The following is a 72,089-nucleotide window of genomic DNA, read 5'->3' on the forward strand; positions in this document are numbered from 1 at the left end:
GTGGAGTCTATCGGGTTTTCCATGTATAATATCATGTCATCTTCAGAAAGTGAAAGCTTGACTTCATCTTTGCCAGTTTTGATGCCTTTGATTTCCTTTTGTTGTCTGATTGCTGATGCTAGCACTTCCAACACTATGTCAAACAACAGCGGTGAGAGTGGGCATCCCTGTCGTGTTCCTGATCTCAGGGGGAAAGCTCTGTTTTTCCCCGTTGAGGATGATATTAGCTGTGGGATTTTCATAAATGGCTTTTATGATGTTTAAGTATGTTCATTCTATCCCGACTTTCTCGAGGGTTTTTATTAAGAAGTATGCTGGATTTTGTCAAAGGCCTTTTCTGCATCGATTGACAGAATCATATGGTTCTTATCTTTCTTTTATTAATGTGATGTATCACATTGATTGATTTGCAAATGTTGAACGAGCCCTGCATCCCAGGAATGAATCCCACTTGATCATGGTGTATAATTCTTTTTATATGCTGTTGAATTCGATTTGCTAGTATCTTATTGAGAATTATTGCATCCATATTCATCAGGGATATTGGCCTGTAGTTCTCTTTTTTTACTGGGTCTCTGTCTGGTTTAGGAATCAAAGTAATTCTGGCTTCATAGAATGAGTCTGGAAGTTTTCCTTCTCTTTCTATTTTTTGGAACAGCTTGAGAGGGTAGGTATTATCTCTGCTTTAAATGTCTGGTAGAATTACCCTGGGAAGCCATCTGGTCCTGGACTCTTATTTGTTGGGAGATTTTTCATAACTATTTCAATTTCTTCACTGGTTATGGGTCTGTTCAAGTTTTCTATTTCTTCCTGTTTGAGTTTTGGACGTGTGTGGGTGCTTAGGAATTTGTCCATTTCTTCCAGGTTGTCCAATTTGTTGGCATATAATTTTTCATAGTATTCCCTGATAATAGCTTGTATTTCTGAGGCATTGGTTATCATAATTCCATTTTCATTCATGATTTTATCTATTTGGGTCATCTCCCTTTTCTTTTTGAGAAGCCTAGGTAGAGGTTTATCAATTTTGTTTATTTTTTCAAAAAACCAACTCTCGTTTCATTGATCTGGTCTACAGGTTTTTTTTTTTTTTTAGATTCTATATTGTTTATTTCTGCTCTGATCTTTATTATTTCTCTTCTTCTGCTGGGTTTGGGGTGTCTTTGCATTTCTGCTCCTATTTCCTTTAGGTGTACTGTTAGATTTTGTATTTGGGATTTTTCTTGTTTCTTGAGATAGGCCTGGACTGCAATGTATTTTCCACTCAGGACTGCCTTCGCTGCATCCCAAAGCATTTGGATGGTTGTATTTTCATTTTCATTTGTTTCCATATGTTTTTAAATTTCTTCTCTAATTGCCTGGTTGACCCATTCATTCTTTAGTAGGGTATTCTTTAACCTCCATGCTTTTGGAGGTTTTCCAGACTTTTTCCTGTGGTTGATTTCAAGTTTCATAGCATTGTGGTCTGAAAATGTGCATGGTATGATTTCAATTCTTTTATACTTATTAAAGGCTTTTTTATGACCCAATATGTGATCTGTCTCGGAGAATGTTCCATGTGCACTTGAGAAGAAAGTATATTCTGTTCCTTTGGTATGCAGAGTTCTAAATATATCTGTCAAGGCCATCTGATCTAATGTATCATTCAGAGCCCTTGTTTCTTTATTGATCCTGTGTCTAGATGATCTTTCCATTGCTGTAAGTGGGGGCATTAAAGTCCCCTGTAGTTACCACATTCTTATCAATAAGGTTGCTTATGTTTGTGATTAATTGTTTTTTATTTGGGGGCTTCTGTATTTGGCGCATAGACATTAATAATTGTTAGTTCTTCTTGATTGGTAGACCTGTAATTATTATATAATGCCCTTCTTCATCTCTTGTTACAGCCTTTAATTTAAAGTGTAGCTTGTCTGATATAAGTATGGCTACTCCAGCTTTCTTTTGACTTCCAGTAGCATAATGTATAGTTCTCCAATCCTCACTTTCAATCTGAAGGTGTCCTCAGGTCTAAAATGAGTTTCTTGTAGACAGCAAATAGATGGATCTTGTTTTTTTTATCCATTCTGATACCCTCTGTCTTTTGGTTGGAGCATTCAGTCCATTTACATTCAGTGTTATTATAGAAAGATATGGGTTTAGAGTCATTGTGATGTCTGTTGGTTTCATGCTTGTAGTGATGTCTCTGGTACTTTGTGGTCCTTGCAACATTTCACTCACAGAATCCCCCTTAGGATCTCTTGTAGGCCTGGTTTAGTGGTGATGAATTCCTTCAGTTTTTGTTTGTTTGGGAAGACCTTTATCTCTCCTTCTATTCTGAATGACAGACTTGCTGGATAAAGGATTCTCGGCTGCATATTTTTTCTGTTCATCACATTGAAGATTTCCTGCCATTCCTTTCTGGCCTGCCAAGTTTCAGTAGATGAGTCTGCTACTATTCTTAGGTGTCTCCCTTTGTAAGTCAGAGCCTGTTTATCCCTAGCTGCTTTCAGAATTTTCTCTTTATCATTGTATTTTGCCAGTTTCACTATGATATGTTGTACAGAAGATCAGTTCAAATTACGTCAGAAGGGAGTTCTCTGTGCCTCTTGGATTTCAATGCCTTTTTCCTTCCCGAGATCAGGGAAGTTCTTAGCTATGATTTGTTCAGATACACCTTTGGCCTTTTCTCTCTTCTTCTTCTGGAATTCCTATGATATGGATATTGTTCCATTTGATTGCATCACTTAGTTCCCTAATTCTCCCCTCATACTCCTGGACTTTTTTTATCTCTTTTTCTCAGCTTCCTCTATTTCTATAATTTTATCTTCTAATTCACCCATTCTCTCCTCTGCCTCTTCATTCCATGCTATGGCAGACTCCATTTTATTTTGCACACCGTTTATAGCACTTTTTAGCTCCTCATGACTATTTCTTCGTCCCTTGATCTCTGTAGCAATAGATTCTTTGCCATCCTCTATGCTTTTTTCAAGCCCAGTGATTAATTTTATGAGTATTATTCTAAATTCTTCTTCCATTATATTGCCTAAATCATTTTTGATCAATTCATTAGCTGTCGCTACTTCCTGGAGTTTCTTTTGAGGAGAATTCTTCTGTTTCATCCTTTTGGATAGTCCCTGCAATAGCTCTAAACTGAAGGGCACTTCCCCTGTGCTGTCCAGAGTAACTTGTGTTGGCGGGCGGGGCCACAGTCAGACCTGCTCTCTGACCCCAGCCCATCGCTGGGGCCACAGTCAGACTGGTGTGTACCTTATCTTCCCCTCTCCCATGGGCAGGACTCACTCTGGAGTGGTGTGGCCCCTGTCTGGGCTGCTTGCACACTGCCAGGCTTGTGGTGCTGCTTCGATGGGATCTGGTGTATTAGCTGGGGTGGATCTGCAAGGTGCACAGGGGCGGGAGTTGCAGGCTTAGCTTGCTTTGCCATGAGTGATCCCCTGCTGGAGGGACCCTGCAGCACTGGGAGGGAGGCAGGCCCATGGGAGGGATGGATCCACAGAAGCACAGCATTGCGCATTTGCATGGTGCAAGTTCGGTGACTGGAACTGGTTCCCTTTGGAATTTTGGCTGGGGGATGGAAGAGGGAAATGGCACTTGCCAGCATATTTGTTCCCCTGCTGAGCTGAGCTCTGTCTTGAGGAACTCAACAACTGTCCCTCCCAGTGTCCTCTCACCCTCCCTGCTCTCTGAGAGCAGAGCTGTTGACTTTTAACATTCCAGATGTTCAGTCCTGCTGGCTGTCAGAACTCATGGAGTCCTGCCCCTCCACTTTTGCAAGCCAGACTTTGAGGGCTCTGCCTTGTCAGGTGGACTGCCCCTCCACCGCCCTGGCTCCTTCCGGCCAGTCTGTGTAGCATGAACCGCCTCTCCGCCCTTCCTACCCTCCTCTGTCGGCCTCTTGTCTACTGCTTGGCTCCGGAGAGTCCACTCTGCTAGTCTTCTGGCGTTTTTCGGGTTATTTAGGCAGATGCCGGTGGAATCTAAGCAATCAGCAGGACAAGATGAGCCCAGCATCCTCCTACACTGCCATCTTCAATCTTTTCCTTCTCCTCCCCCAAGCAGGCACTGCTTAAGGAGCTATGAATGCCACAATAAAGAATACAGATGTGAAAACTTGACCTTTAGGATTACCTTTTGAGAAGAGGCAATTAACAACATAAGTAGGTAGAGTATTATGAAATGTGATAGGTGCTGCAGAAAAAAAAAAAATGCAGGCTAATACCAGGGTCCTAATTGTACCTGGCCTTGATTACCCAAGCCAATATTTTAGATTTTTTATGAGCTGACAATTGAGAAGCACCTGCATAATAATCAACATCATCTATTTATTTGTGAAAATAATCTTACAATTATGTAAGGAGCATTTATTTTTACTTATCAGAGCAAAACTTTTCTAAAGGAAAAGAAACATCTTTATTAAACTGTATTTACACCTAAGATTAACTGTGTTTTGGTTTTCTAAAAATCTAGGTAAAAAAAACCTAGTCCTCTACCTGTAAGTACAATGGTCATGTCATATCCAAAGATAATGTACTTAGAAATTGGCAAATATGTATTTATTTATATATCATTTCATACCAAGCAATAAACATGCTGTGTTGTACAGAGGCCAAAGACAGGCCACCCCAAGATGGGTTACTTCAGCATGGAGATTATGATGACCTTCCCTATCTTTGACCTCCCCCCCCCACCAACCTATTGCCTAAAAAGAATTTAGATAGAGCACCAGATAACTACATTATAGACAAGGAGGAAGTTTCAAAGTCTGTTAAAATTCCTCTCTAAGTCCCATTGATTGAGTGTCCCAGAAAACATTTACTAAACACTGACTTTTTTTTATCTTCCTGTGAATTTCATCCCTTCCCTTTGAAGTCCCAGACCTGTACTCACTTCTCCTTATTTAGAATGACATATATACTTCATTTTACATGACTGTCTGTGGGATTTCATGTCTGTGTAGACTTCCCATATGTCAGAAATTAAATCTGATTTTCTCTTATTAATCTGTCTCATGTCAATTTGATTCTTAGTCCAACTATAAAAATCTTAGACAGAGGAAAATTTCTTCTTCCTCAATGGTAGTTGTAATAACAACTTTCAGTTACCTCTCATTGCCCAGGTGCTCCCAGGTGCTATTGTCTCCGGATTAAGTTTGCTGCAAGCTGGAGTTCTACAGGAGCCATTCTCACAAGGTGAGCTCACTTAACTTTGCTGTTGAGGTTTCCCCATGGCAGGGGTTCAGATCAGTGTCTTCTAGCTGGCATCCAGGCAAACAACAGATACCAATAGCCTCAAAATTGAGTTGGAAGACAGAAAGTGTTTTTTTTCCCTTATTAGTAATTATAATGCTTTTAATACAACCTACAGCAAAAATGAAACAAAATTCCCAAAACTCAAAACCCAAACTAAAACAACAAAAACACAATAAAATCTGAGATCAGGGAAATTACCTCAGAAATAGGACTGTTAGGGGAACCTGCGTGGCTCAGTCATTTACTTATCTATGATTCTTGATTTTGGCTCAGGTCATGATCTCATGGTTTGTGGGATCGAGCCCCAAGTTGGGTGCCATGTTGACCATGTGGAGCTTGCTTGGGATTTTCTCGCTCTCCTCTCTATCTGCCCCTCCCCTGGCTCTCTCTCTCAAAATAAATAAATAAACATTAAAAAAAAAAGAAATAGGACTGTTATAGACCATCAAAGATTGGAACATCATTTATTTTGGAAGTTAACTGATTAAAAAAGTAAAATCTATAGTGGGTGAGTACAAACACATACTATTGTATTCTAACTAAGAGAAAAACAGTTCTAAGGTGACAGAATTTTAAAAATGCCCGGTGAAAAAGAAGCTAGAACAATTTCTACCTCCTGATAGAAAATTTCTATCTTCTGATCATCACTGACAGATCAGTTATCTCTCTAAAGTTATTAGAAATGTCATAGCTATTTGCAATGTGTCATTCTGGGTTCCTTTTTATCATTTGTTCTGGGATATATTATGGGTATACGGAGATCTCAATTTAAAGACATTTCTTTTATATACCATCCTTTTACTTGAAAGGCTCAATATTGATATAAATGTGTTACATTAAAGTATGTAAAATATTGTCCTCTAGATTATTTTTTAATATTTTTTTCATAATTTTCTAAATTTCTTTAGTAACATTTTACTGCCATAAACTTGATGTCCATGGGTTTTAATGTGCTAGGAGCAAATTATCTTGAGTATATGATTTTTGTATTGTGCATTTAAGCCTTTGAAATAATTATTTTATTATTCTTCTAATCTCTGTCCTAGTCCTTTCTTCCATTAGTTTTAAAACTAACTGTGTCCCTTTTCAAGGTCTGACAGTTGTATATTTTAAATGAGTACCATATATTCAATCCTTAAAAGAGGAAGGTAAAAATGGGAAAATTCACGTAAGAGTGAAAAATTATACATTTTAAGCTTTAGATGAAATACTTTTCATAATTTTAAAAAGTTTTAGGTACCAATTTGTATTGTCAGGGAACAAGAATGTCCTGTCACCTTCAAGGTGCTTCTCGCTGGACTAAGAATCAAATTGACATGAGCTAAATTAACAGGAAAAAAATCAAATTTAATTTCCTACATAGGGAGAATCCACACCAATAGGAAATTTCAAAGAATTTCAAAGACAGGCAAGATGAGGTATACATGTTATTCTAAACTAAGGAGAAGGGATAGGGATCTGGGACTTCAAAAGAAGGAATCTAATTTACAGAAAGATGAAAAAAGACTAAATGTTTGGTAAACAAATGTTTACTGGGGCGCTCAGAAACCACAGGACAAGGAAGACTTTGATCAAACTTAGGCCTTGCTAGGTTCTTCCCTGTCTACCATATTCCCATACCTAGTTAGTATACATTTCCTAGTATAATGCTAGTGATAGTTCTCTTCCTGGAATAGATCCTCTAAATTCTTTTCAGGCACTGTGTGTGTGGAGGGGGGGAAGGGGGTAAAAGAACTTTTCCTAAATCTGCTGGGTTTTGATGGCCTTTAACTCAAAATAATCTTCATGCCAAAGTGTCCCACCTAGGGCAGCCTGCCCTTGGCTCCAACAGTATTAATACTTTAAAATTAATGTAAGACTTACTAGTGTTAAGAAAAACTAACATCTTAAAGAAAATGATTAGAATGGAATTAAGAAAAAAAATGGCATAAATAAGGAATAATGATTTCCAAATACAGGATGGCAATTTTGTCCTGTATGTATTGCAACGTGCAGAGCTTTGGAATCTAAGAGGTGAGACAGTAAGATGTGTCTGCTTTTCCTTCTCACACTGGCACACACTCAGCTAAAGCCCACGGCAAATAATTGGTGATCAGGGAGAATAAGCTCTGAGTTTGGATGTCCTCCAGGTCCCCGTCCACCACATCAGACTAGGCGGCCAGTGAAGTCCCCGATTGGTTCTTCTTAACCTCTCAAGAATTCCTTTACTGGTGGCAGGCACAATTTCCCACCTCTACTTAGAAATAACTCTCAGAGCTAAGGAGCTGCCAATTTTTGCTAATTTTCAAAGCACCAATTAGTTTAGATTGTTTTCCATACAAAGCTCTTAAATGCTGTAAATTTTTTTCTTTGATTTAATATATCTTTTTCTACTTCTTACAATAGGACTAATGGCATGCCATGATTTATATAGCCAAACTAGAGTCTGAAGTCCAAGTATATATTTTAAATTATTGTCTGAATTATTTAAATTTTTTCAACTTCTTTCTCACATTTGGTGTGCAAATTATATCTCCTCCTGATCTGGAAAAATATGCCTATTATCACAATTATTATAAGAAAACTAAGGACCAAAATATAATTAACGTGTTTTTGATTTTGAGGAAATCATTGAAGAGAAGAAAAAATCACTAACTATAAAATTACAATGAGAATAAGTTGAATTTTAACTCCATTTGGGTTCAATTTAACAACATTCCTTCCCCATTTGCTATTGTATCTCGTGGCACTACTAATAGTTAAAAATAATGTGGAAAAATAAATGTAATATCTGCTTTTTTTGGCCAAAGGGATCGTTTTTGTTCAGAAAGAATGCAGAAGCAACCTTAGCCTACAGCTCCGTGACTGTGTCCAAATCAGTCACAAGTGAAGCAATGGATTCGGTGTTTTCCCATACCACGGCACCCATAAGGCACGTACACGCACTGCTGAGAGGAATTCTGGGATTAGGTCCAAACTAATTTTTGTTGTGATTATATAGATCTTAATAATAAGAAAGGGCTATTCAGCTTTGGGGCAGATTTTCAGATTGTTAATCACCATGTTGTTTTTCTCTGCAGAAATGTTATATTTATCATTTGGCTAAGTCTTGTGCATTGATGAGTTTCTCATTTCTTGGGAGATGTGAATTGATTCAAAAAACTCCTAACCAGCATGCTACTGGCAGAAAAATATATTTCGGTTATTTAAAAGGCATTTATTGAGCTCCAACTTCCAGAAGCACAGCATGTTATGATGGGGCAGACACAACAGAATTTTAAATTACGTTTTTTGTTTTTTGTGACTATATTAACATGCATTCCTGAAATAATGTGCAAAATGCCATAAAGCAACAAATCTAGATCTTGTGGCAATTTATTACAAAGATCTGAGAATAAAGTGGTTCTCTTTGTGTTGGGTGATGAGTCCTTTAGGAAACTAGAGGTGGAGTGAAGTTCGGTTTTGAAGGGGGCATTTGAGGGTAACGATGAGGTAGAGTAGGAACTGACCATACACCAAAATATACAAGACAGAGTGATATTTTCATAAAGATCAGTTCCTTCTTAAGTAGTGACATTGTATTATAAATGTAGACACTAAATAGAGAGACCAGTCATGTAAGTTCTTACACACTATTAAAATTATAAACACTACAGCCCAATCCATAACCCATTTATTTTTTCCCCTTAATCATCCAGGATTTTTGTAGAAAGAAATTATATGATGGTTAATAACTGTATCCTCTACAATTAATTTCACAACTAATAGACCAGTTTTTAAGTTAGAAGATTATTTATAATCACATAATTAAAAAAATATTTGGACTGTGGGAGAAGAAATGCTGAATGGAAAAGATGTTAGGAGAGGATGAACAGATTGGGAAAAAAAATCAACCAGAGTGATAAGAAATTCTGGAGACACACACACTCTAATGTCCTATTTTTAAACTAATAGAAATATCGCAGCTTACCCATTTCATGTCAGGAGTTCAATCTATTTCTTTTAATAACACTCTGAAGACTTGTGTTAGTGTGCATCAGCATGCTGAGGCCAGCATCTCAAATGGGATAGAACATAATAATCTCTCCCTGACATATCTGATTACATATTTTCCTAAATTAAATGAAAAATATTGACAAAAATTCAATGAAAAGCTGTTTTAGGGAATGTTTTGGTTCATAGACCAAGTTTTAAAATATCTACCCGCACTAATACTGCTGTTACTATTGCTGCCTAAGTAATAATTTGTCTCTATTGGGCAATATATTCAAGACTGTCTGAGTCACTGTACTTCTATCATTGTCACTGTTTGTTCACAAATAGGGCCTATTTTATAGCTATATAATAATAAAGAGTAACAGAAAGAGTATACAAATATACATCAATACAAACACCGGAGTAGAAAATGTAACTGTCTAACAAACAATGGCACTGTGCTTATAAAGGGAGATTGGCTAATGCAAGTATGAAGTTTTCTCCAAATGGTCTATCAAGCGAAGTTCCCATAGGCACTATCTTCCTTTTGATAGGATTATGTTTTGCTATTTCAGCTTTCTCCTTCCTTTTAGATAAACGGTACAGCCTTCCCCCAGCCCCTTTGTACTCTTAACACCCCTGTTCAACTTCTGTGTTGCTGTCCCATTACTGCTGAGGACACTGGTGGGGAAGAGCACAGTGAGGCAAGCCCAGAGTATAGTTCTGAGACCAGGAGAGTGAAGGGGATATTTTAACGAGCTCATTCACTGTAAGCCAAGCTTCTAGATTCAACTTCAACAACTTCTGACAGTTTTGACAATGAAGGAGTAGCTTGACATTTTCTTTTTGGGAACATAAGTGCCATCTATCATCCCAGTTGTCTAGTGATTTCAAGAGCTGCAGAGGAGAGGCTGAAATGCTTTGTGTATGGAACACATCTGAGGTGAGAAAACTGAAGATCAACTGAATCTCAGGTGAGAAATGGGATTCTTCTGTAACAGCCTGGAAAACCGAGACAAGATATGCTGAATAGGAGTTTATAAAGATGAGCCTCACCAAAATAAATAGCATTGGAATATATAAAAATTCAAAGGATTCAAAGAAAGTATTCAAGGGATTTCAGCATCTGATGGGAATTATGAAAGATGATCTCTAGTTTTATGAATTAATTCATAAAACTTTGAATCACTTTTGAGATTGAAATTTTAAACCTAGAGGGTGGGATTTAAACCTGTTTAATGATTCACTTTTCAAAAAGCACCCACGTCCAAAAATGGGTTCCATTTCTAACCGCATACCAGTTGCAGGAAAACTGAACAAATGACTTGATCCCTCTATATCCCAAATGTAGCATGTGTAGATGAGGGGTAGTTTTGGTATTCGCCTGAATAATTACCTTGACGTTATTTATGTAAAGTGCTTAGAAAATGCTTGTTCCATAAGTGCCCTATACGTGTTAGCTACCAGTTTTGTGATAAGCCAACGTGTATTTTGCACAGTAAGCACAGTTTAAATAATTTCTATACATTCCAGTTTGCAAATCAGTGATTGGCAGAAGCTCATAAAATGTATTTATTTGTTTTGATTTTGAGTTTTATGGTTATTTGAACAGACTTTAAGACCTAAGCTTCCTAGGTACGTAGATGTCAAAATTCGTAATTATGTGAAGTAAAATATATGAAATGTCAAAACTCATAATTATGTGAAGTAAAATATATGAAATACGAGTACCAATAATTCCTCCAGTCTCTTTCTATTTATATGTCATTCAAAGTATTTTCTTTCCTAGTTTGGTTTTCAGCAGGTGATGCATTTTCAGGAATATAAGAGGTCTGAAAAGGAGAGGAAATAGATCCTAAGACCCAGGCATTCCATTCTTCCTTTATTTCAAAGGCAAGGGAGCAAGAGAAAGAAAATAGAAAGTCCCAACCAGCTCTCAATCATGAATTTCATCATCTCAAAAGAGGCACACAAAACAAAATTGAAGTTTTCAAAAAATAAGAATGCCTGGAGGAACTCTCTTTGTTAAAAGAATACTTCTTTCCTAAGCATGTTTGTTAACAAGGAAGGCAGTTATTAAGTTCTGCAAGAATAGAAGGGAAAACCTAGCAATCTTACATGGGTAACTGTGTTTAAATACCATAAATAAAAGATTTATGACTTGTGTTAACAGAAATCATGCCTGAATAAAAGATTCCTCTGGCATAGATGGAACAGTGGAGGATGTAGAAGATCCTTTGGGTGCCACTTGAGAAAGCAGCTGGATTATATTCCGGTTCTGTCTGAAGTTTGCTTTCGGGCAAGCACCAGATGGATTGCACATTAGATAAGATTTTGTCTGGAACATTTCCGGGTGTCACTGTCCAGACATTTTCTTATGAGCTTTCATGATAGCAATTTTAAGTTGGAATTTCTGGTAGGGATAAAGAATTTTTATAATATCTGTATTTATATTGGCAGCCTGACCCACCCCCCCTTTTTAAAAATTGTAATTACCTCTTTCAATTACTTTACTTTGGGAGTAGAATATAAAGATTTAATAGGATTTATAGATTTAAAAATAGATTTAAAGGATTTAATAGGATGGCATTGTGTTTAGTATTTATAAAAGACGCTAAAATAAAAAGACGCATCAGTTACAACAGAGTATTCATTGTTTGGAAAGTGATAGAGTCAAATGGCATTGATTTCTAGCATAATGGACTATGACCCTCATCCATCTGTTCAGGACCTGATGCAGAAATCAATATAATCTTTTCCTGGGGAAGCCCAAGGCATTCTCTGCATTGAGTCATAGGGCTTCCAGATTGCTAATGTGATTAAAAAATAATCAAGGCCTTCCAGAAGCTTTATTTTCCAACATACTCTAAAAAGTTTTCCCTTAGAAAGAGCTCTTTCTGATCAAATTTTGTTATGCAGTTTATTTCTTTCATTCTTTGCAATTCAATTATAGTACAGTTCCATTGATTATATCTCTTAAGACTCCCAGCTGAGTTCAAGTAAAAGTGCATTTGCAGACTTGTTTAAAATCTACCACTAGTACAAAAGGAGTACTCTTAAAGTATCAATAAATATTTATGGTAGAATATTTCAAGGTTGTTAGGAAACTCTGCCTTCAGCTTTGGACAGCAGGGGGGATTTGTATTGCTTTAAGAAATTTCTAAAAACGTATAGCTTTTGCTATTGTTTCAGATGTATCTAAAACAGTTATTTTTTTTCTTGGACTGCAAAAAAGTCCTGTTAATTTACTGACATGCTAAAAACGTTTCAAAAATTTTATTGTGCTAAAATAATCTCATATTTGCAAAAGCCTGAGAATCTGAAATGTAGCTTTTGCTTCAGCAGTTAAAAAAAAAGACAAAAATTTTCACATGCTTTTGAAAGGACAGTGTGGCCTGAATCAAAGAAAAATTGAAGTTTCATTGAAAGTGGAAGGAAGTGGGGCTCACTCCTTCATATGATAAGGTCATAACAGATTTTATTTTCTTCTCTGACCTAAGTGGTTGTTGAGAACAGGACTTGTGTAAATGCTGGAGATCGTAATTCCCTTAGCATCTTTCCTATCTGTGCTTCAAGGCATTTTCTATCCTGGTGCAGCTTTCAGAGTTTATATCAGAGTTTCTAGAAATGTCAATCTGTGAAAGTATATAGATGAGGAAATAATGTTGATTAAAGAGTCAAATTCACTGCAAATTGATTCACAATGACTTTATAAAATATTTATTATAGAACATTTCAAAGAAAAAAATTGTGGCTCTGTAATAGTTTCTGTAAATGCACAGTCCCTGTCAAATAAATGATAATCCAAGAAAAATGCAGAGTTGCCCATGATACATGTACCTTTCTCGTGAGTAGTTTGCCTATTTGAACTTTTTTAATGTTTATTTTTGAGAGAGAGAGGTGTGCACGTGAGTGGGGAAGTTGCAGAGAGAGAGGGAGGAGAGGGAGACAGTATCTGAAGCAGACTCCAGGTTCTGAGCTGTCAGCACAGAGCCTGACATGGGGCTTGAACCCACAAACCATGAGATCATGACGTGAGCTGAAGTCAGACACTTAACCCACTGAGCCATCCAGGCACCCCAGGTTTGCTTATTTGAATTAGCATTTGTTCCACTCAGTGTGCATTGATATCACTATAGTCCTTGAAATTAAAAAGGGTATAGTATACTTGGGGATAATGCTAGTTACCTGAAAATGGATATGATACATTCTCATTACTTGCAGTAGTTAAGGCTTATAAAATCACTGTGAATACTGAATTAATCATTACTCCTGCATATTGAATACTGCATATTGAATCATTACCCCTACCAGAAATACAGAATTAGTTTCCTGAAAGCCTCTGATCACAAAATTTTTATCACCTGATCAATACATAACCTTGGTTTGTGTGTATTTCTACTTAAAGACACTTAATATATATTATTAATTCTTTAACAGTAAACTTGCAGGCAATAACACTACAATGCATGCCTTGAATGAAACTTATCCAACGCTTTTTGTCCATAAGGCACATCACAGCCTTCTTGAGTTTGGAAATACTTCAGCACTACACTTGGGGACCACTTTAAATAGTGAAATAACATGGCTCAAAAGACCACCAGAAAACATTTGTTTACAATATGAGAACTAAAACAACTAGGTAGGGCATGGCTTTGTTTGACATCAGCTAGTAATGCCTAAAACAGGTGACTCAAATTTTTCATTGCTTTGTGTATGCCCATGAATGACCCCAAAGCACTTTGAGTACTGATTTTGGGGTTGCAAATAAGTTTTAGCAAGTAGATGAATTCATAATTCACAAATACAGAATGCACAAATAATGCGGATTAACTATAATTGGATAAATTCTCATAGTTGTTTTTCCCTACTGTATATTTAGGTTCTGCATAAAATGCTATGTTAATAGATGTAATCTGAGTGTTACAAACAAAAGTTTCCAATGCGGCATTTTTATCATGGAAATGAAAAGTAGAGATAACAAAGATCTTTACTATATTGTATTTAGTGATTTTAAATGATTAAATGAGGCAAATTGTCTACTAAGCAGTTAGAAAAAAAACTCTCTTGCAGAAAATTCTTTTAATCCAATCATACTTCAGATTAGTACTCAAAGATTTTAGTTTTATGGGAATGAGTATACATTTGGGTCAATGAAAAACTTAATGGAACATGAAAAGCTTGTTAAAACAAAATGGAAATTGCTAAAACTATGTATCTTTCACAAAAAAGGAATAAATTAATCCACATGAAGAATACATAATATAAGACAGAGGTTTTTAACACAGAGGTTTTAACACAGTTAAGTTAATATTACAAATCTGATAAAATTGAGAGTAACTAAAAATTGTTCCCATCTGTTCAGTAGCTGATGATTAATCTGTTGATGATATAAATTCACTTTATTCACAAATAAGATTATTTGTGAAAGGACCTATTGATGCTAACTGCCAGCTTTGAACAAGCCAAGAGTTGAACAAGAATGGGATCCATGTTAATTTTTTTTCTGATTAAGGTTAAAACACACTGGTGAGTAGAATCTGAATTCTTTTCTTTTTTTTTTTTTTAATTATTTTTTAACGTTTATTTATTTTTGAGACAGAGAGACACAGAGCATGAATAGGGGAGGGGCAGAGAGAGAGGGAGACACAGAATGGGAAGCAGGCTCCAGGCTCTGAGCCATCAGCCCAGAGCCCGACGCGGGGCTCGAACTCACGGACCGCAAGATCGTGACCTGAGTTGAAGTCGGACGCTTAACCGACTGAGCCACCCAGGCTCCCCTCTGAATTCTTTGCAATGTTATTATAAACGTAAACAGTTTTACTTAAGCAGGTTATACATTACACTAAAATTTTATAAATGATTTAAAAGGTAGAGTGTTTAGTGTGGATTCAGGCACTGGATGTGCAGACATCACTAATTGTTACTAAGCCAAGAATTGTTTATAAGCAATCCTCCATTTTGTTGTCTGGGTAAAGAGTGGGGTTTTCTACTTATTTATAAATACTTGTACTTGCTTCATAGATTTAGCTTGTACAGTACAAACTGATGATCCAATTTCAAAATTTTGAATGCAAAATTTATATAATAAAAATTACAATGGAAACAACACATTTTTTAAGCAAAAATATTTCAAATTTGCTTTTAGATCTTGTAGCCATTTTGAACAACAATCCGTCTCATAGGTCTTACAAATTCTGGTTAAGTAGTTAAAAGATTCTGATTTTCCAGAATAATGAATAATTTAAATGCAATTTAGACATGTGCTATATATAGTAAATATGTATAAAAGGCTTCCTAAGCTGTACTGTTAGAAGCAAATAATCTCATTTTAAAATGCCGGTACAGCAAAACGTATATAACATAGTATGTGACAAAAATAAACCATCAAAAATCTATGACTATAATCCTTTGAGGAAAAGAAAAAATCATATTATCTAGAGTCTTTCTTTTTCAGTGGGATAAGATTGGCAATAGTAGTCTGTGTCTGAACACCAGGCCTCGAGTCTAATTCTGGTGAGATCAGCTATTACAAATAACCTGTCTCAGAATCCCATCCCTCTCACCTGCTACAGGTCAGAGCATTTGCCTGTACAGAACTTTAAGAAGATACTGAGAACATCATCACATGTTTTGTGGATCTTTCTACTTTTATAGAACATATCAGAAAGAGACATGTATCAAGTGCCTCTAAGGATATGTCTGGTGTATATGAATTTCACATCTTTATATTGTTATGTGGCAAAAGCCATGTATTATAAAGAAGAGTTCATAATTAGTTTTTACTAAAGTATGGATTCTCAAAAAGGGAAAAAATATATAGATAGCTAGACAGACATAGATAGCTAGACAGACAGATAGATATATCTATATCTATGTCTATCTGTCTGTCTATCTATTCATCTATCCATCTATATACCTATATACCCAAGATCCTGGGTATTTGGGAATATCACTTTTACTGAATAAAATTTTTGGGAATTTTATTTTCAAATGAATGATGATGTCCTCAAAATAGTTATTTTAGTAGGTTACATAATTTCAAATTATTCAGGCAATACAAGCAAACCTCTGTTACTTTGGAAAATGGCTATTTTAAAAAAAATCAAGATTTTTATTTGTAAAATCAATTTCTGAGGTTTTCTCTCACAGCTACATGTAGTAATTTTCAGGGAACTTTTCCATTTTTGCCTGTAGCTCCACAGTCCACCAGAAAACATAATGTAGTAGGTATTTCTTAATTGGTCTATAGAATCATCAAGTTTCAGTCTTGATGGGCACTTTGGACACTACGGAAACAACTTTATCCAACATCCTCACTCTCTCACTTAATTGCCAAAGAACTGAGGTTCAGACTCAGGAAGCAGCTTGCCCAAATTAAACAAAATTCTGATATTCTTAGCTAATAAAAATAGAATTAATTTAAGATAGAATTTATTTTTGAATTGTTAGAAATAGTAAGTCAAGGGAAAAATCTCAGAGCATTTGATGGCCATGTAAAATATAATTTGAGATACAATATAGGAGAATAAGCTATGGTATTATAATTTCCTTTTTTAAAAATAAGATAATGTGAGATATCGATATTTATTAAAAATACAGATTAAGACTTATGGTATAGATTCTATTCTATTGATGGGAACATTACAGAAGCACTAATACTTCACCCCACGGGGCTTCAAATTCTCTCAAGGATCCTGCTTAGATTTGATCATTCTTTACTCCTTGTTAATATGCTTTTAATATTGATATGTTCTTAAGATAATATAATCTTATAGCTCTAAGGAACTATTCAGAGTTCCATTTAGAAAAGCTCATTTATTTTATAAAATAAAATTATTTATAAAATAAATGAAAAACTCACTCCAAGAGTGATGTCTCATCGGGGAGTATGAAGGGTCTTGTTTTTCTCAAGTGTATGTGGTATGCTTTTTTCAGCTAAACACGGACCATATCTTTTCTTTTTTATATAGTTTTTATCTGATTAGACATTAGTCATTTTAATACTATTTTCAATACCTAAAAAACGTTAAGAAAATATTGACTAACTCTAAAGATCTCCTAGAGTAAATCCTGAATGGAAATCTAAGTAGCAAAGGGAGCTCTTACAAGTTCAGGTCACAATTTTAGAATTTAGAATTAAGAGTAGCTTTGCCTATGCAGATATATTCTAAAGGCAAATATTACAAGTAAGAACATTTTTTTTTTTAAGTCTATCATCAACTGACTTATCTAAAATATAAATCTCCCTTGGCTTTAATAGTGCTTCTGCATCTAGAGTTCGGAGAATGCAGTAGTGGGTTCCTTTAGAATCTCTGTCTTTTTGAACTTCCTACCTGATATGTCATTTCACACATGTTGCAACAATTAGTTACAAGATGTAGTGAACAAAACATTAGCAGCAGTATCGTACTTTTGTCTCAGGTATGTATTTAAACATGCTATTCTAATGATAAAAAGAGAGGCTGCTTTAAGATAAAAGAGAATTTCAGCAAACATGTATATAATTCCTCTATTGGTACAGTAAAGCTAATAAAAACAAACAAACAAAACCCTTTTAGGTTCTTCCTTTTCCTCTTCAAAATAGTTAAGTCTATTGGATTTATATAACTTTTTTTCCCTCTAAAATTCTTTGTGCAATACCTTGCAGAGTAACTTCTACCCAATTTTATATATTAGAAATGAACTCCACACAGGTGTGTTTGCAGAGGTAACACTTTTGTGGTGGTTTTTAGCAAATAGTGGAAATGAAAATTATAAGAGTAATGTCATTACATGATAGTCATCTTCTTGTAAAAATTTTTTTCTACTAGCATGGAAGGTTTGGAGATTGTCAATAGGGGATACTCTTCTTTCCTGGAAAATACTCCATCTCTCCATTTAAGAAATACATTTGTCTTTTTTAAAAATGAATTGAAGGGGCGCCTGGGTGGCTTGGTCGGTTAAGCGTCCGACTTCGGCTCAGGTCATGATCTCACAGTCCGTGAGTTTGAGCCCCGCATCGGGCTCTGTGCTGACAGCTCAGAGCCTGGAGACTGTTTCAGATTCTGTGTCTCCCTCTCTCTCTGCCCCTCCCCTGTTCATGCTGTGTCTCTCTCTGTTTCAAAAATAAATAAACGTTAAAAAAAATGAAAAAAAATGAATTCAATAAGGAGAACAATTCACTGATCTTTATAATAGGACTACAGAATATGGCATCTCTGACTGAAGAGACAAGCTGACTGCTACTGTGGTTATTTCTGTTGCTATTTTAGGAATAGCCCATTAACTCCTGTTAAAGCTTTAGTACTGACTGGCAATACAAGTATTTGAGAACTCAAAAGGAACTGCCGGTGGCATGACTTTTCATATTGACTTTTCATATTGATGTGTAACAATCCGGATGCTTCTGGTTCCAAATAAGAAAATTCCAGCCACAAACTGGCTCAAACAACAAAGAAATTACAAAAGTGTAGAAGTTGTGTGAGTTTCAAGTTTGTTAGATTCTTTTTAAAAATTTTTTTAATGTTTATTTTTGAGAGAGAGAGAGATAGAGTGCAAGCAGGGGAGGGGCAGAGAGAGAGGGAGACACAGAATCTGAAGCAGGCTCCAGGCTCTGAGCTGTCAGCACAGAGCCCGATGTGGGGCTTGAACCCACTAACTGTGAGATCATGACCTGAGCTGAAGTCTGGCGCTTAACCGACTGGGCCTCCCAGGCGCCCCAAGTTTGTTAGATTCTGCAGTTCAAGAATATCATTAAGGGCTCAGGTCCCTCCATGTCTTCTGTCTACATTGTGCCATATTAACTTCTTTCCCCGTGCTTATAATATGGCTACGTAAATCAAAGAACTGCTTATTTTCTTACGTACAAATCTCCTGTTTTGTATCCATAGAATAAACCTTTCCCTGTGTTCTAATTTAGCATAAGTCACCTGCCTATTGCTGGGGGAAAACCCTACAATGATCCATCTAGGTTCCTCAACCAGTTACTGGCAAGGGAAGTAGGTGACATGACTGGCTTTTAATTAGGGATCATTCCTGGATCTGGAGTCAATTACCCAAGCTATATGTTTTTATCCATGAAAGAAGGCTGGACTGTATACTGGGGATTTAAGTACAATAGGTTCATTTTTCCTATATAGTAGCCTCCTCTTACAGATGAACATAAACAAAAGAACTTAAGAAAAAGCTATTTAGGGAAATAAGAATTTGAATAGACATGAAAACAACAGAGATCTAAACTTTCCTTATTTTCAACAAGGATATCATCTTTCACAGAAAATCCTATTTGCCTAATGGGAGATTAGCAATAATAAGGACTACATATATCATTAAATTCTAGTTTAGACCTTTTTTCCCTCAGTCTAAATGAATGCCTTTTGGGTAATTTATTCTACGAATTTAAAGATTAACTCCCTATCACATCTGTCTTTCCAGCCTCCTGGAGTCCTGGCTCCTCTTCCTCCTTTTCTGACTAGTATCTGAGTACAGGAAGAACTGGCATTTTCTCAAGTTGTTGGCAGGGGACCTCTGTTCACGCAAAGCCGTTTCTGCAGCTTGGTCATGGCTCATTACTACCAGGCTCTGGGTTAAACTATTCTCACAGCCTCAGAGATGGAGACTTTGCAGCTGGTGCACCACTTAGTCTGCTGTAAACAGAGACAATTGTCTCAAGACAATTGCTCCCAGAAAGGTGGGCCATTGCTCTTTGTTTATCAGGTACCGGTCAGGCTCTTTATGACCTGCAGATCACCTGATATCTGACTATAACTTCTACTTGGTCCCCTGGCTTTGGTGATTCCCCATACTTTCAAATATAGCATCCCATAGCTTCTTGCTATTGGGAATTCCCTGGTATCTGGAATATTTGGGTAGCTACCAAAGAGCACTTAGTGACTTCTGAAGTTCTTTGGAGCTTTCAGTGGAGGACCTATGGCATTGGATAGGATTAGATGAGCAAGAATTAATTTACTTGCATAAGCTCTTTTGGGACATTAACTCTCTGGTAGGACTCAGTAGGAATAGGCAAAGTCAGGGATATGGTAGCTCTGAGAAGTGTAGAGAAAGCAGTGGTCCACACCAAATGAAGTTGAAATGCCTGAATTATGATGGAAGGGATTACAGAGTCCAGTAAGATAGGCATGTTGGAATGAGTACATTGTGAGAAGCCATAAAACCCCTCAGAGGAGTAGTGTATTTATGAGAGGGTCCAGAGGACATATCAGTCATATTCATCAGGAATATACTGCCTGAGAGGGGCACTGGCATCACTAAGAAGTTCAGTGGTAGCTCTCGTCGGCCGGCTAGGACTTGTATGGGGAGAGGTGGTCATACTGTTTGGCAAGGAGACTGATGAGGACCTAAAACAATAGAGGCCAGGGATGGCACTTTGCCACCAGAAGACGGGGCCTGCAACTATAACAGTAAGCTCAGCAACATTTATTTTTTTGTCCCCGAAATCTTGATGCATGTTTGTTATAACAATTGTGACTTCCTTAACACAGAAATGTAAAACTTAAAGGGGCTGCCATAACATAAAACTAATACATGTGGTATTAACTTAGACATCGTGTACCGGATGGTGAGGAAATGTGAGGATCCCCATTTAGTTAGTAATCCATCTCTGTAAATCAGATGTTTTGTGCAAAACAGCTAACCAAGAGCCTATATCTTATTTTGAAGAAAAGAAAAAACTATAAAAAAATTATTTATTACCTCTGAAGCCCCAACCAATTTCCTTAAATGTAACTAAACTTAGTAAAATGTCCGTAAATAAAAAAAAAATTATCTTATTTAAATGAAAAATTGTTTTTTAACTTTATTCTATTTATTTTGAGAGAGAGACAGAATATGAGCATGGGGACCCGCAGAGAGAGAGGGAGAGGGAAAGAATCCCAAATAGGCTCCGCGCGGCCAGCATGGAGCTGACTTGGGACTGGAACGCCCATGAATTGTGAGATCATGACTGAAGCTGAAATCAAGAGTCGGACGCTTAACTGATTGAGCCACCCAGGCACTCCTAGATGGCAAATCATAAAATTATTACTTGCCAACAACTAATAATTGCTCTGCCTGTAAAAATGTATTTAGTTTGCATGCTATTCATATGCAAACATCTTCAATACACTTATGTATAATTCTGACATTCTGTCAATTATATTTAAAATGTATCTTAAGATTCACCTCCACTTTTTTGTTGTTTAGAATGTTATATTGAGTTTGGGGAACATAAAATGTGTGTGTATATATATTTATATATACGTTGATGTAAATGCATATTAAAATATGAGCTGAAAATGGATTACTGAGTGATATATCTATTAAATTTGTATATTGAAAATAAAATGTTTCCTGCTGAGAAAAGTTTTAAATGGTAGATATTTTACAGGATGAAAGCTGGAGATACTAGTTATGCACTGAAAAGAGAGTGAGATCAATGGATATGGGTCCCAGTCTTGGAGAAGTTTCAGAGTCAAAGTATTAGATTCAGTGAACTAGGAAGATAAGAGGTAATTGTCAGAAATGTTTAAACTGGAAAAGATTTTGGCATCAAATATCTTCAAATCTAGTAGAAACCAATGTCAGATGGTAATCAAAAAAGACTTTGTCCTGTTCTCTCACCACTTCTCACTCACCCCTGCCAACCCTGGAGGCTTCAGAGGTCTTGAGTCTCATACTAGTGTATGAATCCAAGATGGAAGAGTGACATGGCTGGCTGCCAACCTTCTTTGTTGCAAGCTAGAAAATGGAGATGTTTTAACTTTGAACAAGAAACCTTTCCCATATATTCAGAGGTAATTACTTGTCATCCTCTTCTAATTCTTCAGAGCTCCTTTTACCTCCATATCTGTGCATCTCTCAACGGTAATTCTGCAGGTAAGGATACTGCCATATCAGCCAGCCTGGAATGGCTCACGTGTTAGCCCCTATTTCCTTGCAGTCCACCCCAGGTAAGGCTGCCTTTTGGTTCTCAGTGCCTTCCAGGAGGCCTTCATGCACAAAATAAGGATGTTTCCTTCTCCTCCTCCTCCTCCTCCTCCTTTTTTCTTCTTTAATCAAGATGCTATCAATTCCTTACCCCAACCCCACCCTACCCCAGCATGTAGAGGCTTTTCTGTGCCTCACCATTATATTCATAGTTACTTCTGCTTTTCTAGTTCTTTTCGGTCATGTATGACTATTATTTAGCAACAAGATGCCAACTTTTTCCCCCTGCACTGTTTCATCTCCTGTTTCAACAGTGCCGTAATCCATCCCACAGTTGGCATCTTCAAAATACAGTTATTCCTTTTCTCCCTTTCTTCCTTCTCCACTATCTGAGGGAAGATTTAGTATTGTACCTTCACTCTCTCCTGTACCAATGCTTAGGTTTTAGGAGATACAGAATACCTTTGAGGATTTCCTCATAGTATGTCCTCTTTTGTTCCAGGTTTCATATTTTTTTTTGTTCCCAGAAAGATTATCAGCCCATTAAAATATGACAGTATATAGAGACACACATATTATGTCTGTGGTTATATGCATTAATTAATGTTCATATGTCATCATTTTTCTTTCTCTCCTTCACTGTCTCCAAGTTGCAGTTTTCTTTCTTTTATTTGGAGAATGTTTCCTTCCTCTAGCCCTCCTTCCCTACTTCTTTCTTTCTTTCCTTCTCTTTCTTTTTCTTTCTTTCTTCCTTTTTCTTTCTTTCTCTTTCTTTTTTCTCTTTCTTTCTTTCTTTCTTTCTTTCTTTCTCTTTCTTTCTTTTTCTTTTTTCTTTCTCCTTTTCTTTTCCTTTCCTTTCTTTTCCTTTCCTTTCCTTTCCTTTCCTTTCCTTTCCTTTCCTTTCCTTTCCTTCTTTTTTCTTTTTCCTTTTCTTTTCTTTCCTCTTTCCACAAAGGACAGTTTATTACAACAAGAGCAGTGGCCAGAATATCATCTTTCTTTTACCAGCTCTCTGAAACCCAGTTCCTGCAGGGTGACAAGGAGAGGGTCAGGTAACACAGGTGCACATGGGGATGCGTTACAGGAGAGGAACCCTGTGCTTAGGAAACACAGATTTTTCAAAATGTGTAATAAGACTGCCTGAACTTCGCCAAATAGGGAGACACTATTTTTACTGCAATGGCCAGTAAACGTATCTGCCCTTTGTTTTCTCTATCTCCCGAAGTTGTTTGCTGTACAAACATCCTTGAAAACATCAGCCAGATCAAAGGCAGTCTGTTTGTGAAACTGGCAGAATCGAAAGAGACTTAGAAATTGTCTCCCAATCTTCCTTCTCTGCAATTTCACTCTCTCCTCTCTAAATACCCTTCTCTGAATCTTATACTGTCTGATAACCTTTTCTTGTTGCAATCACCTACAAACCTGAGGTTACTTCTCGTTTTCTGAAAATTTCTGAAGAAATCAGTATATTGATTACTCTAAATACAATTGCCTTTTGGTTGTATAACTTCTTTTCCTCCATGATCTTAAAATTTACCTATTTTTTGATTATTTGTGAAATGAAACATCATTTCATATATTAGGTATTTGATGGATAGTATTTTCTTTCAGATGCTTTTGATAGCATTCTTACTCCCTGGCAAGTATGTATAATATTCTAAATTCCAGTATGGCAAATAGTATTGATATATGGCATCTGCTCTATTTTCTTTTGTTCCTTTGTAGTTATCTTGTTCTTTCTGTCAGAGAGCTTGAAAGGATTTTTTTTTTGTCTTTTAGATTCAGAATTTGACCATGCTAAGAGCTAAGTATGTATAATTTTTCATCATCCACCTGAAAAACAGGTGAGTCCTTCTGGTTTACAAACTTGCATGTTTTTTTCCTTTAGGAATTTTTAGTGTTATTATTTGTTACATTATTACCCATGTTCCATACTTACATTCCCCTCTCCCCATTTGGACCTATTATATTATATCTCCTGTTCCCTAGCTTCTCCCATACAATATCTATCTCTATATGTATTTGTACTGTAAGATATTTTTAATTAATATTCATTTATTTTTGAGAGAGACAGAAAGCTCAGGGGAGGGGTAGAGAGAGAGGGAGACAGAGGATCTGAAGCAGGCTCTAAGCTGACAGCAGAGGGCCCGATGCAGGGCTTGAATTCACAAACTTTGAGATCATGACTTGAGCCAAAATCAGACTCTTAACCGACTGAGCCACCCTGGTGCCCCTGTAAGATATTTTTTGAACTTAAACTTTCAAACCAATAAAACGAGTTTCAAATCAATAAACCAAAAAGTCTTAACGAGTAACATGCTTTGCTTAAATCATTTCTTGATTCCTTTAGTTTGCTAAGGCAAACTTGGTTCCTGAGTGTGTCTTATTTTTGTGTGGTGCAGTGAAATTTAAGTGCTTTATTTTTTGGTTATTCAGGTATTTGTGCAACTAACTCTTCAAATACTTCTGTATCTTTAATTTTTGTGTCCTGAAATCTGACTCACCTTGACTCTCTGACTACTAGACTCCCTTATATAATATGTTATATATTATTTAAATTTACAAACTCATTTTAGCTCATATCTGGTTATTGTCATATTCTTATCATAATCCCTTAGATGGTGAAAGGCAAAGAAATGTTGACCTTATGGGATACAAATATAAATAAATGACCAAGATTATCTCAATGTTCCACTTAGCTTGACTGAAATTTATATAGGTTTCTTCTTAACCACAAACTCCTAATCTCCTTTTTCTTAAAGCATTTACCTTAGAAAACTTACAATTGTGAATTTTTTTCTGTGCCCCATTTAAAAAGCTTCTTGCATGTTTATAACCCAGGAAAGTCTTTCTTGGAAACCTAGGGGCTATAACTTTGAAATGCAATCATCAAGGAAGATAGTAGCCCTATTTCCTAGTCTGTTGGAGTGTAGGAGGCTAAATTCAATGGGCACCAATTAGCAAACAGATGGCTTAATCCCATAGAAAAAAAAGGGAAATAATTCAATATGCTTGATGCATCCCATTGATGAACTTACCCCCTAACATTCTCCAGTACTTTTCCACTAGCACCCTGACTTAAAAACTCTCCTGACTTTTTTTTTTTTTTTTTTTGGCAGGGTTGAGTTTAGTCTCTCACTCCTGTTGTAATAATCTTAAAAAAAAAACCAACCTTTTTTTTTAAGTTTATTTACTTTGAGAGAGAGAGAGAGAGAGAGAGAGAGAGAGAGAGAACCATGAGCAGGGGAGGGGCATAGAGGGAGAGAGAGAATCCCAAGCAGGCTCCATGCTGTCAGCACAGAGCCCAATGCAGGGCTCGAACCCACCAACTGTGAGATCATGACCTGAGCTGAAACCAAGACGTGGATGTTTAGCAGCTGAGCCACCCAGGCACCTCTCTATTGGAATAGTCTTGAATAGATCCTTACTTGTTTAGCTTTGGTGCAATTTTTGCTTTGACAGAACCTAGGAAGCCTACTGCTCTGTAATTTCCATCTCAGTGTCAGAAGAGACTCAGCTCACCAATCAATCCTCTCTTGGGCTCTAGGGAGTCAAGGACACTCATTATCTTCATATGAGTATCTTCAGCATGACTATCATGCACAGTCCGCTGAATGTCAAGCTTGTGCCTAGATCTGCCAGTTTCCAACTCTTACCCTAGATGTTGATGCTTTTCTCTAGACACATGTTCAGGCCTATCTGTATGATTAGCCAAATGTCTGCCTAGTCACCCAAACCATGTAAACTTTCAATTATGAAAGTACTAAATGTTTCTAAATATTCTAAATGACACAAAAAACTATGAAATAAAAATGAGAGTTCCTACCTTATAATTCCTTTTGGTATAATCCCATTTGCTCAGGGGATTGTCATAAAAATAGAAACTTTTGTATTATTTGTTTTATTTTGTGCAAATGTAAAATCATGCTAATAATATTTTTCCATAACTTGTTGTTTTTAGTCTCTGATATATCTTAAATATATTTAATTCTTGAATTTTGTAAAGTTGGTACCTTTAAGATACTTGTATGCCACACTCTTACATTAAATGTTGGTCAAAATCAAATGCACTTACCAAATTGGAATATATTGTACACATAGTAATTGAATAGTCTGGAAGGAATAAAACCAAGGGTCAAAGAAAAAGTATACTTCTCATGGAAGATTTTATGAACATTTACTTCAAACAGAATTTTCTCTCCTAGGGGCCTTTAAATGTCTCTAGTAACACCAGAAACTACAGAACAATTTTATTAAACTACAGGTAAATTGGTTGAAAATAAACTGGCTGATTTGACAAAATGATCATAATGACAAATTGCTCAACATGACAAATTGGTCAAAAATTAATATTTCTAGTCATTGGCTTCAAATTATTTATAATTTTGTGTGTCGTGGAGATGTTTTGGCAATTTTTACATACCTTTAAGAATTTTTTCCTTTTATCAAAAGTCGGGGAGGGGGGGAAAGTAATATATTTTGTGGACTCTCAGAGGGTTTGGAAAATTTGTACAGGTTTCTTAGCATTTTGTCTCAATTTTCTTCTCTAAACATGTCACTGAATGTGCAGTGAGGTTGCCCATACTTCCTTATACAGCTTCAATCTTGAAAGCAGAAATCATTTGAAATTGTAGCAATAAGAGCATAGCACAGTAAAAATTATGCTTAACATGTTTCTGGAAAAACCTTGCTTTAAAGTAAAACACATATGCAAAGGGAAAAGACAAAAACATGATTAAAGTAAATGAAGTGGACATTGACAGAATACAAATTAATTAAAAAATAGTAACTTTAAAAAATAGAAAGTGTTATCCAAATGATGGTTAAAGTTCTGAAATTTGCCTTCAGACAAGTCACCTGCAGCTAGAAATAAAATAAAAAATTCATGAACATAAACCCAATGAGCATTATGGTTAAAAGAAAATTTTTAAAAATAGAACAGAAATGTAAAGATACAGAAGTTACAAACACCTCTATGTGTACAAAGTTAATAATATATGAAAATAATCAATGTCTAGAAATACATTTGCCATTTCAACTAATTCATTTGTGACCAGCTATTTCAAATTTATATTTTGAATCAATCACTTAACGCTTAGCAGCATGAAGCCAAATTGTCCACAAATAACTTTAATATATTTGCCGCTTCTGTGGAATTAACAAGATTTTCTCTACCATTCCTGAAAAGGGTGTGGGGCAGGTATAAACTCAAATCTCCATAGGAGAAATTTTGCTAACATTTAATATACTATTTGAAGTAAGAAAGTATATTTTATGTGCAGCTTATGAGTTGAATTTATCTTTCTAGACAAACATATATCTCATAGAATGAATTAAAATTAATTTACTTTAAAATATATTTTCAGGGGCTCCTGGGTGGCCCAGTTGGTTCAGTGTCTGACTTTGGCTCAGGTCATGATCTCACAGTTCGTGGGTTCAGGGCCCATGCTGGGTTCTGTGCTGACAGCTCAGAGCCTGGAGCCTGTTTCAGATTCTGTATCTCCCTCTCTCTCTGCCCTTCCCCTGCTCACAGCCTGTCTCTGTCTCTCAAAAATGAATAATTATTTCAATATTTTTTTAAATATTCTATTTTCAGATACTAAAGTGGACAAATTTAGCCCACATTTGTTTGTTTATTTATTTATTTATTTATTTATTTATTTATTTATTTATTTTTGTGAGTAATGCAGAAGCTCCATTATCTGTCTTTGTGTTCTTGTTTCCTTCTAGCACCTGAAACTGGGAGCACATCACAGAGCAGGCATAAGACTGACAATGGAACTATTCTGGGCAACATTGTCATTAAGGGACATGTGACAATTTCCAAAAAATGCTACTTTTAGAAACATGAGAAAAAAACCACTTTTTTTAATCTTCAGGAAAATGAAGTGATTCCTTAAAAGTAAACACAGCATTAAGGGAAAACAGTCTTTCCTTAAAAATCAAAAATATTTAAGGGGCTCCTGAGTGGTTCAGTCAGTTAAGCGTCCGATTTCTACTCGGGTCATGATCTCATGGTTTGTGAGTTCAAGCCCCTCGTTGGGCTCTGTGCTGACAGCTCAGAGCCTGGAGTCTGCTTCGGATTTTGTCTCCTTCTCTCTCTGCCCCTCCCCACTTGTGCTCTGTCTCTCTGTCTCTCAAAAATAAATAAATGTAAAAAAACAAAAACAAGTTTAAAAGAAAATAAAAAAAAATATTTTGAGGAATCTGTCGCTACTTAAAGGAAATTCATTTCAGTGGCCTAAGAGGTCACCAGTGAGAAATGTCTCATTTCTAAAGGAAAGCTTTACTTCAAACAAACAAGATATAACATAAAAACAAAACTTGTTCTTATCAGAATTATATACTTTTAAGTATCCAACATATTCAAACTTCTAGAAACAATGTAGGAAGACAGAGCTCTCTTGAAATGGACCTGTTGCAGTGTAATGAGATGCCAAAGAAAACATTTCATTTGATAATAAGCAAATATTAACCTAAGAGCACTTTAAGGGAAAATGGAATGCAAGAGTCACCAGTGGATCTTAGAATAGTGTCTCTATCATACTAATAAAGCATGTTTATATTTTGCCCAAGAATATAGCTTATTCCCATTTCCATCTTACTTTTATTATACTGAATGCTCAAGTGCTTATAAGTCCTCCTCTATTGTAGAAATACTTAAGGAAGATAACTCATCAGTTTGACTTTCTTGAGGAATCAAATAGAAAGGTCTAATGCAAGATACTGTCTCTGAATAAGAAGAAAATGAATAAACTAGAAGAAAGTGAAAAATGACAATATCCCTGGGTAAATCTCAGGATTCTTTGGAATGTTACTAGTTGGAGACTTTTTGCCAGGAAATATTAGTTTGAGAAAAAATGAATTCAATTTAAAAAGGGGGAAAATCAGTTAGATTCAATTTTAATAATTCTTCATTTAGAATGAGTGTGTGTGTGTGTGTGTGTGTGTGTGCATATAGATATAATACTCTATGTCCTAGTTCTGTAGTGATGGAAATCCCTTTCATTTATTGAAAATAACAAAACAAAAAGGGTTGGGATAATAACAGCTTTGCTTTGTTAGCAACTTCTCAGGATTCCGTAATAGATACATTAATTTGGGTTATTTTGCTGGGAAGCTGAATAAGATCAGAACTTTATTTTCTTCACAGCTTTGTTCACTACACTGAATCCATTTGAAAGTCCTCAGAAATTTCACCAGCCTGGACTAGTTGTAAATACTATCTCAACTCTGGTTTAAATAGGACTTTTCAATTCAGTCTGATAATCCTGGTGGGAAGCTGTCCATCACCCATATGAAAGAATAAATGTGCTTGTTTAAATAATCAGTTTTCTAGGATTTTGGTCAAATGTTTATATACTGCCCAAAGTCCTTTTTTTTTTTTTTAACTTATCAAATTTTGGATCATCCACAAATGCCTTAAAATATTAGGTTATATGGTCAAAATGCAGAATATTGAATTAATATTTTAAAGTAAACATATGAAGGGTGCCTGGGTGGCTCATTTGGTTGAGTGTCTGACCCTTGGTTTCCATTCAGGTCATGATCCCAGGGTCATGGAATAGAGCCCTGCATCAGACTCTGTTCTAAGTGTGGAGCCTACTTGGGCTTCTCTCTCTCTTCCTCTGCTCCTCTCCCTTTGCCCCTCTCCCCCACTCACACTCCCTCTCTGTCTGTAAAAAAATAAAAATAAAAATAAATAAAGTAAAATAAGTGTACCATAAGCAGGAATCTCTAACTTTATGCTTTTAAAATTCTTGAAAATATCCCCGTCTCTATTTCATAAACAGACTCAATAGCGTGGTTTGGGGGATTACTGCTCTTTATAATGCAAACTTGCTCGTTTCAAAATTGTGATTTTAAAAGTTTTCTAAATTATGTAGTACAGTGTTGGCTTTTAGAATGGTAAATAATAAGGTCTCTCAATGGTACAACTTCTGTGTAACAAATAAATCTAGCCTCTATAGCAGTCCTTGACAAGGCCCTAGGTAACAAATTGCAGACATTTAAAGAGCAGCTTCAAACATAAATGCATTTTGTAGATAATTCAGAAAACTTTTGCTACCAGGATTTTCAGAACACAAGAAATACATATTCCTGGCTGTATGAGGATTGGAGCAGTCTCAGTCTGAGGAAGCTATCGTCAAAACTCTGTTCACAGTTGTAAGTTTAAAGATCATTGATCCTGACATATGACATGTCACATTGAGTATGAAATTTCAAATTAAAAATAATGCAGCCCAATAAATAGCACATCACACGACATGGCCTCAGATGCTGGCAAAACTTTTGCTCTTTACAGTGTTGGGTGAGCAGTGACAAACAGAACACCATGAGGGAAATTACCGTGTCATATTTCAATATACGAGGGAGAAGAACATGGTTTAAGATAGGCAAGTGCACATGTATATTTGCACAGTGCATAAAAGGTGCTTGAATTTCTGTGGTAGTCTGTGTTTTAAAGACAGGTTGGATGAGCACAGGGTAGGAGTGTCTGCACACATCAGAAAGGAAGGCTGGAGGCAGCAATGGATGAACTTTTATCACAGACATCAGCAGATCATTAGCCAAGTTTGTCTGCTGGCTACAGAGCAGATGGCTTCTGTTGCATAGGAACTGGTTTGGGAAATAAAAGATTTTCAAAGAAACCTGTTCATTGCACTTAAATGTATGTACTTATAAAATTTTTAAATACATATTTATGCCAATTACAAACAATTGCTAATTGATGCATATTCCTGAGGATAATGAATTTAAAAAGTGTATTCTACAGTTAATATGAAGTGAATAAAGATGAGTAGTCCAACAATCTTGGGACTCTTCCCAAATATTGCTGGAATTTGAAATTAGTAACATGTTTGTGTAGGAAGATTACATTTGGATAAAGAAGACTCTGGAAATCCAGGTAAGTTGTTTCTAAAAAGTAAACACCTCTGTCGCTCAGTTGGTTAAGCACCTGACTCTTGGTTTTGGCTAGGGCCATCATCTTCCAGTTTGTGAGATCGAGCCCTGCATTGTGGAGTCTGCTTGAGATTCTCTCTCTCTCTCTCTCTCTCTCTCTCTCTCTCCCCCCCACCCCTTACATCCTTTCTCTCAAAAATAAAAAATTAAACATTAAAAAAAATACATGTATTTTCAAATTATAACAAAATTCTGGTCAATATGGTAAGCCAAGCTAATAGAGAAAGACAACCCCACTCACTGCAAATACATGCACATGACACCACATATATATGTTAGGTATAATATAATACTTTCAAACTATACAGTTTTTCAAATAAGGAAAGGAGTGAACAATTTCTAGAACTAATAGGTAACTGGAAAATAATTTGGTCCATGTTAGCTGTGGTAGGAAACAGAAGGCTATAAGAATCAAGTAAAAGCCTTGAGGTGGTGGCTTTAATGCTCAAATAGAAATGAAGAATAGTGTCTCAAGCTTGTTCAATACAGGGACTAGGTATAATCCTGAGTAAATCAGGGATCCACTGACGAATCCCATCCAGGGATAGGATCCTGAGTGGCTGTGCCTACTGACATTGGGAAGCTGCATGTAGGTACCAATCTAAGTTGGGATATGAAAGGATGAAGACTCATTGAGGAGGTACCGGAACCTCAAGCTGGACTCATTGCTGTGGGGCCTGATACAATGCTCCCTACAAGATTCTAGAAAACTGAGCTGAGAAGTCAGCAGAAAACTGCTTCAGAACAGTTGAAACTCACAGGGTCCTGATTAAAAACAACTTAAAAGCTGGTCTGGACAAACCCGTGTTTGGGGGGTGACTATAGAAAACAATCCTCATTGAAAATGAGTTCCTAATCAGAATGTATGATAAAGGCTAGAAAATTTATATACTGTGAACTAGAGAGAAGAAAAAAATACAAAATAATGTGTTAAAAATATTTAACAAGATTTAAAATAATTCTGGTGATCTGGCATACTTGATGTCTGGATAAACTATTCCTGAAGAGAACACCTAAGATTCCTGGATGATATATTTAAAATATCATTTTAGGGGCGCCTGGGTGGCGCAGTCGGTTAAGCGTCCGACTTCAGCCAGGTCACGATCTCGCGGTCCGTGAGTTCGAGCCCCGCGTCAGGCTCTGGACTGATGGCTCAGAGCCTGGAGCCTGTTTCCGATTCTGTGTCTCCCTCTCTCTCTGCCCCTCCCGCGTTCATGCTCTGTCTCTCTCTGTCCCCAAAATAAATAAACGTTGAAAAAAAAAATTTAAAATATCATCTTAAATGCATAGTTGAACTGGTAGGAGGTAAGACAGAAACATCAGAGGTCAAGAATTATGATAAACGTGACTCTGCAAAGTTAAAAGACAAAATGTGGCATTTTCCCTAATTTCCCCTAATGTGGCATTTTGCCCGTCTGTGTGGTGATATGAGTTTTTTACTTTTTTCATAGCAAAATCACGTTATTCAAGTGTAAGAAGACTGGCTTTTTGGAGCCACAGTGCATGTTTATTACATGAAAAAAGAAAAGAAGAGCACCTTAATCATTGTTAGCCTGGTGGAGTAGCAGCGGTGGAAAGGTTTTAGTGACCCTGAGTTAGATTTTAGGAGTTTGAGATTCAGCCCCGACACTTCTTAAAAATAAAAATATACTATATAAAATATCCAGAGCTTAAGTGTATGTCTGAATAATGTTTACAAATGGATAATTGGTACCTCCATTATGAAAAAGAGTATTAGGACAGACCAAGAAACCTCTCACATATATACCCATTCAATAACCAACCAGAAAAAAAATGTTATGACTTCTATCATCCTGTATTTGTTTTGCCTTTTATTGCACCTTGCAAAAATTAAATCTCTTGTCTGTCTTTATTCAGACAACATAATGAGTATTAGATGTTCCCATGCTGTCTTTATGTATGTCTACTCTTCAAGGATATTTGGGTTGCTTGCATTTTTTGTCTATTACAAACAATGCTACCGTAAACATTCTTGTACATGTAGTTTGGTGAATATACTCACTTCCATTGGTCATATACATCATCATGGAATGGCCAAGTCACAGGGCATACATATATTGAGCTTTAGCAGATACTGGCAAACGGTATTCCAGAATGTTTTTTTCTCACCAGTAGTGTTTAAAGTTTCAGTTGCTGCACATTCTGGCCAAGATTTCATAATGTTAGGTTCTTTAGTTTTGCCACCGTATTAGGTACGAGGTGATATGGCATTGCTGTATTCACTTGCTTTTTCCTCATGAATGCTATGATGTGATAGAAGACATTTTCAAATTCTTATTGACTATTTGGATAACCTCTTTTATAAAATGCCTTTTTCAAACCTTTTTAATATTTCTCTTGAAATTTTGCTTTCTTTTGTGTTGTTGTTGTTGTTGTTTATTGGTGGATGCCTGCATTTTACTTATGAATTTGCAGGAAGTCTTTACATAGTTTAGATATAAATTGCTTTTCAGTTACATGTATGAAAATATCTTCTCCTACCCATATACTGCATTTTTACTTTCTTCATAAAGTCTTTTGATAAATAGATTTTTCATGAAGTTGCAGTGATCAATATTTTCTTTATAGTTAGGGGTTTTTTGGTCCTAATTAAGGAAAAGTTTCTGGCCTACCAAGAAGAAACTGAATAGGTTAAAAATCATAGTTTTAAGCTCATCAAAGAATTTGAGATCACCAGAAAAACCTAAATATTCTAAGGAGGAGGAAACGATCCTAAGGGAAGTGGGACCCAGCTGCTTTCATCTTTGCACACCTGGCGGGAAGAGAGTGAACCTGTCGTATAATAGCAAAGAAAAAAGCGTGGCCCATTTCAACGTATGTGGCCATTGTAATGTCTCCATAAGGCCTGACATGACTAATTAGTATCCCAAGCAATATCAGTTTCTGCTCATTCTTCGATTGTTTCACACAAGGCATTGACTGAGGGCATAATAGCAGCATATTAAATGTTGTCAGAAGAACAGAACAGCAAGAAAATACTCCCTATAGACATGAGCACCTTACTAGGCACTCAGCAGCCTGAGAGCAGGACAGGAGAACTGAAAGAATTCCTTCAGGTATTCATCACTGAGTGCAAGGAGGTGGTGAGTTGAAGACTGGACACAGGGTAAAAGGGCTGAGAAAGTCTCTCAAGAAGAATAGGGCCTTGCCTGGGTTGCTGAAGGATGGGAGAGGGGGACAGGATGTGGAAGGTTTTCTGGAGGTACACAAGGCTTTCATCAACTGCAGGCAGGTGCTCTGTACCAAGTGTAGAGTAGCAGACTTTTATTTAGCTCAGATTAGAGCCACTGTGGCCTGGGAACAATGCAGCAAAGTGGAGCAAGATCTCTCAAAGGTGAAAAACTAGGAAAAGAAAGAGAAGGCCCCAGTTACCTAAAAGGCTGGATACTAAACTATAAAACAGCTCTCTTACAATTCAGAAAATTGAATTGTAATTGCTAATAAATTGAAAAGCAAAGAGAGAGAGAGAGAGAGCTCTGGAATCTTGCCAGGACTCAGATCCCAAGCCATACAGAAGAAAATATTCTGATCTCAAAAGCAAAATATTTGAAGCCAGTGGTAAAATGAATCTAACCAAATCTGCAACAAAGCTCAGAACCAGCTGAAGTATATATTACAGTGATTCCTTCTACCACTCTTGAAGCAACTTAGTAGGGGAAGAAACATGTCTTTTTCTGAAGTTACATATCATTAATTTTAATCTTTATTTTTCTGACACACAATTTTCAATATGTAATATAATTTAGGAAATATGAAATGAAACTAGAAATGTGAATTATAAACACTAAGAGGCAAAACAGTCAAAAGAAGCTAAATTATAGATATTCCAGATATTAGTATTAGAAAATGAGAACTTAAAATGACTCTAGTTAATATTTTTATTATTTTATTTTATTTTTAACTAATATTTTAAATCATCTAGTAGAAAAGTATTCAAAATATATAAGTAAAGGGAGCATTTCAACAGGAAAAATGTGAAGTATAAGGAAATAAAATGAAATACCACAACAGTAAAATATAGCATCAGAAATAGGAAATTTATTCAATGAACTTAACAGTGGACACTATAGAGTTTAAGAAAGTGAAGACAAGTAAAAAAAAAAATTACCTAAACCAAAGTGCAAAGAGAAAAAAGAAATGTAAAACAAAACTGAGCCGCAATTTTCAACGCCTATGACATAATATTAGATGCACACACATATTCATAATTAGTGTCTTAGAAATGAGGAAAAATAGAGGAAGAGAAATTGTTGAAGACATAGTGTCTGAGAATTTTTCAGAGTTAATGAAAGCTATCAATCAACAGATCCAAGGAGCTCAGTAAACCTCAAGCAACATTACACACACACACACACACACACACACACACACAAACAGACCCCTAAGTTCATCATAATCAAATACTGGAAAATAAAACATTAAAAAAAATTCTTAAAAGTGGCCAGAAAGAAAAAGATATGTTACATTCAGGGGAATAGCAACAAAAGATGGCTGATTGTGAAGGCTGGGAGAAAAAGAGGTAACATCTTTATGATGCAGAAAGAAAAAAAAAATGACCCAGAAGTCCATACTGAATAAAATATTTTATAAATATGAAGATGAAATAAGGATATTTCCAAAATCAAAAGATGAAAATTTTAGCACTAGGACAGACACTTAAATTTTAAAGGAGTTCTTCGGGCTTAATGAAAAAAAAATTCCTTAAAGACCATTAACTGATTAAAGCAAAAATAATGAAAATTTATTGTATATTTATAACCTGTATAGAAGTAAGACATGTCAAGAAGAGTACCAAAGTTGGTGGTGGAGAAATGGAATTACTTCTTTGTGAAATGATATAATATTATTTAATGATATTCTGTGATAAATTAAGGATATATATAACTACATTTGTCTTATAAAATTTCTTACAAATTGTGCTCGCTTCGGCAGCACATATACTAAAATTTCTTACAAAAATATATTTTAATTTTCATTGTACTGGTCCTATATATCTTTCCTTGTAATTCAGTCCCAGCTATTTGTCTGAAGATTGTTTTAAAGTATTTTGAATAGTATTATTAATGTTTTACTTTTTATTTTTATTTTATATGTATTTAATATATGTGTATATTCATACACAGACCATGAAAAATTGATGTATTAATTTGTGTTCACAGACCATGAAAAAATTATGTATTAGTTTTAAGAGCATAGTTTTTCTGTTTTTTCCTTTGTGTAAAATTATGGAAAATTAATAATTATATTATTTCCTTTTTTTTAATCCTTATATACTCAATAGATTTTGGTAACCTGAGTATGCTGTCTACAAACTCAAGTATAATAGTAAATAGAGAGGTAACAGTGATACTTTTCACTTTTTCCCCAAACTAGAGGAAAAGCTTTCAATATTTCATCATTAGGAATGATATTTGCTACAGTTTTTTCTCCTTTTTTAAATATTATAGATAGTCACTCAGTCATACAACATTAAGGAATGTATCTTGTGTCTTAGGTTGCTGAGAAGTTTTTGTTTTATTTTCTGTTTTTTTATTTTTTTAATGTTTTAATTTGGGGAAATTTGCTTTTTTTTAACCTATCAAGTCATAGGAATTTTCTACCTTTTTAATGTGTTAATGATGAATTATATTAGGTTTTGAATGTGAAATCAATATTTCAATCGGGAAGATGTCACCTGGTCATGATATATTATCTTTTTTCTAGATCACTGATTTTACTTTGCAAACATTTAACTTAGGACACTTGTATCAATAGTCAGGAGAGAGATGGTTCTTGGCTACTGCATTCTAACAATAATCTTACATGCCATTTTTGTGAAGTTTATGCTTTTCATGTGAAACATTTTAAGAAGTGCTCTTTTTCTATTCTCTGGAAGAGTTTGTATAAAATTTTTCCACCATAAATAACACTTCAAAGAATGTATTGGTTAATCCATCTCTGCCAAAGGAATTTTTGTGTCAACAGATTTTAGCAACAGATTCAATTGTTAAAATAGACATCAAGCCAATCTGATTTTTAAATTTCTTCTGTCAGCTCCAATAAGGTGTGCCCTTTTTTTTTCCTGAGGAATTTATTCATTTTATATAAAATTTTAAATGTAATGTTTCAAATGTATTCAACATATTTTTATATTATCTTTTTAATGTTGTCAAATCTGTAGTTGACAGGGTTTGCAAGATGGAGGCTTAGGAGGACGCTGGGCTCACCGCACATCCTGCTGATCACTTAGATTCCACCTACACCTGCCTAAATAACACAGAAAACCGCCAGAGGATTAGCAGAATGGAGTCGCCGGAGCCAAACCCAGACGAGAGGCCCACGGAAGAGGGTAGGAAGGGCAGCGAGGCGGTGCACGCTCCACGGACTGGCGGGAGGGAGCCGGGCGGAGGGGCGGCTCGCCAGCCAAGCAGAGCCCCCGAGTCTGGCTTGCAAAAGCGGAGGGGCCGGGCAGACTGTGTTCCGACAGCAAGCGCCACTTAGCATCCTGGAGGTCATAAGTTAACAGCTCTGCTCGGGAAGCGGGAAGGCTGGAGGACAAAGGGAGGGAGAGCTGCTGAACCCCCTGACGACAGAGGTCAGTTTGGTGGGGAACAAAGGCGCTCGCCAGGGCCATCTCCCCGCCCATCCCCCAGCCAAAATCCCAAAGAGAACCAGTTCCTGCCAGGGAACTTGCTGCTCCACGCAAACACCCAACTCTGTGCTTCTGCGGAGCCAAACCTCCGGCAGCGGATCTGACTCCCTCCCGCTGCCACAGGGCCCCTCCTGAAGTGGATCACCTAAGGAGAAGCGATCTAAGCCGGCCCCTCTTGTCCCCGTGCACCTTGCCTACCCACCCCAGCTAATATGCCAGATCCCCAGCATCACAAGCCTGGCAGTGTGCAAGTAGCCCAGACGGGCCACACCACCCCACAGTGAATCCCGCCCCTAGGAGAGGGGAAGAGAAGGCACACACCAGTCTGACTGTGGCCCCAGCGGTGGGCTGGGGGCAGACATCAGGTCTGACTGCGGCCCCGCCCACCAACTCCAGTTATATACCACAGCACAGGGGAAGTGCCCTGCAGGTCCTCACCACGCCAGGGACTATCCAAAATGACCAAGCGGAAGAATTCCCCTCAGAAGAATCTCCAGGAAATAACAACAGCTAATGAACTGATCAAAAAGGATTTAAATAATATAACAGAAAGTGAATTTAGAATAATAGTCATAAAATTAATCACTGGGCTTGAAAACAGTATACAGGACAGCAGAGAATCTCTTGCTACAGAGATCAAGGGACTAAGGAACAGTCACGAGGAGCTGAAAAACGCTTTAAACGAAATGCATAACAAAATGGAAACCACCAGAGCTCGGCTTGAAGAGGCAGAGGAGAGAATAGGTGAACTAGAAGATAAAGTTATGGAAAAAGAGGAAGCTGAGAAAAAGAGAGATAAAAAAAATCCAGGAGTATGAAGGGAAAATTAGAGAACTAAGTGATACACTAAAAAGAAATAATATACGCATAATTGGTATCCCAGAGGAGGAAGGGAGAGGGAAAGGTGCTGAAGGGGTACTTGAAGAAATTATAGCTGAGAACTTCCCTGAACTGGGGAAGGAAAAAGGCATTGAAATCCAAGAGGCACAGAGAACTCCCTTCAGACGTAACTTGAATCGATCTTCTGCACGACCTATCATAGTGAAACTGGCAAAATACAAGGATAAAGAGAAAATTCTGAAAGCAGCAAGGGGTAAACGTGCCCTCAAATATAAAGGGAGACCTATAAGAATCGTGACTGATCTCTCTTTTGAAACTTGGCAGGCCAGAAAGAATTGGCATGAGATTTTCAGGGTGCTAGACAGAAAAAATATGCAGCCGAAAATCCTTTATCCAGCAAGTCTGTCATTTAGAATAGAAGGAGAGATAAAGGTCTTCCCAAACAAACAAAAACTGAAGGAATTTGTCACCACTAAACCAGCCCTACAAGAGATCCTAAGGGGGACCCTGTGAGACAAAGTCCCAGAGACATCACTACAAGCATAAAATATACAGACATCACAATGACTCTAAACCCATATCTTTCTATAATAACACTGAATGTAAATGGATTAAATGCACCAACCAAAAGACATAGGGTATCAGAATGGATAAAAAAAAAAACAAGACCAATCTATTTGCTGTCTAAAAGAGACTCATTTTAGATCTGAGGACACCTTTAGATTGAGAGTGAGGGGATGGAGAACTATTTATCATGCTACTGGAAGCCAAAAGAAAGCTGGAGTAGCCATACTTATCTCAGACAAACTAGACTTTAAATTAAAGACTGTAACAAGAGATGAAGAAGGGCATTATATAATAGTTACTGGGTCTATCCATCAGGAAGAGCTAACAATTATAAATGTCTATGCGCCGAATACCGGAGCCCCCAAATATATAAAACAATTACTCATAAACATAAGCAACCTTATTGATAAGAATGTGGTAATTGCAGGGGACTTTAACACCCCACTTACAGAAATGGACAGATCATCTAGACACACGGTCAATAAAGAAACAAGGGCCCTGAATGAGACATTGGATCAGATGGACTTGACAGATATATTTAGAACTCTGCATCCCAAAGCAACAGAATATACTTTCTTCTCGAGTGCACATGGAACATTCTCCAAGATAGATCATATACTGGGTCACAAAACAGCCCTTCATAAGTTTACAAGAATTGAAATTATACCATGCATACTTTCAGACCACAATGCTATGAAGCTTGAAATCAACCACAGAAAAAAGTCTGGAAAACCTCCAAAGGCATGGAGGTTAAAGAACACCCTACTAACGAATGAGTGGGTCAACCAGGCAATTAGAGAAGAAATTAAAAAATATATGGAAACAAACGAAAATGAAAATACAACAATCCAAACGCTTTGGGACGCAGCGAAGGCAGTCCTGAGAGGAAAATACATTGCAATCCAGGCCTATCTCAAGAAACAAGAAAAATCCCAAATACAAAATCTAACAGCACACCTAAAGGAACTAGAAGCAGAACAGCAAAGGCAGCCTAAACCCAGCAGAAGAAGAGAAATCATAAAGATCAGAGCAGAAATAAACAATATAGAATCTAAAAAAACTGTAGAGCAGATCAACGAAACCAAGAGTTGGTTTTTTGAAAAAATAAACAAAATTGACAAACCTCTAGCCAGGCTTCTCAAAAAGAAAAGGGAAATGACCCAAATAGATAAAATCATGAATGAAAATGGAATTATGACAACCAATCCCTCAGAGATACAAGCAATTATCAGGGAATACTATGAAAAATTATATGCCAACAAATTGGACAACCTGGAAGAAATGGACAAATTCCTGAACACCCACACTCTTCCAAAACTCAATCAGGAGGAAATAGAAAGCTTGAACAGACCCATAACCAGCGAAGAAATTGAATCGGTTATCAAAAATCTCCCAACAAATAAGAGTCCAGGACCAGATGGCTTCCCAGGGGAGTTCTACCAGATGTTTAAAGCAGAGATAATACCTATCCTTCTCAAGCTATTCCAAGAAATAGAAAGGGAAGGAAAACTCCCAGACTCATTCTATGAAGCCAGTATTACTTTGATTCCTAAACCAGACAGAGACTCAGTAAAAAAAGAGAACTACAGGCCAATATCCCTGATGAATATGGATGCAAAAATTCTCAATAAGATACTAGCAAATCGAATTCAACGGCATATAAAAAGAATTATTCACCATGATCAAGTGGGATTCATTCCTGGGATGCAGGGCTGGTTCAACATTCGCAAATCAATCAACGTGATACATCACATTAACAAAAAAAAAGAGAAGAACCATATGATCCTGTCAATCTATGCAGAAAAGGCCTTTGACAAAATCCAGCACCCTTTCTTAATAAAAACCCTTGAGAAAGTCGGGATAGAAGGAACATACTTAAAGATCATAAAAGCCATTTATGAAAAGCCCACAGCTAACATCATCCTCAATGGGGAAAAACTGAGAGCTTTTTCCCTGAGATCAGGAACACGACAAGGATGCCCACTCTCACCGCTGCTGTTTAACATAGTGCTGGAAGTTCTAGCATCAGCAATCAGACAACAAAAGGAAATCAAAGGCATCAAAATTGGCAAAGATGAAGTCAAGCTTTCGCTTTTTGCAGATGACATGATATTATACATGGAAAATCCGATAGACTCCACCAAAAGTCTGCTAGAACTGATACAGGAATTCAGCAAAGTTGCAGGATACAAAATCAATGTACAGAAATCAGTTGCATTCTTATACACTAACAACGAAGCAACAGTAAGACAAATAAAGAAACTGATCCCATTCACAATTGCACCAAGAAGCATAAAATACCTAGGAATAAATCTAACCAAAGATGTAAAGGATCTGTATGCTGAAAACTATAGAAAGCTTATGAAGGAAATTGAAGAAGATTTAAAGAAATGGAAAGACATTCCCTGCTCATGGATTGGAAAAATAAATATTGTCAAAATGTCAATACTACCCAAAGCTATCTACACATTCAATGCAATCCCAATCAAAATTGCACCAGCATTCTTCTCGAAACTAGAACAAGCAATCCTAAAATTCATATGGAACCACAAAAGGCCCCGAATAGCCAAAGGAATTTTGAAGAAGACCAAAGCAGGAGGCATCACAATCCCAGACTTTAGCCTCTACTACAAAGCTGTCATCATCAAGACAGCATGGTATTGGCACAGAAACAGACACATAGACCAATGGAATAGAATAGAAACCCCAGAACTAGACCCACAAACGTATGGCCAACTCATCTTTGACAAAGCAGGAAAGAACATCCAATGGAAAAAAGACAGCCTCTTTAACAAATGGTGCTGGGAGAACTGGACAGCAACATGCAGAAGGTTGAAACTAGACCACTTTCTCACACCATTCACAAAAATAAACTCAAAATGGATAAAGGACCTAAATGTGAGACAGGAAACCATCAAAACCTTAGAGGAGAAAGCAGGAAAAGACCTCTCTGACCTCAGCCGTAGCAATCTCTTACTCGACACATCCCCAAAGGCAAGGGAATTAAAAGCAAAAGTGAATTACTGGGACCTTATGAAGATAAAAAGCTTCTGCACAGCAAAGGAAACAACCAACAAAACTAAAAGGCAACCAACGGAATGGGAAAAGATATTCGCAAATGACATATCGGACAAAGGGCTAGTATCCAAAATCTATAAAGAGCTCACCAAACTCCACACCCAAAAAACAAATAACCCAGTGAAGAAATGGGCAGAAAACATGAATAGACACTTCTCTAAAGAAGACTTCCGGATGGCCAACAGGCACATGAGAAGATGTTCAGCGTCGCTCCTTATCAGGGAAATACAAATCAAAACCACACTCAGGTATCACCTCACGCCAGTCAGAGTGGCCAAAATGAACAAATCAGGAGACTCTAGATGCTGGAGAGGATGTGGAGAAACGGGAACCCTCTTGCACTGTTGGTGGGAATGCAAATTGGTGCAGCCGCTCTGGAAAGCAGTGTGGAGGTTCCTCAGAAAATTAAAAATAGACCTACCCTATGACCCAGCAATAGCACTGCTAGGAATTTATCCAAGGGATACAGGAGTACTGATGCATAGGGCCACTTGTACCCCAATGTTCATAGCAGCACTCTCAACAATAGCCAAATTATGGAAAGAGCCTAAATGTCCATCAACTGATGAATGGATAAAGAAATTGTGGTCTATATACACAATGGAATATTAGGTGGCAATGAGAAAAAATGAAATATGGCCTTTTGTAGCAACGTGGATGGAACTGGAGAGTGTGATGCTAAGTGAAATAAGCCATACAGAGAAAGACAGATACCATATGGTTTCACTCTTATGTGGATCCTGAGAAACTTAACAGGAACCCATGGGGGAGGGGAAGAAAAAAAAAAAAGAGGTTAGAGTGGGAGAGAGCCAAAGCATAAGAGACTGTTAAAAACTGAGAACAAACTGAGGGTTGATGGGGGGTGGGAGGGAGGGGAGGGTGGGTGATGGGTATTGAGGAGGGCACCGTTTGGGATGAGCACTGGGTGTTGTATGGAAACCAATTTGTCAATAAATTTCATATATAAAAAAAAAATCTGTAGTTGATGTCCCCTTCCTGTTGCTGATACTAAAGTTACATTTTCTCTTTTGCCTTGATCAGTCTTGCTAAGTATTTATAGATTTTGTTAATTTTTTCAAAGAACCAATTTTATCATTTGATTTTTATTTGCATTTAAAAAATTTTATAATTCTTTGTTTCTCTTTGTTTCTCTCCTTTTCTATATTTCTTAGGTTTCATTTACTGTGCCTTTTTTTTAAAGTTTATTTATTTATTTTGAGGGAGAGGGAAAGTAGAAAAGGGACAGAGAGAGAGGGAAAGAGAAAATCCCAAGCAGGTTCCACGCTGCCAGCACTGAGCCCCCACACAAGGCTTGAACTCATGAACTGTGAGATCATGACCTGAGCTGAAATTAAGAGTCAGATGGTTAACCAACTGAGTCAGCCAGGCACCCCTTATTTGCTGTGCTTCTTCAGATAGAAGCTTAAATATATAATAAAAGCTATATAACTTATCCTATCTCCCCAGTGTAAGGCTCAAGTATAGTCCTATATATTTTATGTGTTTCTGATCTGAATCATTTATTCTTTTTATATTAATGCAATTAGGATATGTGGTTATGTGATTAACTGTAACTAACTTAAAGATGGTGATAAAATTATAGAAGAATATTTTGAGCATTAATTTAGCTTTTTTTTAAAGTTTATTTTTTGAGAGAGAGAGAGAGAGAGAGTGCGAGAGAGAGCACGGGAGGAGCAGAGAGACAGGGAGAGAGAGAGAGAATCCCAAGCAGGCTTCACACTGATGTGGGGGCCTGAATCTGAACTCATGAACCGTGACATCATAATCAGAGCTGAAATCAAGTGTTGGATGCTTAATCACCCACACGCCCCTAAGCATTAATGTATCTTAAAACATAAATACAAATGGAATTTATTAGCTATACTGGGTTGAATAGTGTCCCTCAAAGATTCATGTGTACTCATAACTTGTACACTCATAACTCATGACGTTAATTAGAAATAAGGTTTATTGAAGATGTAATCTCATTAAGATGAGGTCATGACTGTTGCCCTTTTAGAGGAGGCAAATTCAGACACACAAAGACAAAGAGGGGAAGGAAGAAATCATGTGAAGCTGGAGGCAGAGACTGGAGTGATGTGTCTACAAGCCAAAGAACAAGTGTTTCAGGCAACCACCAGAAGCTAACAGAGAAGTATTGAACAGATTCTCCCTAAGGGCCTCCAGAAAGGACCCTCCCGGCTGACAACTTAATTACAACCTCTGGAACAAACAAACAAACAATACATTTTTGTGCTTCAAGCCACCTAGTATATGGTATGTTGTTAAGGCAGCTGTCAGAAACTAATGTATTGGTAATCACTTAGGGGATGAAGGCTTTTTCTTTGCATTGGGTTCACTGACTAGAATTCCAAAGAGGATGTTTTCGCTTAAACTGCAGTTTCCAGTTTCAGTTTTCTAAAGTGGAATAAATACATTTGTGAAGCAATTGGAGTGTAGGATTTTTTGATATTTTTAAACTCTCTCCTTCTTCCCCCCCATCCTGGACTGCAGCCTGTAACTATTTTGAAACAATTTTAAATGACTACATTTATCTAACGTTGCTAAACAGTTCAACTTCATTTTTATAAAAACAACAACTTTGTTTCAAATTAATAATTTTCTATCTACATAATATTTAATTAAATAATAGGATTTGAAGCAAGTACAGTGGAGTGTTTGTAAACATTCAACCCCTGAAAGCTGAATTGTTGCAAGTTCTCTCCTGCTGTGAGCATCAGTCTGGGGGCCTTGCAGCAGAATAGAGAGTAAATGTGAAACCAGAAAGTCTGTTTATTGGAGAAGACAAATCTATTTTGGTTTGCTTGAACTTTGTTATTTTACTGTATTGTTCTTTTTTCAGCATATGCTCTTTTGGTAAACTGTCTATGGAACAAGGTGGGGTATAAAGAAAGGAGGCAAGTAGGTTGAAAGTAGGAGAGACGAAGGAAAAATATGCCTGTGGATGATCTCCTATTCCAGTTATTGATGTCAAACTTTAAATTCCAGGCTACCTTTCTCAAGCCATTTGTATTCGTTCTGATCTACCTCTCTTACTTGCCAGGTGATATAAAGCAAGGAAACACAACTTTTATCAATATAACAGAAGCAAAAATTGCTAGGAAGGTAAATCATTTTCATGATGAGACCACAAATTCTAAATATGTATCGGATAGGTTGGGATTGTAGTTTTTTCTTCCTCTAGTGTAGATTTGATGATGTAAAAATTCCTTAAAATCAGAGAATGTGTCTTTTTTATTGAACAAATAATAGTTAAAAAATATTCAACACTTAGTATGTGACAGAAAATATTCTACTTGCTTCATTGTTCTTATTTAAATCCCAAAATAATGTTTTCTATTGATATTATTTATTTCCATTTTAAAGATAATCAAAATATAATAAATATTGGTAATTTACCCATTCTCACTCCGTTTAAGAGACTGAGGTGGGATATAAAGTCAAGCACTTGGGAAGACAACTATTACTCTATATGTCCTCTGATATAGCTTCAAACACAGTCTTGAGCACAGGGTAATGTTCATTTTATATTAATTAATATATGCAGTGGATTGAAAGACTCTCCACAGGATGTGTCTATGTCTTTTTTTTTTTTAACGTTTATTTTTGAGACAGAGAGAGAGCATGAATGGAGGAGGGTCAGAGAGGAAGACACAGAATCTGAAGCAGGCTCCAGGCTCTGAGCTGTCAGCACAGAGCCTGATGCGGGACTCGGACTCATGGACTGTGAGATCATGACCTGAGCCGAAGTCGAACTCTTAACCAACTGAGCCACCCTGGCGCCCCTAGACGTGTCTGTGTCTTAATCTTCCAAACCTGTAAATGGTACCTCATTTATTTATTTATTTATTTTTTTAAATGTTTTAATTTATTTTTTAGAGAATGAACGAGAGAGTCTGAGAGCACAAGCATGGGAGGGGCATAGAGAAAGGGAAACAGAGGATCCAAAGAGGACTGTGTGCTGACCACAGAGAGACCAATGTGGGGCTTGTACTCACAAACCATGATGCTTAACTGCCTGAGCCATCCAGGTGTCCTGAATGGTACCTCATTTAAAAGAAAGGGTCTTCACGGTTGTAATTAATTTCAGGATCTTGCGATGAGGAGATTATGCTGGATTATTTGTGTAGGTCCAAAATCCATTGATAAGTATCCATATAAAAGACACACAGAGGAGAAGATAGATAGATCCAAGGTGGACATGAAGGCAGGGATTGGGGTGATGCCACCACAAATCAAGAAAGGCCAGCAGTCATCAGAAGCTAGAAGAGGCGAGAAACTGATTCTCCCTAGAGCCTCCAGAAAGAGTGCTATATAGCTGAAACTTCGATGTGAGACTTCTGGCCTCCAGAACTGTGACAATATAAGCAGGGTTTTTTTCTTGTTTGTTTATTTATTTTGAGAGAATAGAGAAAATAAATGATGGAGGGGTAAAGAGAGAGAGAGAGAGAGAGAGGGAGAGAGAGACAGAATCCCAAGCAGGCTCCCACTGCCAGCTGCAAAGCCCTATGTGGGGCCTGAACCCACAAATCTCAAGATCATGACCTGAGCCAAAACCAAGAGTTGGACACCTAACTGACTGAGCCACCCAGGTGCCCCCAGAACAGGGACAGAAAAAATTTCTGTTGTTTTAAGCTGTTGTGTTAATTTGTTACAGCGGCCACCGGAAACATAAAATATAAAATAAAATTAAAAAAAAAAAAGAAAAGAAAAAGCAGACTGGGAGGCAATGAGAGACACTCATATCCATTATAATTACATTTTTGCATAAAAATGTTCCAGATTTCATTTCCCTAATTAAAATATATATCTACCCACCTTTGAGATAATCACTGATAGGAATTTGTAAGTTGTTTTTAAGAACTTGTCAGTTTTTACTTTTAAAGCAATAGTTTCCTAAAAGAAACACATGCAATCTTCCACATGAAAGCAAGTGTAATAATAATTAGCTGGGTGCAATCTTGTATAAGGATGCTCTACTGCCTCAAGCAACTTGCATTTTAACACCAAGGTAAAAGAGGTAGGCTATCATTCTTCTCTGCTACTTTTATTGAATTTTTTCTCTACGTTTTGTAATAAAGGAGTATTATCTAGCGGGAGAAATCAGTAAATCCCTTTCACCTGACACTCAAACCTAAAAGAAATCAAATTCTGTTTTTTGCCTTTTTGTATGCCCTTGTAATTTTTTCCTGATAGGCTGACATGATACACTAGGCAAAATTACTGCTGCAAATAGGCCTCTGGCAATGTAGTGGTGAGGTGTGGGGGAAGGGGAAGAATTCTATAGTCCTGTGATTAGGTCTTTCTTTTAGTGAGCCTGTGCTCCTGGACTGTGAGCTTCACAAGTGTTCCTCCTTTTTTTCCCTCCCCTTAGGTAGAACAGGATGGCTAGACTGGACTGGGATTGGATATTTCCCTTCTCCCAGGTGAGGTAGGCTTTGCTAAAACCCCGGCAGGTGAGGCTCTCAACAATTAGTTTCGCCAGAGGTCAGGCCTTTATAAAAACACAGTGGTCTGGCGTATGTCAAAATGGTTCCTTTTCCCCTTCCCAGACAGAAGCAGGAAAGGTATTTACTGTGAGAAGCTGGTCAGGTCCTGGGGAAAAAGCTCCCCAAAGTGCGGGAGCCTCTCTTAACTGGGTCCCCTGGAGTTTTTAACACTCAGTTGTCTGCTTTGAGCCTCCCGCAATTTGTCAACCACAGTTCGGGCTTCCTACCCAGGCACTGGCTCCCACTGGGGTTTCAACTCAGGTAAGCTGTGATTCCCTGTGTCTTCAGTTTTGAGCGCAATGAGTTTCCCTGCAGCCTCACTTCTCTTCCAGATTTAAGAAGAGTTGGTTTTCAGTTTGCTTCACTTTTTATTTGTTATCAGAACAGAAAAGTGATTTCCAGGTTCATGCAGAGCTGGAAGTCCCTCAAATTTGATTATGTGTACCCGTGTAACCAACAGCTTAGTAAAACTATGAAAGATTACTATCATTTCAGAAAATTCCTTTGTACCTCTAGTTGATTCCAATGCCCACAAGAAATTGCTCTTCCTGTTTTTATCACCACCAATAAATAAAAAGTTAATTTTACTTATTCTCGCTGTTAATAGATCCCCACGGTAGTGTTTTGGGTTTGGCTTCATTGCTCAATAAGATGCTTTTGAGATCCACCCAATGTTGTTCCATGTGCTAGTAGTTCATTCTTTTAAAAATAGTACCTATACTGCAATGTATTTATTCCTTCTCATGTTGAGGATGATTGGTTGTTTCCACTCCTACACAGCATAGTTATTTCTAATTAATATCCAGGGTTTAGTTCATGCTGCTATGGATAGTGTGATAGTGTCTTTTTCTGGACATGGGTCTTAATTTCTCTAAATACCTATGGAATTCCTAGGTCATAGGGTAGCTACATGTTTAACTACATGTAGAGACTACAAACTGTCTTCTTAAACGATTGGACTATCTCCTATTCCTTGCAAGATATGAAGATTCCAGTAGCTCTATACTTTAATCAATTATTGGTGTTTTTAGTCCTTTTAATTATAATCATTCCAATGTTTCTAAGCTGGTAGTTTTAGTGTGGATATCCCTGAATGCTAACTCTATCAAGGAGGTTCTAAAAATGCTTATTGGCCATTCATATATTTTCTTTTATAAACTGTTAATTTTTGCTCCCTCATCCCATTTCTATGGGGCAGTTGTGTTTTTATTATTGATTTATGAAAGTATATTATATATTCTGAATACTATTCCTTAGATATATAGCCAAACATTTTCTCCTTGTCTAGGCTTTCCCTCGCATTTCTTAAATATTGTCTTTTGGTGAGCTTTAGAAAAGACAATATTTAAACAATAAATAAAGAATAATTACTTTAGTGTATAGTTTTGATGAAGTCTAGTTTATCCACTACTTATAATGGTACATTTTGCATCCTCACCATGGATCTTTACCTACCCCCAAGGCCTCAAATATTTTCTTCTATGTATTTTCTATAAGATTTGTAACTTTACTTTTTATGCCTATAATCCATTGTGAGATAATTATTGCATCCGGTGGAAGGTATTGGTGGAAGTTTTACTTCTTGATACAAATTTATTCTGTGGTTTCACATCATCTGTTGAAAATACACTTTATTTTCCTTCATTGAATTTGTCACTTTGGTTGAAAAATAATCAACCATATAAGCATGCAGTTTATTTCTTGATTTTTTAATTCTGTCTCATTGATATTTTTGTCTAATTTTATGCCCATATCATGGCATCATGACGAGTATAACTTTTTAATAAGTATTGAAATATGGTAATGACATTCTAAAATCTTGTTATTCTTATTTTGAGGATGATTTTGCCTCTTCTAGGACCTTTGCCTTTCCACAGAAATGATAGAATCGAATAGCCAATTTTAATCAACAAGAGCTTATTGAGATTTTGACTGAAACAGCATTGACTCTATAGGTCAATTTGGTTAGAATTAGGACATGTTTCATAATTTTAACTATAAACGTCTTGAATGTATTTTGTTGAATTTAGTTACTTTCTTCAGCTGAGAAAGGCATTTAGTGTTGGAAGAATAGTACTGGTAGGCAGTTAGGGATCAGACTGAAAAAAGTCATTAATAAATTATCTAACATTTATCACTTTTAATTATGTGAAAATCATGTGAATCTCAGTGAAGAAACAAGATTATAAGCATGCTGGTTTCCAGAAGTTCTAACTAGTTTAATGTATCTCATTCTGTGAAACAAAAACAAAAACACAAAAAGAATAACCATTTAATAAAACTTTGTATGGTGAAACAATGCCTTTAAATTGACTCTCTGAGATAACTAAGAGAATATTTTCCCTTTAAAATCATTTTCATAAACCACAAAAGCCATATCATTGAACAACCATAGTCTAAATTGTCACTATTCAGATAAACCAAGGGTTTTTTCTTTGAACCCCATCCTGCCTGTTGTCAACTGAATTTAAATATTCTAATTTGTCATCATTACACGTTGAAAAGAGGACATTTTTAATTGCATATTGAGAGATTGGGTTTAGTATCTCAGGAGGTTGAGAATAAATCCTGCTTCCCTATAGATGCCTCTGTGAACTGCCTTCATAACCAGAACAATAAGCAGTTTACCCATATGAGTTTTACTGCTAAATTTATCACAGTTCTAACTGATAATGGTCCTCAGTATTCAAAAATTCCAAATGCACCCTAAACATGAATTTTCAATTGCTACATCATGGCAGAATTATCACCTACTTTGATCCGAGCCTGAACATTTATAGATGATAATGTAATTGGAGAAAATGATACTAGATTTATCCAAGTGATGATCTTTTTAAAGTCTTACTCTGAAAAGCTTTGGAAAGCTTTCCGAATCTTTGGAAATCCAGCCAATGATAGAAATTGCCTTGATATCCTTTATACTTCTGAATTAATAGTAGGAGTTCCTTGTCAGGCTCATCTCGTGCGAATGTTGTCCTATCTCATCTCAACCATTCAGTTCTGGCTTATCCACTTCATTCCAGGCAGTAAATGTCCCTTTTCCCTCACATTGCTTAGAGTCTAGTGAGAAGAGACCTAAAATAACTTAGTAAACCACAAGCTAAACAAAATGTTGGCGGTGGTATGAAGAAAATAGAATTGTGGGACTGAGTTCCTGAGAGAAGGGGGATTCGTTAGCAACATGTACCAAGTATGTCTGCAGTGAGACCTGCATGACAGGGAGGAAGAGATATATTCAGCTCAGGGACTGGCAGTTAGGCAGAGGAGATTATCATTGCAGAGATTCTGAGCTCCAAAAAACTTGATCTTTTTTCAGGTACAGAAAGAAGGCTAGCAAGTCCAAAGTGCAGTAGCTGTAGGGGATAGTTTTACTGAATGGCATGGCAGAAGACATAGGCCAGGAACAAAATCATTTGAGTTTGTTGGTTATATTAAGATATTTAGTTTTATTCTGTGTTATAGGAAGCACTGGAAGACTTTCAATAAAAAGCAAGGCTTTGATTGACAAGACTAGTGAGTTTGAGAAATCCTGAAATTTAGACATAATTATTTTTTAAGTTAGGATAGGCAAGATTATGGTACAGTAAACAAAACTATTCCTTAATCTCCCAAGTCAAATGAAATACTGCTCCTCATTATCTTTGCTCAGGACCCAGGCAGATGGGGTCACCTCTATCTGGACAATACTGGTAGTCATGCAGAATAAAAGAGAACATGGTGAATTATGTACTGATTCCTAAGGTTTCTGTTTAGAAGTGACGCATGTCACTTCCAGTCACAATTTTTTTTTTGATGAAAGCAAGTCACATAATCAAGCTTGAGGTTTGTGAAACAGAGAAGTAATAATCCTTCACCAAGATAGGAAAGGAAGTGTTTTTGAGCAAAATGCAGTCTATCAAATAATGCCTCAAGTCACTGAAGTGCTTTGATAATTAGTTGTATTGTAATAGTTAAGATGACATATTGAAAAGCAACTTATTGTTAGTCACTTTATCAGAACTGGATTTGGTCTCATTCCTACACTAATCAAATATACATGTGTGAAAATATAAGTATTTACTTAGAAACATTATAGGCAATATCATACCTTTAAAAATCTGCCTCATAATAATACTAATATTGAAGAATTTCATGAAATGTCAAGGACTTTCTGATTTTCCCCAGTTAACAGAGAATCTGGATTTAGGTAAGTAAAGATCAAATGTAGGAAAAAGGGAAATAAAGACTATGTTCATCCAGAATGATACAGAAAATATGGCAAAAAAAATGATAGCTGTCTTCAATATCTATTATTCATTTTCCAATGTGACATTGCTGCTGATTTGGGGCTAAATGTAAGCACATGGCTCCCCAGAGTGGTAACATTTCTCACATTCCTTTCCAACTCTAGGTTGATATATGGCAGAATTTTGGCCAATGAAATATATCTGGAAGTATCTTGTGGAAGCTTCCAGAAGCTTTCTTTGAAAAGAGAGTAACTACCCCCTTTATTCTTGGTTCTTTAATTCTGCTACCTTTTGTGGAGGTGCTTCCCTAAACTTTTAAGGTAAGAGATACTTGCAAGGAATGGGGGATCAGTGAGCTGGAAATATCATGAGTCCTGTACCTGCACACCCTAGATGAGTTTCCTCTGAACCCCTACTTAAATGTGAGAACAAAATAAACTATCTCCTATTTTAGCACACATGTAATAGAGAAAAAAAAAGACCTGTTGTCAGGAATATATATTACTGTTTCACAGGGGAAAAAATGTCAACAAAAATGTATATCAAGTGGTCTCAATCTTCAACTCTTTCCCTGCCTTATGTATAAAAGGAACAGATTATGAGGTTATTGGGCCTTTGAGTTTTAACTGCTGGGATAAGTGCTCAATTTAGGACCTTTTCATCTTGACAGAGAATTTAAACAAAATACATTAATTGTCATTTAAAATAGTCATAGTAATCATTGGCTTTCCATATGTAGATTATACATTTGAGACTTGAATGACAGAGATTAGATAAAGCTCAAATTCACCACATGATTGACAGCCAATTCTCTGATTAAGAATCGTAAATCAACAGTCTTATTAATCTTATTCAACTCATCAGAGCTGGAAAACAGAAAAAAAAAACAACTAGCAAATGCCTTAGAAGAATAGCCTGTTGGGATGATTATATATAAAAATATATATTAAAAGCATTCTCATTTCAGTCACAAGGTGGTATGTTTTTATTTGCACAAGTGGAATGAAAGAATGGGGTTTGTGTAAGGCAGGGCAGTCTCCTGACAAGATGGGACATTTTGTTAAAGGGAGAACTAAAAAGAAATTGAAAGATTCCAATAGAGTAACTAGATTTAATTCCTTTTAATCCTGATATTTGTAACACTTCCTCTGAGTTCGGTATAGCTAAATCAATGTGTTCAGTTTTAGGATTTTTTTCCCACCTCTTATGACCGCAGGCATTGAAATTTCTGGAAGGTCTGGTTATAGTAGTTATAGTGAGTAGAGGTTAGTTTATTCTGACTTTAACCAACATATTATGTCTCTTGGAATCGAATGGTAAATTTTGACCCTTTGAAATGATGCCTAGTGTTTGACAAATATTGATAAACAATTCTCTAAGTTATAGAGCAGTTCATGCCTTTCAGCTTTAAAATGATAGCACCTGGTAGCAAATAACAAATGATTGCTTCAAAGTTCAAGATTTATTTGTTGTAGTTTGGTATTAATTGCAGTCTTTCTCTCCCTCCCTCCCTCTCTCTCTGTCTCTGTCTCTGTCTCTGTCTCTCTCTCTCTTTCTCACACACACACACACACAACACCCCGTATTTTCAGAGTCTTTCTAAGATGAATACTTTAATTGTGCAGTAAAACATACCAGAGGGCAATTGAGTTTAGGAAGCAGAGGCAGTCCTTTCTTTATATCTGGGGGAAATTAGCTACCGGAAGGAGAAGGAATACAGCTGATTATAAAAATTGACATCAATTTGGAGTACCAATAGATGGTGACATTGTTGCCATTATTGTTTCTTTTCATTCTCTCCTCTAATTGTACTCTTCTTCCTCCTTACCATCTCCCTCCATTTTCCCCTCCTTCTCTTCTCCTTCCCTTTTCATTCCTCTCTTTCTCTTTCCTTTCCTTCCTCCCCTTGCTTTTTCCGTTTCCTTCTGCCCTTTATCATTCTGTTTCTGGTTGCCATCTGCTCATGGTCCTCCCTCCCTCCCTCCTCCCTTTCCCCTCCTATTCTTCCCATTTCCATCATTCCTCCTTTCTTTATCCTCCTCCAGCACCTTCTTTCTTTATTTCAAAGAAGAATAAAAATACTCTAAGGTTAGAGCCATTTGATTAATGACATGTTGGCTCTGGTATTTTCTGTGAATTGAGAGCATATGATTCTGACAGCATGCTTTGTTCCTGTTTTTCCTTTTTTTCCCCTTTTAGAAATGAAATGTTACATGATCATTGCTATAAAATTTTTCACAGGCAGAGTACTGAGATAGAGATTGGAAAATAAAAAAAAAAATGGGGATATAGGTTGTCCCAACACCTAAAGCCTTTCAAAGCATTTCCTACAATATTTTCATTACCATGCTCCTAAATATGTATTTTGGCACAAGATGTTTGTATTTCAAGTTAAGGTATTTCATAAAAGTGTGTCCCTTGTGTCTGGATATATTTTTTCCCCTTAGCTCCAGGCAGCTGCTTCATTTTCTGAGGCACAATAATACTTTCTTATTCCTATTTTCTTCCTTGTAGCTTTTTATAAATTTATAGCCTAATGTTTATTCTACTCTTACTGAATTTTAACAAATTTAACATTCTCTCACTAATACACATATATACTCTCTAATCTTCCTCCACAAACTAAAACAAATCTGTTGTAAAGAATAGAAAACCTCTCAATCCCAGTATTTTTTCTTTTAGCAGATGTTCCCCAAATGCTAGAATATGTTAAAACAAATGTTAGAAACTTTTAAAATTCCCTTCTTTAAATTATTAACATTATATACAAAAGTAAAACAATGGGTCAGAGACGGGAGGCAATAAAGATTCCAGTTAAAATTTAGGTTCTCTTAATAAGATTTACTTATGTGCTTGGTTTTGGTGCTAAGTGGGGAAACAGCCAGTAATTCATGAGATTCATTTTGCTAGTTCAGATCTTTCAGTAAACTAGAGTTCATGCTTCTGACAGTAACTTTCTGATCTTGTCAGCACAGCTGCCCTGTTCATGGTGCTCAGTCCTTTGATGGTGTCTTGATGGTAACCAAATCCTTGTTTTAATAAAAAAAAATCAGTGTTTTTTTTTTGTTTGATTGGTTTTTTTTGTAAGCACATTTCAGTTATGTTTCTGTAGAGTCCTTGCTAGAGGCAGAGGTTAGGATATGCTCTTCCAGTTTTTTCCAATGACTTTATAAGTAGCTCATTCTCCTTAAAATAATTTGAGACCTTTTTGTCATCTATAATTGAGATCTGCTTGACAGTTTTTGGAGCCAGATTGGTTATAAGCTATGGATCTTCAAGTTTTGCATCTGGAAAATCAAGACTTATTACCTGATATCGTTGTGTTGCACTGAAGTAATGATTTAGTTACTGTTGGAAGGGGGGCATTGGTAGTTTGGTGTATGTTGTGGCAAGCATTACTGAAATACTCATTGTGGTCATTTGAAACAAAGTGACTAATGCATAACTTTGGTAGATCATGTGGCAGCTGTTACAGAACACTAAATAATTCTGGGTGAGGTGTATGCTTCTCAATGAACTACAGTATTTGAGAGAGAAAACAACAGACTTAGAGCTAACTTGATTCAGGGCATGCCAGAATATGAAACAATTCCTATGATTTCCTTTAAAGTATGTTTTTGAAGCCCTATTGCTCATGTATCTAAAACAGCTGCATAATTTGTTGATTCGTAAAGCGCCAGGTAAATTGAATTCATAGCATTGTCTGGTCTGTTACATATAGCTAAGAAACATTTGTTAGGAAACCATAGATGCTTCAAATTGGAAATATTTGTTAATTGTAAGGACTTCAAGTTCCAGAATATCCCTGTGCATCTCTAATTCTAGCAGAAGCAGACTCTCTTCCCATCATGTGCAAATAGCCATGTTTTCTATGGAGATCTTATTACAATTACACAGTGGTCACTTGCAAGGAAATGTTGTGATACTCTACCTTTTCCCAACAGTCCTTCTTTCTTGACCTATTACTAGCTATAGATCCCTCAATGCCCCACAGCATTAATACAAAGTCAGACCTAGGAGGGAAAGGTTACAATGCTAGTGGAATTTCAAGACTTACTAATTTATAACAATTCTGGGGAATTTGTGTGGGAATTCTGTCTTGTGGTGCTAAACAAGTAAAGAAGAGCATAATTTAGGTGGGACTGATTTTTTTAGTCAAATTTGCTTACCAATGACTCTGGGTTCAGTTTGCAAAATTGAGCATCTGGGAGTGATGTCATTTGTGTGGTGTTAAATAGATTCTGGACTCAGTGGTGGCTTAAAAAGAATGAGATGAGAAAACAAGGTATTATTAGACCAAATGGATATACAGAACTCAATAAATTAGGTAGAAAGGGGTGGTGCAATGGATTCATCAAGAGTTGCTTGTACAACCCCTTCCTAAATTCATCTTCCAAGAGCATTCTAAGAGAAGACCTCTTTCGCCAAGGCATTGAGAATGAATGGTGAAGGGAAGCATTTACATCCCAAAAGATGGCTGTCATGGTGGTAGTGAAGGTTGTTTATACCACTATTGAAATGGGGCACCTAAACTTAATGTAGATGTTAAGATATTGATAAGGAAGAAACCAGGCAATAGTGTTTCATTACCAGAGGGAAAGTGAAAGTGGTTGCCATTCAGTACAGTAGGACTGAAGTAGTAACAGGAATGGTGAACACATCACAGGGTATCCCCTGGGAATTAAATAGTTAAGGCCATCTTCTGAGGTCCTTTTTGATTTATATAGCAACATGAACTCTAAATCTTGTGAATCTAGGTCACAGTGGTGAAGTTTTTGCCGTTCACTAAATCTCAGACTTTAATCAAGTTATGAATCCCAAGTCCTTTGGGAGGCTGAATACTTTTGAGAGAGGACCCTGAGTATACACCATAAATCTTCCTCTTATTCATCACTGAAGGCACCATGTCTTATTAAGAAAATTACTGTGCACTTGGGAAAGAGAAATATGTAGGAAACTGACTTTAATTAACATGAGTTCTTGGTGATTAAGATCAGTATATTATGCATTGTTTTGGGGCTTTGGGTGCTAGATAAATTCAGGCTAAAAGTGATTTTCAAATTAGTATGTTATTTCCATGAAACTGTTTTTTTTTTTTTAATTTCTCTATCTCCTGAATGTGGTATATTTTCTCTGAAATTGGTAGGCTCATTATTTGGCTTCCAGATGTCTGAGGATAGAGCTATTAAAGTAGGGAAGGTAAAGCCCCAGAATAAATACTTAGAAAAAAATTTAAACCAAAGTCAGCAATACATCTCTTGGGGGAAGGTTATGTATCATAGTCACCCACAGAAACTTGGAAAATAAAAATTTGATGATTCCTATTGCATCCACATTTTACTTGCATGTTTGTCCAAAATAGAACATGAAGATTGACAATAATCTATTGTAAATATAATCAGGTGAAGATTTCATTGCTTTGTACAGTTGCATGTATGGTCTTTGTATTGAAGCAAATCAATATTAACTTCTGTTATGTGGCAATAAGACTTAAAAATGTTTTTCTTTTCTATACCAAACTCTCCCCAAAATATTAGAAGCTGTTTACTTCAACTGACAGGGGCAGGAATACATCTTCATTATCTTGCATCAAATGTTTGGCCTGATTCCCCTGTTTTGGTCTTCATGAATCTGGATTATCTCTCTGTCTCACAGGATTTCACCACTGGTCTTCAGCACTAATTTTGCAGGATCATTGAGTGCAATGGTCAAGAAAGAATTCTTGAAACGTTTTATGGTGCAACTTAGTAAATGTACTCAAGTAGCATGGGGACAGGACCTGTGGGCAGAAAGAGCTGCATACTTTTGCTGTATGAAGCTGGTGGTTATCAGCTTAGTGCTTAAGGGGGAAGGGGCATGCAGGGAATATTACATCATAACTGTTTCCTTTGAATTTCTGCTTGTAAAACTACTTTCATAAGTTTTCTCTGGTGCTTATCATTCAGTTTGATATTAACTATCAGTGATACCTACAGGCAGTCATGAAACCCTTTAAGAATTTATCAATCAGTATGTATTTAATCCTTACTGGAACTATGCAGGCTATATAGGTAAGCCTTCTGGTCTAAAGGTGAACATCTTTCTGCTTCTATCCCTTATCATTTCTCCCCTGACCAATTTTCAGTCCTTAAATCTGTAAAGTTGTTGAAGGGCGAAGGGCTCATTTTCCATAACTTCTTCAAGCTGACAGAGGTTCTGGAGATGTCTCTGCATATGTACCCAAGTTGGTATTATTTGTCCCTACAGGTAACTATTATGGAAGGCCATCACTATAGAGTGCAAAGTGGACATTGAGGAAAGACTGTTCCATGTAGTAAGGATCATCTGTCAGCTGGGTGAAGGAGTAAGGAACTGCTTGCCTGTATCTCCACAATAGGAGAGAACAAAACAAAAACCCATTAGGATCAATATAATAAATATGTGATAAAATGACCCTTTAAGGTAGACTACCTTCCGACTAGGAATTTAACCAGTCATCAAATGACAATGTAGGGTCTTTAAGAGTACCAATTTGATTATTTGTATCAGTATGTAGCCCTGTTATATTTTGGTCCTATTTTGGAATGTAGACAGAGCATTCTGCTTTAATAATGGCACTTGTTTCTCTTTGTGCCACTGTCAAGACCTCTAATGCCCTTCTACTCTGTAGAACTGCTTTATGCACTTGAGTTATTTTAGTGTTTAATAATATAATGCTATTTTGAGAGTCATTTAAAGCCTTAATTTGGGTACGTATGTCTGCTAAAACTTTGGATACATTAGCAGAGTCATCTGGGATAGATATGCAACATTTAATCTCAATATTAGCATCATAACTTTTTCTTTGACTTGTAGTCAGGGTATCAAGGGCCATTAGATTTTGGAGGGACACTTTTCGAATTTGTGGGTGACTTGATGTTGGGTTTGATTAAAGATGGCTGCTTTATGCTTGGCTACAGCCTCTATTTATAATTTTACATCAATAGAAGTGGCTTCCAGGACAAATATGGCTAAGGTATGAAACCATTAAGGAGACTTCTTTGCCTGATAACTAGCCTTAACAATATCCCAATTATGAGGAATCAATGGTAAGTACGAGATGACCTGTTCTGGAAGATAAGTGCATGCCCAAGTGTATTCTCAAATCCAATTAAAAGGAAGGTGGGACCATCCATTATCTCCACAAGTTCATAGTTTGCCCATAGAGTAGGGTGTGCTCTAGCTGTTAAGGAGCAATTTTGTTATCCAGCCACATAGAATTAATCAAAGTGACAGCTGAGTTACACAACTGTTGGGGAGTCCATTCCATTGTCCAGCTGTTTAATAATATGCCCATGGGGTCCCTTTTTATTATTTCTATAAGGTAACAAGCAGGAAGATTATATATGAGCTATAATGCCAATCTCTCTGAAGTGTACCTCAGGTTGTCTAGCTTAGGCAAACAGCAAGCATTTAAAGACAATCAAATCTAGAATCTAACATCCATATAAATATGCATTATTGAAACCTATTTTTTCCTTCCAAATTCACCCTTATTTCCAGAGCTAGCCAAATCAAGACTAATTCACTTGTAAAACAAGTCCAGTTTTTTTTTTAATGTTTGTTTATTTTTGAGAGAGAGTGTGAGCAGGGAAGGGGCATAGAGAGAGAGAGAATATGAAGCAGACTCCAGGCTCTGAGCTGTCAGTCAGTAGGGAGACCGACGCAGGGCTTGAACTCACAAACTACGAGATCGTGACCTGAGCTGAAGTCTGACACTTAACTGACTGAGCCACCCAGGCACCCCAAAACAAGTCCAGTTTTAACAGAATTGGCTTAATTATTTACATAAGCTCAGCAGGAATAGTGATTGATTATTATATGCATCCTTTAAAATCTGCTTTGCTGAAACTTTTTATAAGGAATCTCTATATTGAACTTTTAATAGTTTCTCAAGGCCAGAGCCAAGCCACATACTTGTCATCAGACTTGCCTGCAATACCTGTATATTTGGGTGTATTCCTCTTCTCAATGTCTCCCAAATATCCTGAGGTTTCTGTATCTTTTAGGAAGTAACATTCTTTACTTACCTGGTAAGGCTGCTGGGAACTCTATAAGCAAGGTATCAGACCAACATTTCCAAGGCATTCCATCGGCTCTATAAAGTCAACCTTAATTCCTTAAAACTGTCTGGTCATATGTGGGTCTATGTATGTCTCCCTCAAATATGACATTCCAGTCAAAGCTTTGGATATGACCAATGTTTTCAATGGTGTTGTTTTTAAGGAGAACAGATTTTCATTGAACTTATGTAAATAATTATAATTGCCATGGAAGAAAGAATATTCACTGAGAGTTTCTGAATTTCAGAGGGTTCAAGTAGGGAGAAAAGTTAAATACTTCAGTGTGTTTACAAAGGAATATTTCATCGTATTTCTGTATGTCATAGATGATTTAATAGAAAATTTCCTTAATCTGGAAGAGGAAACATTAGAGAACCAGCAATGTTTCAAGTAAGAGTCATAAAAATTATAATCATCTTCTTTATTTCATTTAGTCCCATGTTACTAATTCTCATTCAGTTTGAATGCAACTTTTTAGTTATGGAAATTCTTACCCAGTTCAGTTTTATGCTTTTAAAGATACCAAAAACCTGTATTTCTCTAGTTCTTTTTATGAATCTCCTTGAAGATGAAACCTCTTTTGCAAGAAGATAAAAACAATAACCATAAATGACAAAAAAAAAACCCATCAGAAACAGACATGGTTAAAGATCTAAGGTTCATTATAATGTAGCTGGCTGGGAAATGTAGTTATTCCTGTGACACATAGCAATTTTTGACACATAGCATTTTAATAATTAGAATATCAAATGATGGCTTTATATCAAAACATATTAAAACTTTAGGAATGTCATATATTTGTAGAACAGTTATAGTATTTACCTATAAAATACAGCCTAAGGCTTATCATTATTGATTTGACAGTTCTTTCCAAGTAACTTAACATACCAAATAAACAAGCCTAATTAGTCAAAAAGACTTCATTTACCATTTAAATCTCAGTTTGTTAAAAACCTTAAAAAAAAACTTAAAGCACATACCTAATATGATTAGAGATCATTACACATTTAATATTTACATTTAACCACAGTGGCAATAAGAGATTCTACAGGAAGTTACATAGTTGTTAACAAAACTTAGCTCCTTTAAGGTTGAGAAGTTTTAACATTTTTAAGTAATCAAAGACCTGATAAAAACAAAACATAGAAGCTTTGGTTTTCTGGGCAGATAAAGAAAGGAAAAGAAAAAAAATATATTTTCTTATCAAGAGCAGACCAACAATCCAAGAAAACTTTGTCTTTTTAACAGATTAAAGCAGAATTTCAAATTTATACCAGTTGAACTTTTAAAATCCATCCATTTAAATCTTAGTCCTGACCACACATAAAAGTTTTTTCCAAATATTCCCTTCACAAACATTCTGCAACTTTCTTCTTTATCCAGATGTTGTCCTTAGCATTTTTTCTCTAAATAACCAGCCTCATTTTAGGACAAAAATTACTTTTTCTTCCCTCAATAAAATATATTCCCATTCCTTATATCTTTCTCATATATCTCCTACTTTCCTTCAGGGTGGATTCCCTGATGTCATCAGTCTTAATTACATTTAGCAGAATTTTAACTCTTAGAAAACCTAGTCTCCAGGGAAAATTAAGTACTAACTGATTATGAACTGTCTGTTACATCTGAATTCTTTATATTTAAAATTCATGAATACATTTCAAAATTACTAAAAACATGTATTTTTCCATAGTATAATCTTTCAATAAAGTGTAATGCATGTTTACCAATAGACCCTAGTATCCTCAGTTTCTCTGGAATAAGTCCAAAGCATAAACCTATGTTCAATAATCAATGCTTTAGTATTTTATGTCATTTGAAAAAGGCTTAGATATTCAATGAATTCAATCTAATTTATCATTTAACTTAGCAAAACCTCAAAGTTTCAGATTACCAAAGATTTTAAAAAGCTATTTAAAAGTTACCCATAACCGTTTTTATTTCTTTAACCTACTTGGTTTTTTTTTTATACTTACCCCTGAAATCTCTTGTGAGACAGACAACATAACCATCATTTTAAGTCCTTTTTTTGCTGACAAATTGCAACAGAGATAACCAAAGCTTATTTGACCTTTTAGTAAATCTTGGTAGAATAGAAGTTTTATATTTAATGCTGATAGCTCTAAAGACATGTATACCTTAATCAAACTAACAAACTTAAATTAGTTTAAATATCAAATATGTGGTATCTGGGTCCATTTAGTCAATTTGTCCCCTATTGTCAGTTTTAGTTGAGGCACCTGTGGGGAAATCTGAAATGGGTGGTTTAAATCTGGGAAAGGGTGCTTTTTGCTTCTTGAGAGCAAAGGTAGGAGGATCAGTGGCTGATGGAGAGGAGGTGCGGGGGGTATAGGAGCCAGTTATGCAAGCCATGTCCAAGGTGGTACAGAAATAGGAGGAGGGCAAGGTGGAGGCAGAAGAGGTGAGGCACTACCAGCAAGGCTGGAGGCAGATCAAAGCCCAGACAGAAGAAAGAGGGCTCATGCTCCTGAACTTTGTCAGCTTGGATAGATGAACAGACACAAGTTTTCCTTTTCATCAACAAAAAGTGAAAATAGGCAGTTTGTGTCAGGCCAGAGAAGACAGGGAGCCTCCCAGGAACAAAATGAGTTTCAGCAGCTGCTTGGGAATATTCCTTAAAGTGACTGTCCCAGACAATTGGCTCCAATTATGATACCCATTAACCCAGAAATGAATGAGCAAGAAGCCCCCATATACAACAAGAGTCAGGCAACATTGATCCAATCCTCTCAAGATAAATTTCAGATCTCACACACACAAAAGAAGAAGCAAAGAGACTGATAACTTATGAAAAAGAGGGAGGATGTACAGGATCTTGGCAGCAATCTGCTTACAAGACAGACAAAGTGGGAGACACACAGAGAATATGACAGAACACAGGTGACGTGGCAGATTAATAGAAGTAGAGGGCCTGAGGCAGCTGAACTGATGGTGGATTAATGGGTAGAGGGCAAGGAGATGGGTGTCTTAAAGCCTTCTGAGGGGATATGGACAGATTGGGGGTTTGGTACAAGGCCATAAAGGCCTGACGATATAGGATTTACGTCCATTTTTCCGGTCAGGCTTTCTTATCCTCTCGCTTATATTGAGGCCAACAGTGTATTAAAAAAGCAGACTTGGGAAGGAGGCATATGAGGTGTCCTGTTTAGGTCTTTTCCTGGGTAGATCAGAAAGAGAATAGACCAAAGAAGAACAGTGACTAAGCAACTCGTTGATACAAGGAAAGCAAGAATTGGAGACTCACCAATAAGAGTTACTCAACCTATTGTTAAACCTTGTCCTTTTGTGGTTGCCAAAAAGATGTTGGTGGGTGAACTGGAGAGACCCTGGGGCCATGACCCAATCAGACCTAAAAGGGTCACTGAAGGTTCTTGGTCTTGTCATGAGAAGGAATTTAAAGACACACATGGAGCACAGTGGAAAAGTTTATTAAGGTGAAAGTACACTCATGATCTGAGAGCTGGCAAGATCAAGAGAGTTGCACCTCCTGGGGGTTGGGTTTGGCGCTTTTTCTTTATGTCCAAATTGACTCTAATTTGTTAGAAGACAGCCCAAGGGAAATCCTTTGGGACTCAGGAAGCCAATCCCATAGTCAATTCCTACAAAATGAGGGCACTATGTAAGAATTCATCACCCAAGTCTCCCTCAACTTCCAAATCGTGTCCCATAAGGAATATTGCCAAAAGTTCCTGGGGTTCAGAGTGGTGGGAGATGTCCCTCATTCTCCACTGTCCAACATTGTAATATCTAAGAAGGGATGTTAACTTCCTTTCACTTCCTCATTGCATTCTAGACTACAGTGGGTGCTGGGAATGAACTGAGATGCTGCAGACTGGGGCTGCCTCTTTCCATTTTGAGGAAGTCAATATATTTGGCAACCAGTAGTAATACCCTCTGTAAGTCTCTAGTTCTAATATTTGTGGATGGAGTAGAGGTCCTGGCTTTTGTCAAGAAGGGACAGCTATTTTATATTACATTAAGCTTCATGTATCTAAGCTAGAAGTACTTTCAGTCTGAGAACACCAAACAGCCCATGGGTAAGGACAAATGAGAGACCTGAAAAAATGGGAAGTATGGAACTCCTATATAATCTGGACAACTTTCTTGTGAGCTTTATCCATGATTCAATTCTAAGAGAGTGGCTCCCCATTGGGTGAGGGCTCAAACTGGGTAATAGTTCCAACTGATCCCTCTGGGGAAGCACACTGTTTATATGTATCTTAGATTTTATGCTCATTGAGGGATCACAACAGGTTATTTAGGAAGAAACCTTACACAGAGGTCATAAGATCAGTGGCCATCCTAAAAACAAAAACAAAAATAAAAAAAAAACAAAAACAAAACGAAAGAAAGAAAAATAAATCAGTGGCTGACATGTGTTGACGTTCCATACCTGAGAAGAACACAAGTATTAAAAGAACATGTAGAACAGGGAAAGCCTGATTTCTGAGCCCAGCACCATTATAGCCAAAATACCGGTGTTGACCTGGGCAGCAGGAGTTTGTTCCTCCCCATAGAGTAGCCACGGGCAAGAAGTTCTCACCTGGGTCCTTGGACAAGGCATATTCTGAAGGGTCATGCTATTCAAGGCCTCTTTGAAAAAGAATAAAGAAATGAAAACTGGGGTAAAGAAGACTTACTAAGCCACATTGAGGTTCTTGGATTCACTCCATAATCCCCATAGAGGGCCACCAAAAATGTTAAAGGATCCTTGAGTGTGATGGTCAAGAAAGAATTTTTGAGATGTTTTATGGTGCAACTTAGTAAGTTTATTCAGGTAGCATAGGGATAGGACCCACGGGCAGAAGGAGCTGAACTTTTGTTGTATAAGGCTGGTAGTTATATGCTTAATGCTCAAGGGGGAGGGGAGATACAGGGAGTATTAGATCATAAATGTTTTCTTCAAATTTTTATGTGTAAAACTATTACTTTTATAAGATTTCTCTTGTGCTTATCATTCAGTTCGATAATAACTAATAAGTATTCAATAATAACTATAATAACTATCGATAATAACTAAGACATACAGGCAATCATGAAACCCTTTAAGAATATAGCAACCAATGTATTTGATCCTTATTGGAACTATGCAGGCTATAGGCCAGCCTTCTGGTCTAAAGGTGAACATTTTTCTGCTTGTGTCTCTCATCACTAATGACATTATGATGACAGAAACTAGTGACAGGAAGTAGCAGATTTAGAAAGACCTATGCCAGAGTATTGGGTATAAACCCCATGAAAATGTAAGGATCCATCACTTCAGTGAATTTTCTGAGTTTCAGTGACCTGAGTATGTCTGGAAATATCCTCTGAAACGTGGAGGTAGTCATTGTCCTACCTCTCACTTCTCATTTTGCACAAGACAAAAACTTAGTACATATCATTAGCACCCCTCCTCCTCCTCCTCCTCCTTTTTTTGTGTTTCATCATTCCTTTTTTGTTCTGTCTTTCCTTTTTTGTTTTGTAGTCATATTTGTCTATACTGCTCTCATGCATTTACTGACATTTTCAAATGGAATTCAGACTAAGCACAATACCTACAGTTGCTCTAAGGTGGACAGCAAGAGAAGGTTGTACAGTTGGTGTGGACTGGGGAATAAAAGAAGATTCTCCAGTTGATTTATGCTGGAAAGCAGGCTCACCAACTTCTTGGCACATAGAACCTGATATGTTGCATAATGATGCCATTGCGTTTATGACATATTGTAATAGAATATAAAACACAAGGCAATCCTGAAGAGAATCACACCTTAGAATTTTTTAGTAAAACTATAGTATTATATTTTTCTTTGGCAAATAGCAGTTTATTAGAGACCAAAAACTTGGAATTGGCACTTCTAGTGACCATGTGTTCTGAGATGTTCATCATGAACGATGTGGAAACTGATCTATCAAGTGAGTAAATTGTGTTAGTAAATACTCTATCATCAGAGAACATGGTGATGCAATACTGAACTCAAGTTGGTCCTGGAAACACAATCAGTTACATGAGCAAGTATTCTGCTGTGATGCTAACTTTCTCCTACCCCACACCTGTGACACAGGATGTTCACTTTGGCAAGTTAATCCTTTTGCATATGTTTTCTCATATATTGCAAGCTGCTTATATTTACTAAACCAATATAATGACTTTCAGGGTTATCTCCAAAAGACATTCTGGAGAGAAGCACTTCAATTGGACAGACTTGAGTGGTACATGTATTTATCAACTCTGCCTGCAAGGAAATATGACATGAGATAAAATTCTACCTTATTAGCCTGATGGGCTGACCAGATGGCTAGGGAATTAGAAAGAACATGGTTGAAGAATTAAGGAGAAGAGCTACAAGGATAACTTTGGTTAGAGTGTAACATATTTTTCATGTGAGTGATCACTGAAAGGTTCACATATAGACATGGCTGTCAATAATAAGATAAATAAATGATCCGTGATGACGATCAGTTAGCCTCCTTCAATGGACTTGAAATCAAAATAGTTCTATATAACTTCCATCTCTACCATCATAAGTTTGAAACCACAGACTGTACCTTAGCAAGGCTGATCTGACTGATATCTGTGCTTAGCAATGAATCTACCAGAGGAACTGGAGTCCCTAATACTATAGGCTTTTATAGAACAGCCAGTTATCTGGTGGGTACATTGATTCTATTGGGCACTTTCCACCATGGAGAAAATTATTTTCTGCCACAGGGATAGATGCTTCTTTAAGTAGATTTGCTTTCCGTGCCTGTGTGGTTCTGTTAGCATTTTCTGTTACCCCGGCATTTACTGTCAGCTTTATTAAATGCCATTGGATATAACAATATACTCACTCTTTATTGAAAGAGATGAGGCAATGGATTTATTCCAGGAATGTTTGACCCAATCTTACCATTAACTTTATCACCTAGAAGTACCTGATGCTTAGGAAGTAGCTGATGTATGTCCTCTTGAAGCCACAGTGACAAGATCAGTATTGTGTCTCCCATAATCATGAGTCCTAGAACATACAGTAGAAGTGGAGGTGACAGCTCTTGTTACTATTTATCTAATGACCCCACAAGTCATGCAAAACTGGAGAGGGTGTCATTGTACTGGCTAATAGTCAGCCCTGATTATCCAAGGGAAAGAACACCACTGATCCAAAATGGGACAGAAATATGTCCCATGAACCCAGGGATCATTATCTGGAGCGTTTTCTAGAACTGTCACATCCCGGCAATAAAGTTAATAAAGATTTCAGCAAAATAATGCAGGCAGGCCTCTAAGACCCACATTTTTCAGAACTCAATGTTGTATTTACCTCACTAAGTAAAGAACTCCACCAGCTTATATTTGAGTAAAAGAGAAACATGTACTTGTAATGGAAAAGGGAAGTTATAAATACTGGCTATGACCTTGTGACAGGATGAAGGAACAAGGTATATAGGAGTGTTTCTTCCCCCTCCCACCCCCCCACCTCAGGCATGCATGTGTGCGTGTGTGTGTGTGTGTGTGTGTGTGTGTGTATTCAGGAAATGGTTTTAGCATGATTGACAGTATTAGGTATACCACCAGAGAGCGTGTTCTTAACGAACTCTACTAGGTACTAGGTCATGATGAAGAGAGAGAGAGAAGGGAAAGGGAGAGGAGGGGAGAGGGGAGGAATAATAGAGCTTCTACCTATCGAGATATATATGTTTTGTGCTTTGTAACTTTTATAATTAGATCCATAGGTTAGAGGATATTCAGATGAGATTGTAACTGAAGTAAAGGGGAATAAATATTATTCAGAGATGAATGCAGTGACTGAGGGAAATTGGATCCTTTAGAAAGAGTGGGAAAATATTATTTGTGACATACAGTTGTGATATTTTAAGCTGGAACATGTTAGAACTATTGTTGTAGAGGTTAAATGTGGGAAGCAGCCTGTGGGTCCTGCTGAATAGCCAGGGCTGTGAACTATGGCACCAAGGTTTTGTGGGCTCTCACCTGTCCCGATCTACTTCTGCTATGCAATCTTGTACCACAAAGCTTGGAAAGGTAGCAGCAGATATTTTGTGAGTGAGGTTCCACATGTGTGATTTGTATTTCATCAGTCATATGCACTTACACAACACTTGAGTTTGGAAACTAGTTATGGAAAGAGAGAAGCGGTCACATGTGGGCCTTAGGGGATAGAGCCTGGCTAGTGTGATTCTGGGGCCAACAGTTCTGGCTTCATCTTCCTGGTCTCCAAATTATGGGTGAGGTGGGGTGTTCCTGGAGCCAAGAATTGTTGCTTCCCTACCTTCCTAATTGCTAAAATCTGGAATTTCTTATGGATCTAAGACAATAATAAAGTTAATTACAGGCACTCAAATGACTGAGGTTTTTGCTCATACTGCCCTAATGTTTTGCTTTTCAGTGGGTGACATTAAAAGTAGACTCTTTGGGGCGCCTGGGTGGCGCAGTCGGTTAAGCGTCCGACTTCAGCCAGGTCACGATCTCGCGGTCTGTGAGTTCGAGCCCCGCATCAGGCTCTGGGCTGATGGCTCGGAGCCTGGAGCCTGTTTCCGATTCTGTGTCTCCCTCTCTCTCTGCCCCTCCCTCGTTCATGCTCTGTCTCTCTCTGTCTCAAAAATAAATAAGAACGTTGGAAAAAAAATTAAAAAAAAATAGACTCTTAATGCTACTGTTCTTCTGGTATTGAAATTTTATTTGTTTATTTTCTCATATAATATCTTACCAGTGTGAATGCATTTAGTAGATATATCAATAGAACACCTTGACCAAAACTGCTGAATATTATACTGTAATTATTGTCAAGTGTCTGTTGCTTTTGAAAATTATAATTTCCATGATTAACAACATATTAGTTTTTAAACATATGGTTTTAGAAATCTACTTTTGGCTGGTTTATTTATATAACTATGGAAGAAATAAAAAGATAGTTCATCACCCTATTTTATATAATATGATAATTATATTTAAATATGACTGTGGTATAATGTTACTTTTTTGTACATCAGCTTTGATTTTTTTATAGATTATGGACCAGTTACATAGGAAACATATGTAAATATTATGTGTATCTTTAAAAATAAAAAAAAATAATGAAATTCAGGAAATTTATGTTCAACTCCTAGATCATAAAACCTGAAAAGGGAGAATCTTCAAAGGAAGTTTTACCTATTTAACAAAAATTTTCAGGTTTTAATTAAACAACCTCCCTAGTTTTCACAATTTTAAAATGCATCAAAACTTGTGTGTGTGTGTGTATGTAATAAAAAATAGTGATTAAAAGTTCATAATTTATTTTTCTGAAGCTACATTAAAGGAAGAGTTGACCTTTTAAATAAATTTTATTTTTATTCATTTTAAATGTTTATTTATTTTTGAGAGAGAGAGAGAGAGAGAGAGAGAGAGAGAGAGAGCGCGCGCGCGCACATGTGTATGCAATGGTCAGAGAGCCAGGGAGAGAGAGCCCTATTAGCATAGAGCCTGACATGGGACTTGATCCCATGAGCCATGATATTATGCCCTGAGGCTAAAATAAGAGCCAGATGCTTAACAGACTAAGTCACCCAGGTGCCCCAAGATAATTTTTATATTTAGTATTTAGATAACTTTTTAATTTGACTCAAATTGTTAGTTGAATAGAAAATGATTTTGCTTTGCAGTAGAATATTGAAAATCACCTCATCTTTAATGTGATCTTTATGACTGTATTGAAACCAGCTGATCTTAAGTTTTTCCAGTAATATTGACAAATCACATACCCAGGTAGATGGACCATGGACTTATTCTGCTTTGGAAGCTTCTATACACTTTTATCCTCACTGTTAATTTTATTACTCCCTCCAGGATTCTTTTTGTAGATACTCAGCAGTGACTGTTGCTGTAAACGAAGTAGATCTATAAAGCAGCAGGACAGTGCAGAGATTTGATATACAGATATGTTTAAAATATACAGAAATCTGGCTTACATAATAACTATGTTTTTGACTATTAAGAATTCATTGTTGTTCTATTAGAATGGAACTTGATGCACTGCATGGAAGCTACAAATAATCAAGATTCAGATATACTCTCCTAATGACTTCATAGGGTCTCTCACAAAATAGATGGGCAGTAAGTGTGAACTGAAAGTTTATAAGAGCTATTTTTGCAAATTCCGGTCCCTTTTTCCATGCTTATGACCTCAAAGATAGAGTAAATCATTGATGAGTGGCATTATTTTTTGAGTCCTCACAATGTAATAAGCACTGAAGTAACTTCTTGTTGACAACACATTGCAATAATCCACTCAGCTATCATTTACCTTTATTTTGATAGCAACAGAATATATATTCCTTTGCTCTATAATCCAGTTTACTGTCTAAAATAATAGTCACCTGGACATCTCCCTATCTCTTGTACTCACTGAAGGTTAAGTCAAATGTAAAGAAACACTAGACTCAAATCTGGATCTTTTATTTATAAACCAATTGTGGGTGTGGCTTAGTATATATACATGGGTACATATATAGATGCACATATACATACATATAAAATAGGTACACACTAGTTAGGGAAATAAAATTATGATTTTATATAAAAATGCAGTATTGCTCCTATGAGCTATGTCAGTGAGATAAAGAACAAAGGGATTTACAATGGCTTTCTTGTTATTTGTAAGAAGGCCTTAATAGACATAAAATATTATATGTTACCTATAAGTCATATATAATTATACATTACTATGTATTATAAATTATAAATGCATTTCATATAAAAATTGCAAATTTAGATTATTGTGTATGTAAAATAGGCATAAAATATTAAGGCATAAAAATATAAAAGGGAACAATTAGTTAACAAGGTTGACATAAAAAAGGATATTGAACTATGAAAGATTAACAATATCATCTTCATAAAACAATTTATGTGTCATTATTTGCTTTTAATAAATTAAATAGTTTAGACATGCATAATTATTACTATAGGTTTACATGTTACAAAAAAACTATGTTGGTATAAAACTTTGGAAATTATGAGGGTATAATAAAAAAGAGTTTATTTCTGTAAAGTAATAACAAAATTTCTGTTACTTTGAATTGGGGAATTGACCAAAAAGATAATTTTTGGTAAACAATCTTTGGAAAGTTGAAGTAAGATGTCTTGCTGAATACTGTGAGCCAATAAGTACTTTGGTGAATCATTTTGGGGGTTGTTTTTTAACCTATCAGAAGTTAGCAACATTATTTACCTCGTATTAGTTGGACTTTTGCAGAGGCACTTCTTAAGGGATTAAGACCTGTTTGGTCAGGATATGCCATCAATAGAATATTTGTGCTTTCTTAACCCTTAGTGCAATGACAGAACAATCGGTCAAATCAATTGACTCAGTATGGAAAAAAATACTTGAGTAGGTGTTTAAATCATAAAAACAATGGGAATGATTAACTGCATTTTCCACTCATCAATTTATACTATATAAAAATGCAAACTTAGGTAGATAAGATATTTTCATAAATTTAAATACTCTATTTAAAAATGAATTTTGGTTTAAAGGATCTATTACTGCCACCTGCCACCTTCTGGCAAACTCCTAATTTTGAATAACTCTTATTCTTAAAGGGATGAAAATAGGGGGTAATTCACAACATCTCAAGAATCTGAATGTTCTCTTGAATCTCCATTTTTCTCTGCATTCCTTTAATGTCCAGGTTTTTAATGAAATAGAGGTACACTAGGGTTGAAGTAAGCTGTCACATAGAAGTTTTTTTTTTTTTTCAACATTTATTTATTTTTCAGACAGAGAGAGACAGAGCATGAACGGGGGAGGGGCAGAGAGAGAGGGAGACACAGAATCGGAAACAGGCTCCAGGCTCTGAGCCATCAGCCCAGAGCCCGACGCGGGGCTCGAACTCACGGACCGCGAGATCGTGACCTGGCTGAAGTCGGACGCTTAACCGACTGCGCCACCCAGGCGCCCCAGAAGTTGTTTTAAGAAGAACTTAAATAAAAGACAATACAATTGACCCTTGAACAAAGGGTCCACTTATGTGGATTTTTTTTGATAAATATAGCACAGTACCATAAATGTATTTTCCTCATGATTTTC

At 36.6% G+C, this 72,089-nt stretch overlaps 1 long non-coding RNA gene across 1 annotated transcript; it reads left to right on the forward strand.

The window, feature by feature from the left end:
* Positions 1 to 5,053: 5,053 nt before the first annotated feature.
* LOC123384966 lies at positions 5,054 to 28,129 on the forward strand. Its single transcript, XR_006596834.1, has 4 exons — positions 5,054 to 5,183; positions 22,004 to 22,052; positions 23,883 to 23,947; positions 27,834 to 28,129. It is a non-coding gene; the product is annotated as an uncharacterized LOC123384966 (long non-coding RNA).
* The last annotated feature ends 43,960 nt before the right edge of the window (positions 28,130 to 72,089 follow it).

This window comes from Felis catus, chromosome B1 (assembly GCF_018350175.1).
Source record: "Felis catus isolate Fca126 chromosome B1, F.catus_Fca126_mat1.0, whole genome shotgun sequence".
Lineage (NCBI taxonomy): Eukaryota > Metazoa > Chordata > Mammalia > Carnivora > Felidae > Felis > Felis catus.